The sequence below is a fragment of the Peromyscus leucopus genome, chromosome 1 (assembly GCF_004664715.2).
Source record: "Peromyscus leucopus breed LL Stock chromosome 1, UCI_PerLeu_2.1, whole genome shotgun sequence".
Lineage (NCBI taxonomy): Eukaryota > Metazoa > Chordata > Mammalia > Rodentia > Cricetidae > Peromyscus > Peromyscus leucopus.
This window is the reverse complement of record NC_051063.1, coordinates 64,424,304-64,493,364: the sequence shown is the minus strand read 5'-3', so window position 1 is coordinate 64,493,364 and position 69,061 is coordinate 64,424,304. Positions and strand designations below refer to the sequence as shown.

The following is a 69,061-nucleotide window of genomic DNA, read 5'->3' as shown; positions in this document are numbered from 1 at the left end:
GGCCAGGGAGAGGACCCTGGTTCAGGAGGGCAGCTGGATAGCAAGAGCCACACAGTAATTATTCCTGAGGAATAATCACTGTAGGACCAGTGATTGCAGGTGTTATGCCCAGAGACGGCCAAAAGACCACCATGGAGACCGAATCCCATATATAAAAGCAAAGAGCCTTTATTTCAAGCTCGAGCTTGGTCTCTATGTGTCAGACACAGCAGTGAGAGCAGAGCATGAGCCCAGGCAGGGTGGGGTTTTTATCATAGGAGAGGTTGGGGTGAGGGGATTTCCAGGGTTCAGGACCCTACTTGGCTGACATTTGTCCAGGGGTATCTTGGTAAAAAGAGAAAATAGGCTCAGGGACATCTGTTAATCTTATTTAATCTTATTTAAGGGCTAGAATATTTGGGATGTCAGGTACTTCCCCTTAGATGCTGGCCCATTACTGGGTGGATCTCTGTGTGGTATCAGCTTATGGCTTTTCCTGGATCTGGGTGTTGCCTCCCCTAAGCTTGTCATGGCAGCTGTGTGGTCAAGCTGTTTTGGGTACCCACCACCCCCACCCCTACCCCCCGCCAGCAGGTCCAGCCTGAGTAAGGGCTGTTGCTGAAAGAGCATGTCCACAGGAGCACTGGTATCTCCAAACTTCCACAAGCCTACAGTGGCCCTGGGGTGCCCTAGCTGGTCACCTCTTCTGGACAGGGATCTTCAGAGCAACCTTTGGACCACCAGCTCTCTGCCAGGAAAAAAAAAAAAGGGAAATTGATGTTAAAAGCATCTGGTCTGCCACAAGAGGTACAGCTAAATATTCCCATTTATAATTCTTTAAATTTAGATTCTCACTTCCCCAGCAGCAGAATTAATGACCCCGTCCACACAAGATGATTGCATTAATACGTCACATATGGTGTAGACTTCTCATTGCCATATGAAAAGGAAAAATGGACAACCCCTCACAGCAGCAAGCACTGAAAAGTTCTGGCAGATTAAAAAGCTGACATCAAGCCTGTTACTGAGGACTTTCCCCACTTTCTTTTCAGATGTCAACAAAACTTACCAGTTAACAACAACAACCCACCCCAGCCTCCAGAGCAATGCCGGTCAGCAGGATGGTTCCAGCAAGACAGACCCCTCCTGATGGGGGCTCACCTGAGTCACTCCAGACATGGGCCCTTCAGTCCCAGGCTTGACTGGTGGTGTCGGGGGTGCAGAGTTTGGCTTGACCTGGGAGGAACCAGACACAGCTGATGGAGGGCATCTCCCAAGCGAGCCAAGTACTGCTCTCAGCTTTATCCTCCCAAGGCTGTCCTGCTCATCTCCAGCCTAGCTCTGAGGCTCCTGTCTTCACACAGCTCTGTAGGAAAGCCCTCTGTGGCCATACCACTCAGGAGATAAAAACTGAACTTGGCAGTGCTCTTCTTCCTGGCTAGCTGTCCTAATCTATCTCACAGTCTTGACAGTACCCTACAATGTTATCAGAAGCTCAAGATAAAGAATTAACTACTAAAACACATTTCTTTGCATGTCCACATTCCTAGAGATGGATGGTAACCTGGCATTGGTAGGTGTCAGGATATCTTGAAGGCTCTCCTGAGCTGTCCTCCTGGGTGAGGCACATTTTGGCCTTCCTCCTCATCCAGTTTCTCTAATCCTTGCTCAGAAATTCCTGTGCACTGCCCCCATTTTGCCTTTAGGACTTTTCCTAGGGTTCTCTTTTCCTTCCTTCCTTCCTTCCTTCCTTCCTTCCTTCCTTCCTTCCTTCCTTCCTTCCTTCCTTCCTTCCTCTTCCCCCCCTCCTCTTTCTTGTCTTTCTTTCATTGTTTTTGTTTTGTTTTTTGAGGCAGGGTTTTTCTATGTAGCCCTGGCTGTCTTAGACTCACTCTGTAGACCAAGCTGGCCTTGAACTCAGAGATCTACCTGTCTCTGCTTCCCAAGTGCTAGGATTAAAGGTGTGCACCACCACCACCACCACCACCACCACCACCACCACCACCACCACCTGGCTAGAGTTTTTCAGCTCTTATGTAAGTGTAAAATTAGTCCTTGGCCAGGCGCAGAGAGGCACATTTTCAATCCCAGCACTGAAGAGACTGAGGCAAGTGGATCTCTGTTTGAGGCCAGCCTGGTCTACATATAGAGTTTCAGGCCAGCCAAGGTTACACAGTGAGACCCTGACTCAAAAACAAAACAAAACAAAAAACAAACAATCAAAACTCCCTCTCTTCAAAAAATGTGAAAAGAAAAACAGAAAATCACACCTATTTATACTTAAGAGGCTGAAGCAGGAGGACTGCCATAAGTTTAAGGACCAGCCTGGACTACATAGTGAGTTCATACCAACCTGGGCTACAGAGTGAGATCCAATTTAAAAATCGAAACAAACAAACAAAAACCAGGGGCCTGTGACACGGCTCACTGGGTAAAGGCACTTGCTGTGCAAGCCTGGCCATTTGAGTTCTCTACAACATGTGTAAAAGTGGAAGGAATGAACCAGTTCCACAAAGTTGTCCTCTGATCCTGATTGCATGCTGTGGCATGCATGCACACACCACAGCCTACCACACACACATCATAATAACAATAATGATATAATAATAATAATAATAATAATAATAATAATAATAATAAGCCGCAAGGTTCACTGAGACTGATCATCCAGTAAAGGAGCTTGCAGCACAAGCCTGCTGACCTAAACTTGATCCCCAGAACCAAGTAAAGGTCAACTTCACAAAGCAGTCCTCTGACCTCCACATGCGCACCATGCCATACATGCCCCCACACATATACACACAACAATAAACACATAAAAAGGAAGAAAACATACAACCACTATAGCAGGACATAGTGACGATTGTTAAAGGCCAAGTGTCCAAGTTTCCAGAGCTGTGGAATTCTAAGAGGCTCCAGACATCTCCCAGGCACTCATTCGTTTCTTTCTTGAGGCATTAGTTCACACAGATAGCTCCCAGCAGAGATCTCATGGACATTCAGACTCCCACCCCATCTTGGTGACTTTTCACGCTCTTCTTGCTAAAAGTGTGTCACCCACACCCACTTATGATACGATGATAAGAAGTGGACAAACTGGGAGACCCTCGGAAAACTGTGAACTAGCACTTTCAACAGGGGAAAGGTAGACTGAAAGCCACTTGAGAGCCACAAGTGCCCAGAAGAGCAGATAAGGTTCTCAACAAGGCCTTGGGCAGAGCAAGGAACTCTTCAGGTCTCACAGGTCAGGTGGGCAGCTGGCCTGTGCAGTTAAGGCCTGTGTCAGAGCTCAGGGGCCAGTTGGTGGCAGTCCGGCGGCCACCCTGCATTTGCTCCCTGGGACAGGCAAACCCATGCACCCACACACAGGTTTTCCACCAGCTCAGCCATGACCCCAGAGTAGCCACTTAGGGCTGGGGCTAGGGCACTGTCCCATGGGTTCCAAGTTGGGGAACATGCCCAGGAGTCCTGGATTCTCTGCCTGGAAGTGACTACACCATTGTTTCTCTCTTTTTCTCCTCAGGAGTGTGGCACCCAAGCCCACCACAGGGCTCTGCAACCCCCTGTTCAGCACGGGGGACAGCAGCCTGCCAGATAAGAGCAGGCCTCCAGGCCCTCCAGAGGTGGTTTCGGCCAACCAGCCCCTGAGTCCCACAGCAACACCAAAGAGGCTGCTCCTTTTAGGGCTAAGAAAAGAGATTCCTGTTCATCTGGAGGTGAGGAGCCCTGCTGGGAATGACTTCAACAATGCAGGGGGTGGGGAAAGAACTGGAATGAATCTCTACTTTCAAAGCTTTAGTCAGTTGCATTTTGAGACCTTCCAAATCCTTGTAGTTTCCTCCCAAGGGAAAGTGTGGGATGGCTTTGTCCTGGAACAAAGGGCCACAGGCTTGCAGGAGGAGAGGGTCTCCTCAGAGTTAAGGCTGTCCCCTTACCTGCTTGGGCTTCAGCTTTGGGAGGGGCGTGGTGGGTGGAACAGGTTTAAGCTGCTGGGAAAAAAGATAGAATTAGGATCCACAAACTTGGACCAGTTCAGGGCTGGGGGATAGAGCATTACCTCCTCCCTCCTAGGCTACCTGAATCTACCCTTAGGTTCAATTTAATATCCTGCCTAGGCAGGGCTAATTTCTCTAGGGCTCCAGGCCCACAGAGCCAGCCACTAGATACCACCTCCCAGGAGGTTTCCATCTCCCCAGAACACCAATGGCTGTTTCCCAAGGCTTACCAGATCTGGCACCTGCTGGGCATAAACTGGAACTGGGAGTGGTGGACCGGACACAGCAGCTGGAGGCTTCAAGGGACAGAGATGTGAGCCTGGGCCCAAGAAGCAGTGCTAAGCCCTCTACCCTTGCTCACCAGGTCCCCTGTTTTAGGACCCAAGGCTCTTACACTTCCTAAATGGTACACCCCCCACCCCCGCCACCCTGTGCACCCCTTCCTGCCCATCCTAGCTAGATGCATGGCATCCCATTCCCCAGCTATGTTGTCACCTGTCACACTTAAGGCGGAGCAAGGGCTCCTCCTCTCACAGCTCAGGTCTGGGAGCCCTCAAACCCACAAGTCCAAACTCCTTAGAACCAGGTCTTGACTTAGGCCCTCTCCCTCCCTTGGGGTGATTGAAATTCTTCTCAAGGATTCAGGCTATTGCAGGGCTCACGAGTTAATTTGCACAAAAAGGCTTCACTATCCTTAATAGATCCCTTCACTATCCCTAATGGGCCACACCCTGAGGCAGAGGGATGGAGAGCCTACGTTCCCTGTGGTGATATTTTGTGTACTTGTGGGGCACGAATTCATGAAAAGGCTGCTTGCCTGCGGCTTTGCAGCCACCAGCTCAGGCCAGAGCTACACTCAGCCAGAGTCACTACCCCACCCCACTAGGTTTTCCTTTCTTCTTCCCCAAGCCTCTGAGGGAGTCTGGGGGTTTTCTCTGTTGTAGCCTCTCTGCAGCAGACTCCACAGGCTTTTGGGCTCCCCAAACTGTAGGAGTTAGCCACTTTTGCACATATTGCACCCCCATCCCCACTCCCACCCCCGCACACACTGTGCAGACAGCTGGCTCTTTGGCTTCTTCCCACTCCTGGTTGTGGGCTGTCCCTGGACTCCCTCCTCAGGCTGCTGCCAAACTAGGTAGCAGCCTTGGAAAGCAGCTCAGGCTTCTCCAGGTCTACACACATCAGTCAGCCTCATATCTTCACCATCATCTGAATCGCCATCATCGGCAGATGTGGTGAGACAACTGGGAATTCTTAAAGGGAGGAATTAGTTAAAAGAGTTTTTCCCACATTAAAAAATAGGAAACACTATTACAACGGAGGGAGTTGGGACTCTGTATGATAATATGCTGGACAATTTGAAAATAGAACAATTAAATGAGGATAATTAATTTAGATGGGATTTATGCAATGTCAATTATAAATATTATTGTTCGATCATTTTTGTTTTATCATTAAGAAAGTTGGTTAATATGAGTGCCCAAATAAGAGTTTTAGAAAAGCTTACTAAAACAGATATTAGAGATATTCAGACTTAGACAGAGGAATTTAAAGAAGAACCAATCTCAACATTGATTATAAGGTTAGAGAGGAAAAGCCTAAGGTTTTCAAACAACCAACTTTAATTTATCCAGTAACCTTACAGGAACTGCCAAATGATAGATATCCCCAAGGCTGTGTAAGAGCTGAATGGATTCCTATGCAAATGTTAGATTCTAGGAGATTCAAGAAAGTGATAGTCTTATATGGCATGCATTCACCTTTTGTGAAGCAGATGTTAAACTTGTGGTCAACTCGTAATAGAATTATCCCTCAAGACTGGAGAGACTTCGTCACAGCAGTCTTGGAGCCTGGTCCTCAGTTACAGTGGAGGACCTGGTGGAAAGATGAGGCTAAGACCATTGAACAACAAAGTAGGGACAGAGGTACGGTAATCTCCCAAGACCAACTTCTTGGAGAGGGAGATTATGCTGATGTAGAAAGGCAATGTATATATAATGATCACATCCTGGCTTTATGCCACATAGAAGCCTTGAATGCTTGGGGCAGAATTGAAGAAGTAGGAAAGAAAATTGAGTCATTTACAAAAGTTATACAGGGTCCAAAAGACACCTTCACTGATTTCTTACAAAGATTGACTTCAGCAGTAAATATAATGATAACAAATTCAGAAGCTAGACAAATAATAGTTGAATTTCTGGCTTTTGAAAATGCTAATGCTAATGTACAATGCAAAAGAGTAATTAGGCTGTTAAAGGCAAGATTAGCAGCCTTGGAGGAATCTGAGATACAGTCAATATTGATGATGGGCATTGAAGAAACTCCATATGGAGTTTACTTTCTTTGTGGCAAATTAGCCACTGAGCAAGAAAATGCCCTTGCCTCGACTGTTGAAAGTATGCTGTCCAAAATGGACAAGCAGGACACAAATAAAGGACTACTGAACTTTGCCAAGACAAGGTAGGACAACCCTTCAGAAAACTCTGCTTCACAAATAAGTCTGTCAGATATGCTAAGCCTGTAAGTTGAAGATGGATGCCCCAATGTTGCAGAGGAACCTTGAGTGACTATCCAGGCAGCCAGCTGTTTCTATCATTTCTCACATTTTTTTTAAGTTGCTTGCACTTCTTGTTTACTTAGATAATATTATTTCCTTCTTGGGTCTCTGATGGAGTTGAAGACTAGATAGTTATATTTATAGTCTTCCATTTTAACAAATTCAGATAAGAAATTCAATAAAGAAGTGTAAAATGTGTAAGTTTGAGAGACATGAAGAGAGAGTTTTCAGTTGGTAATACAAGTTAGGATAGAAAAATGAATTAGGTACCACCAAACTGGGATAAATAATGGAGTATTTTCTCTGAATTTGTCAAATTTTAGTGGATTAGACATTATTGATGTAATTATTGCCTGTATATAGTGTACTTATTATATATAGTTTTTCTTATATTAGTTATAACCTTGTTTATTTTAGACAAAAAAGGGGGAATATAATATTTTGTGTATGCTCTAACAAATAAATCTTACCTGAAGATCAGAGGGCAGAGCCAGCCACTAGTTACCATAGAGGCCAGACAGTGGTGGCACACACCTTTAATCCTAGCACTGGGGAAGAGGAAGCAGGAAGAACAGGAGTTCAAGGCTACCCTGGGCTACATGAAATTGAATCTGTCTAAAAGAGAAAGAGTGAGGTGGTGATGGTGGTGGTGGTGGTGGCGGCGGCGGCGGCGGCGGCGGCTCACACCTTTAATCCCAGCATTAGGGAGGTGGAGACAGTAATATAAGGTAGGTGGAAACAGGACCTCAACCATTCAATCTGAGGATTCATAGATGTGGGAGCTTGCCCCATTTCAGCTAAGAGTTGGAAAGGTGAGAGGTAGCTGTGGCTTGTGTCTTTGTCTTTCTGATCTTTCAGCATTTACCCCAATATCTGGCTCCAGGTTTTTATTATTAAGACCAATTAGAATTCGTGCTACAGTTCCCCTCATTTCAGCCCCATGAACCTGTCAGAGGACAGCACTTACTGCAGGGGGCGGCCTCTTTGGTGTCACTGTGGGACTCAGGGGCTGGTTGGCCGAAACCACCTCTGGAGGGCCTGGAGGCCTGCTCTTATCTGGCAGGCTGCTGTCCCCCGTGTAGAACAGGGGGTTGCAGAGCCCTGTGGTGGGCTTGGGTGCCACACTCCTGAGGAGAAAAAGAGACAAACAATGGTGTAGTCACTTCCAGGCAGAGAATCCAGGATTCCTGGGCATGCCCCCTACCTCCAACCCCAACTCAGGCTAGCATCTCTATCCTGGTACACCCTACACAGGATGTAAGCTGTAGTCACAGGCACATGTGTGAGCCCAGGATGCCAAGGAGCAAGTCTCTTGACAGGAAGATGCTTGGTGGCCCTTGGAAAAGCTGTCCTTTGGCAGTCAGCTTGGGGGTCAAGGTCTTGGTGCAGGGCACAGTGGGAACCTGGTGGGGCATATGTGGCCTGGCTAGGAGTGGGCAGGTTATCTCAATTCTAGACTTATCATACCCCATTTGTTGCCCACACTGTCCCTTTACAGCCACTAAGAAGAAGAAACAGAGATCCTAGGAATCTCCTGAGCTTCCCACCCAGGCCTGTCTAATACCTGGAGAATCCCAAGACCCCTTGAATGCCTCTGCCTAGGCCTGCTGATGGAGGCAATGGTTCGTCTTTCTTTCTTTTCTTTTCTTCTCTCTCTCTCTCTCTCTCTCTCTCTCTCTCTCTCTCTCTCTCTCTCTCTCTCTCGGAGCTGAGGACCGAACCCAGGGCCTTGCACTTGCTAGGCAAGTGCTCTATCACTGAGCTAAATCCCCAACCCAGTTTTTCTTTCTTAAGTAGCAGCAAAGCCATTTCCCAAGTGCTGAGTACAGGAAGTATGTGTCTTATATGTAGACATGTCACAAATGCCATGTCCTCACCTCCTCTGGACTTGGCTCTGGGCCTTTCGGTAGATGATGACACCTGCCAGGATGACCATCGCAGCCAGCAGGATCACCAGGAATACCAGCACACCGACTGGAAAGCTTCCAGATGCTGTGGGACATATGGTCACATGCTCATCCAGGACTAGGACCAGTTGAATCAAGAGCTGGGGAGGGCCCTTGAGAGATACTGGCCCAAGGACCAGTCCCCCTTGACCATGTCCTAGGTCCCACACCCCACATATGGTCAAGTGCCTGAGGACTCCAGCAGAGGGCCCAGTACATTACACTTGCTCTTCCAGCTCTCTGGCAATGGTCTAGAAGATGTTGTAGTGGTGATTCCCAGCCCCACAGTACCACCACTGAGGCCTAGTCAGTCCCCTGAGGCTGTGGAGTTGTGGACAGCCGTAGGCTCAGTGGCCACTGGGGAGGAAGACACTGTGGGGGTTGTGCGGAGTGGCCCTGGATGCCTGAACCAAGGTTATCTAGCCTTGTTCTGAGCGGGACATATGCTGTAGAATATTATTTCAAGGTGTATTACTTTTGTTTATGTTGCATTTGCTTAACTCTGTGAAGCTGTGTTAATTTGTCTGTTTAAAACACCTGATGGTCTAATAAAGAACTGAATGGCCAATAGCAAGGCAGGAATGGCCAATAGGTGGGGCTGGCAGACAGAAAGAATATATAGAAGGAGAAATCTGGAAGAAGAAAAGAAGGAGCCAGAGAAGGAGGATGACTCCAGGGGCCAGCCACCCAGCTACACAGCCAAGTCACAGAGTAAGAAACAAAGAAAGGTATACAGGAATAGAAAAGGAAAAAGGCCAGAGGCAAAAGGTAGATGGGATAAGTTAAGAAAAGCTGGCTAGAAACAAGCCAAGCTAAGGCCAGGCATTTATAATTAAGAATAAACCTCTGTGTGTGATTTATTTGGGAGCTGGTTGGTGGGCTCCCTAAAAGAGCAAAAACAAATGACAACATTTTGGTGTTCCAACATGGGCCTGAATTTCCACATAGGATTTAAGAAAACTGAAAAGGCCGGGTGGTGGCGGCACATGCCTTTAATCCCAGCACTCAGGAGGCAGAGGCAGGCTGATCTCTGTGAGTTCGAGGCCAGCCTGGTCTACAAAGGGAGTTCCAGGAAAGGCGCAAAGCTACACAGAGAAACCCTGTCTCAGACCAAAAAAAAAAAGAGGATATGGCTCCTTTAAGAGTTTCTGTCTGCTGGCAAGCCCTTGAGCAGTCAGTAGGTTAGGTAAGAACAAAAAAAGTAAGAGCAAGCATCTGCATTTTAGAGCTCTAGGAAGGTTTAATGCAGTCATGAACCTCTGACCTGGCCTATGAGCTTTCAGCTTGGCTTTCCTGACCAGAGAAGTGGGTGGAGCCAGCCACCAAAGCCTCAGGCAGAGATCCCAAGCTGCTCCAGCTTAGCAGCTTTTTTAGTTCATGCAGACAAAATAGGCTGAAATATATTCACTAAAAGAGGTCCAGATGGAAAAACCTCTAAACAGGTTCCAGTGTGTTTTACAATGTGCGAAGGCTTAAGAAAGAAAGAAAAAGGGTATGGACAGTCATAAAAAGGAATAGTTTTAAAAAATGAAGTCTTTAAAGAGAGAAGTAAAATAATAAAAAAAGAATAAGCCACATAGAGATGGGAAATACACAAGAGTCTGGATCCTTATTGTTATTGTATTTATTTTGAAATTTTTGATTGCTGTAAAGCAAGGACAGTTGCTAAGAGACCTGGACTTGAAAGAGGGACTGCTAAAGTAAACCAGTATTTGTCAAATGGAAGTAAAAAATGCTTTGGAGGAGACGTTTTGCTTTGTTTCCACAGGAAACAAGAGGCTGTGGATTTGTTCCAGGCTAATATGGATTAGGTTTGATCAGGGGAGACCTCCTGAACCTTGACAGATGATATCTATCAACAAAGGTTATAGTTGGTCTTCCCAGGACTTGGCCATTTTATCAAAATTTTCTCTCTGGGACCCTAAAGGTACTTCGTCCACAGACAGCGGGAAGCAATTTGGAGAAAACAACATCCACATTCCCATGAGCTGGGTGTGTGTGGATGGTCTTTGGTTATTTGGTGGGTTATGGATGTTTGTTATAATTTAGGGAAATATAGGAATATTAGGATAAAAGGACAACTATTAATCTCAGATATTTTGCATTGGCATGGATTTTGATATATTGATACATATTTAAAGTTAATTTTGTTACACTGTATATATGTTTCTACTCTTGTTTGGGGTATTTTGCTAATGCAGCTCATTTAAAAATGCAATGTACAATTAAGAAATTAGTAGTTAATTTAATAATCAAACTTGTAGTCACATTAGGTATGTTTTTAGGTTAAATACATATATTTTAGATAGATAACTGGTCTTCAAACACTTCAAAGACCTATAAAAGATGGCATGTAAATGTTTTGTTAACCTAAAGTTTTCATGACAATGAGACACATCTGCTCCTGGCAGCACCACTTTACTTCAGAGATGATAGGCATTGAAGAAACTCCTTATGGAGTTTGCTTTCATTGTGGCAAGGTTAGGCACCAGGCAAAGAAACTGCTCTTGCCTTTGACTGCTGACAATGTGCTGTACAGAATGACATGCAGGACACACAGGAAAAAGACTGTTGAACTTTGCCCAAACAAGGCAGAAGAGTCCTTCAAAATTCCTGATTCACAGAAGAGTCTGCCAGATATTCTGCAGGACACACAGGAAAGCAACTGACGAACTTTGCCAATACAAGGCAGGATAGTCCTTCAAATTTACTGCTTCACTGAAAAGTTTGCCAGATATTCTGGGTGTGTAGGCTGAAGATGGATGCCCCAAGGTTGCAGAAGGAACTTTGGGTGACTGTCCAGGCAGTCAGATGACTCTGTCATTGCCAGAGTTTTGGAAGTTGTTTGCAATGCACTTTTTGTTTACTGAAATAATATTATCCTTCTGGGGCTCTCCACTGCCGGCTCTGCTGCATCTGCCATCTGGACTTCTCCACGCTAGCAGTTGGCTGCCGCTTGCCCAGAGAAGTCAACAGAATTGGTGAGAGATTTGGCAAATCCTTTAGGAGACTAGGAGAGAATTAAATATTGAAAAGAAATTTTTTTCTACATTAAGAATGGGAAACATAACAATGCAGGGTGCTAAGACCCTGTATATTGCTACCTTAGAAGGCTTGAAGTTAGAATCAGAATATGGGAAGGTTAATGATTTAACTAACACTGATATGATACTGATAATACATACTATCAGTATGGTAATTAATATATCAATAATAGCCTTGATGGTTTTTTGTGCTAAATATGACAAGTGGATTAATAGGATGCAGTCCTTGGAAAGATATACTAAAGAAAAAAAGAAAAATGCTCAGACACAGACAGAGGAATTTAGAGCAGAATTTGACACACCATTGAATTGTGAAACTGGAGAGGAATGGCCTAAGGTTATTAGAATACCAACTTTAATATATCCAGTTATTGTTCAACAACAACCACCAGATAATATGTATCCCCAAGGCTATGCAGAAGTTAATTGGAATTGTGTAGATAAAAAAATTTAAGGAAGCAGTAGTATCATATGGTATGCATTCACCCTTTATAAGACAGATGTTAAATTCATGGGCAACTAGGAATAGAATTATTCCACAAGACTGAGAGGATTTAGTTTCAGAAGTATTAGAAGCTGGTCTTCAATTACAATAGAACACTTGGTGGAGAGAGGAAGCCAGGGCCCTGGAACAATGAGGTGGGGCCAGAGGTCATGAGTTATGATAGAAAGTAAATTATGTATAAATCTTTGGAGTCACTAAGATGGATGGATGGTGGAAAGCTTTCTCTGATTTTGCTAAATGTAAATGGACTGAATATTGTAAATTAATTCTTATGTGATAAGTGTTTTTTTGTACATAGTTATACTATATTAAAGTTAAAGCCTTTCTTTTTATTTAGACAAAAAGGAGGAAATGTTGTAGAATATTATTTTAAGGTGTGTTACTTTTATGTTGTACTCTGTGAGTGAGGCTTTGCCTGTCTAAACCACCTGCTGATCTAATAAAGAACTGAATGGCCAATAGCAAGGCAGGAGAAAGGAGAGGTGTGGCTGGCAGACAGAGAGAATATATAGAAGGAGAAATCTGGAAGGAGAAAAGAAGGAGCCAGAGAAGGAGGATGACTCCAGGGGCCAGCCACCCAGCTACACAGCAAGTCACAGAGTAAGAAACAAAGAAAGGTATACAGGAATAGAAAAGGAAAAAGGCCAGAGGCAAAAGGTAGATGGGATAAGTTAAGAAAAGCTGGCTAGAAACAAGCCAAGCTAAGGCCAGACATTTATAATTATGAATAAGCCTGTGTGTGTGATAGGTGGTGAGCCCCTAAAAGATAAAAACAAAGCAAACAAACAAACAAAACCTCCCAAAAAACCAACAACAAGCACTCCACAAATACCAGCTGTTGTGGTCCTCAGGAACTTACCTGCTCGTTTACCTGGTATATCTGCCAGCCTCTGTGCACAGTGGGGTGGGGCCCAACCCGCATCGCAGTGGCACTTCCTCTTGTGGTTGCATACCTGGAGGGAAAGCTGGGTCTCAAGGACAGGTACCCCACAGGGCAGCAGGGCAGGTTGCAGCACATATAGGGTTCCCCTCCATCCACCCACATATGTCAGTCTCAGGCATATAAGGAGTCTCCTAGTGACCACACTGTCCATTGGTCACAAGCTCAGCGGAGGGCACCTGTCCTACCTCAGCCCCAGAGAGGTCTTGTTGATGCCTCCATCAGAAGGATATAGGCTAGTCTGAGCCCACATTGTTATGGCTACATCTATCTCTGCCACAGTTCCATCAGACAAGTGGTGGCAGCCACCTAGCTTGAGGGCACCAGAAAGTGGGTATACCATGCTCTAAGGTCCAAGGCCACACATACCCCATGGTTGTTGCACTTAGCAGAGCAGTTCTTAGGTCCATATACAAGGAGGTCCTGGCAGTGTCCATTCATGCAAACCTGGAAGGTGGAAGGGGCTCTTGGGTAGCTGACCTAGACCCAATCTCCACCCCATTATCCTCAAACCCAAAGGTAAGTCCAGGAGAGCTAGTGTGTTCATACTCCAGGATGACCATATCCTCACACTTGTGTGTGTGTGTGTGTGTGTGTGTGTGTGTGTGTGTGTGTGTGCCGGGGGCTCAGTCATGAGGGTGGTACTGGACTGGCTGAACCTGGGGACACTTTGGGTATGGTGGTCTCTAGACAGGTGTCTCTACTTGCCTGTCTCTCTTCTCAGTTTTGACTAGGGCATAATAGAGGCTCCATGCCCATGCCTCCACCAGCCAACATTGTATAGGACATTATCAGAGACTCATATGGGCATATTTGATCTTCAATAGCCCCGGATAGCTTTCTAGTGCCTATCAGCTCACCTTCCCCTCCTCGCACTTGATGCCCTGGCCTACTAGCTCATAGGTGCCAGTGTTGCTGTCTGTGGAGAGGGCTTTGCAAACTCCATATCCGGAGGAGAAAGTGCAGGAGGAGCGTTCAAGGGGCTTCTCGCCTCCCTCACAGAACAGCACCCCACATCGGTTCATCCTGTAGAGAGAGGGCAGGCTGTGGTTACAGGTATCCTGGTTGTGTGCTCAGGGGCCTGGGTGCTGCAGGAGATGGTCCCAGGACCTCTCCTTCTTCAAAGATGATAGGTTCAGGTTGATAACCTGAAGGAGGGCAGACTCCAGGAGAGTCACCTGCCTCGAAGAGCAGGCCTCCTCTGTGGGGAATTCTCTGTGGACCAGCCTTGCCATTGAAGACATATCACATCCAGCTCCCAACAGTTTGGCCTTGATACTTACCTGCCAGGGTACAAACTGCCACTGCAGCCCCGAGGGATGCTAAAGGTAAAACAGGAGTCTGATGCAGCCCGGGCACCTGTAGGGCAAGGAGAAGTTAGCTTGGTTTAGGTCATAGACACTCCACAAGCTGGCCCCCATCTTATGCTCATGCCTGCCTCACCTGGCCCCCACAGATCCTGGCACTGCTGTGTCATTGTGGGGCAGTTCCCATTAAAGCAGTAGCCCCCTGGGCAGGGTGTGCCATTCTGTTGGAAAGCATCTTCAGGGCATTCTGGCCTCTGGCCATCACAGAACTCCTCCAGGTCACATCTGTCCTTCATAGGACGACACAGCTCACCAGCTGGCTTCACCTGGTCCCAGAGAGAAGCTTACTGTGGGACAGGCTCACATGATGCTTTCACAGGTATCCCGTTGCCCTTTGTTTGACTGGGGCAGATCCTGGGTGGAGTTCAACTTACCTTGCACTTATGACAGCAGGCGCCGGAGGCACACTCTGCCCCCTTGACCAGCTGGCAAGTGGTAGCATTGCAGCAGGGGTTCTTACAGTCCTAGAAGGACAACAGTTTGAGCAGCTACATCCTAGCCAGACCTGGCTCCAGGGGAGATTAGCATTTGGTGATCACTGGGCAAGGGGCTGCAGCCAATGTATCTCCAACTCCTTTATAGGTTATTAGTGGCTCAAAGGGAAATGAGGTAACTGGTGATCCCAAGGTCCACATGTGGTGTGGGCATATAACATCAGGCCTGAGGCTAACCTAAGCAAAAGGACCTGGGGTTGAGGTCCCTACACTAATGCTGAAGCTGACTAGCAAGGGGCAGGGATGGGATAAGACAAACCTGAGGTGTACCACAGTCACACTGCTCTCCACGCTCTAAAAATCCGTTTCCACACACGGGGCCACCCACGAACCGGTTGACATCTGGGGCATTGGTCAGGCAGCTTGTCTGGGGCTTCATCACGAATGACTCCAGGTCAACCTGGCTACACCTGCTGAATTTCTTGGGGAACTCGGAGCTAAGGGCAAGGGATGTCACCATTAGGAAGTTCCACATGCCAGTCTGTCCCTTCCCACCCAACATGTCCCATGAGACCTTACCCAAAGCTTTCAGTCATGATGCAGCCACCAGCCTCCCGTGGTATAGGACAATAGCAGCCATGGATGTTTTCATCATGGGTCATGCCCAAGTTGTGGCCCATCTCATGGGCCATGGTGGATGCTACACCAATGGGGTTCCGGAGGTGGTCCTATGAGGACATGTTCATTAGTGCTCTCTTGCTACCGTCTACCCACATGCCCTCTGCCACCCTAGGTGCCAACAGGCATGATGCTGCTTCCTGCTAATACCCCAACAAAAAACCAGGTTCCAAATCCATCCCCGGAGTAGGTGACTGCTTGATGGTGTCGTAGGGACCCGGACTGACACTTCTACCCACAACTCAGGCTCTGTATTGACTGATCAGCCACCAGACAGATTGGAAAACTGGGGTGAGAGAGAATTCCTTTTACCTGGTTCACAGCTCCCGAGTGCCGGGAACACATGGCCGACACCTTAGCCAGTCCAACAGTGGTCCCGGTGAAATCAACCCCCCTAGAAGAAGACATGGCATGTAACGCTTTGGACATGGTTCCTGGCCCCTCCTCATCCCTGCACAGTTCTGCTCAAGTGTCCTGCCCTCAAGGCCAGGCTGTACAGAGCTTGGTTCTAGAGTCTTGGCTTTGTCTCATGTGGTGGATGGGTGTGTGCCCCCACTCACGTGATAAGTTGCACGTTGTCATGTGGGTGCTGCCCTAGCAAGTTCTGTTCCCTCCAGTTCAAGAAGTTCTCCAATGTATCATCAACATTGGGGCTGATGGAGAACTTGTCCCATGTCCAGATCTCCAGGCCCACCAGGACCACACGGAAATTGAGTTCCTGATAAAGCTGCAGAGGATGAGAAGTGCCCCCGAGGGTCAGGCCAGGGGTGGGGATGGACAGGGGCATTACGTCCATTTCATCACTGGGAGGTACTGAGTCTAGGTGCTGGCCAGGTACTGAGCTCAGTACAGAGCCCTGAACTAGTTCCCCTCTTGACTGGCTATCTTGCCCTTTCCACCCTAAACAGCTGTACTTCTCTTCAAGTGTCAGTGCCCTTGGGGCAACCCACCTTGTCCACGTGGTTTACCACCTCCAGCACTCGCTGGCGCACGGCCTCCCTGCTCCCCAACTTCTGGAACTGGAAACAGAGGATCTTTAGGCTGGGGCCTGGCAACCTCATCCCAGCTCATCCAGCCCCCTCAGCCCCTACATCCCATACCTCTCGGCTGTCTGTGACCACATACAGCTCCACATAGCGGGTTTCTCTGGGGGTCAGCCAGTTCTAGGGAAAGAATCTAATCAGCATTTTTGGCCCTGTTCCCAACTTACCCCAGAGCCCAAATCTACATTGGGAGGCAAAGTCTAGACATCTCCAGGCAGTGGGCTTTCTCTCCAGCTGCAGGGCTGAGCCAGGCCTGACCACTAGGCATGAGGCCTGCTTCAGAGCTACCGACAGCCATGCCTAGGTCCAAGCACGGGGTCTGTGGCTGGCTGGCCAGCAGGGGATACTGCTGCTCACCCGGGGCTGAGACCTGTAGATTTCTAAGGCCCGAGGTCCTAGGTCATCCAGGCTGGTGTTGACCCCACAGGTTCCAACTTTCTCATGCAGTTGCTTTGCCTCGTACACTGCATGTTGTCCCTCTTCATCACCATCCAGAGGCTCAATCAAGTGGACAGTGGTCCCAACTTGGAAAAAGCCCCTGAGGGAAGAGCCAGGTGAACAAAGGGTATAGTCAGCTTGTTCCTACCTGCATATCCAAGAGGACAGGTAGTTTATGCCTACTGCCTCAGAACAACCCTTGTGAGAGATGCTTGTGGACACAGGAGGCAAGAAGGCACATGGGTTTGGCATGGCTGGCAATTCCTAATGGAGTCTAAGAGCCCCAACCCTTCCAAACACAGAACAGGAAAGACATTCTTTTTACAAAATTTCATGCCAAGGCCCCTTTTTCACTGCCTCAGTTTACCCTTCTGTAGAACGGAACTTCCTGCCTGGGTCTGCAATACATACCTGAGACCAGCACAGGTGCTAAGGCTGGCAGCTGAGCCCTGGTACCCTTCCACATGGCCCTGGTAGAGGCAGTGGTCCTGAAGAAGAAGTGGGAGAAGGTCATAGGTCTTGCTGCCATGGCCTCACTGGCCCAGGGAATGCTGCCCTGGCACCATACCTGTTCATGCAGCTGCTCCTTCACCTCAGAACCATTGGCAGCTGAGTAGGTCTCTATGTAGCTTGAGCCCAGCAGGTCCCTGGAAGAGAAGCAATGAAGTTCCCTAGTTCCACCACACCCCAAGCGGCCCTCATAGGGAGTCTGGGCCAAGATTCTGGCACACGGCAGCCTTTACTTCCCACTGGATTCGGGGACTGACCCAAGGGCCAGAATCTGCTTACCTGTTCTTCTGAAGGTGCAAGGTGAAAATGTGCCCTTTGGTCCCAAGAGCATAGCTCAGATTCTCTGGGTACAGGCCCTGGATGGGGAGTCAGGGTGAATGGCCTTCAGATTATTAAGACCAAGGTTTTTCATAGCAGAGAGCCCCCAGAAGGGCCTCCCTAGGAGACCTTGGGGATTCATTAGTTTCAGGCAGGGAAGTAGGTGGCTGGGGCCAGGTTGAGTTGTTTGGGAAGGACAGGGAAAGCAGGTCTCCCAGATGAAGCAGAAAAACATAGAACTCCTTGGCCCCTTTTTGTTCACAAGGAGGAGGAGGAGGAGGAAGAGGAGGGCATTCCTTCCCAGAGAAAGTAGGGTAGGAAGTGGTAGACATCCTTAGCCAGATTGCCACTGAATCCAGGGCAACATGGGCGTGGGAAAGGTAAAGATGTCCCCAGTACCACTACTGTGTACTGTGTACAGCACAGCTGGCTATGGTGTCTAGCCTGAGGTTCAGGGCAGGTGTGTGTTATACACTCTATGACCCTTCACTCATACACTGAGCCCTAGGGATAGCAAACACCAGGAAAAAGGAAAGCCCAGGCAGAGATATTTCCTGGAGATCCAAACAAGGATAGAGCCAGGAATCTTCCTGGAGGTCTTTAGGCTATTCTCAGTTCCCAGCCCCAGGAAATCCCAGGTCAGGAGGTTCTCGAGGCATTTACATAGCTTTAGGGTGAGCAGCTGCTAGCTAATCTGACAAACCACTGCCAACTGAAACTGGGGAGTGGCCTGGGGCAGCACAAGCTGCTGTTCCTTTCCTGGGTGAGAGGCCTCTCCAGGCTGAGCCAATGCCTCCAAAGGAGCAAGGGAGCGGGTCCTAGTGCCTACCTGGAGGCCCTAGACTCTGGTTCAGGGTGGTGGCAGGAGGAACGAGGTAGTGAGCACAGGAGGAAGGGACCATAGTCATGCCTAGACGCACAGACAGATTTAGGTCCTGGAGGTGTACAGGGCAGCCCCTAGAGACTGCTGCTCCTTTTACAGAAACAGGTTGTGTGGCCAAGCTAAGGGACTTACCTCATGGGAGGGCAGGTCTCTACGGGAGCGGGATGGTGCCAGGCGCCGAGGCCATACCACCTCATACTGTTTCACATCGGGCAAAGGAGGTTCAAGAGCTATGACTATAGGAGAAAGGGGGTCAGAAGACACAGCAGGGGCTATCCTACCTCAAGAAGTTCTGGTCAGTGTTATCCCTCTAATCTCGGGAATCACTACACAGCTAGGTACCAGCAATGGGATCTGGCCCTGTGATCCAGATAAGAACTTGGTGCCTAAAATATCACCAGATCCATGACACTAGAGTCAGTCTGTCTGAACCTAGCACACCCTTGCACCCTTCCCCAGTGCCTATCCAGACTTACCCCGAGAGAACACATATATATAGGCCCTTTGGTCGGCCGGCCAGACATCTAGAGTTGACCTGATCGCATCTTTAGTTACATGATCATATCTGATTGATGATGAAAGCATCCCCTCCTTCAGGTTTTTCTCTTCCCAACAGAAAGCATCAGTGTCCATCAACAGATGAGGGACCTTCTGTAGGCAGGTCCAGTTTTAGAGACCACCTATCCCAAAGAAGTGTCCTCTTTTGCATAGACAAAGGGTGCAGCTTCTTAACCCCAAACTTTCAGGACTGAGAGGTAAGAGGAGAGACCACTCCAGCCAGAGGCTTCTCAGGACAGAGGTAAGCCAAGCCATCCAGCAGGAGACAGGACCCCATGTTGCTCAGGACTTCCGAGCTTCTGTGCCTGCCTGACTAGAGGATTCAGCACCCTCCATGGTCACACAGGTGAACCTTGCTGCCTGGGACTTCTCCAGCAGCCAGGGAAGCTGCCCTGTGGGTGCCACACCTAGTGGTGTCACTGTTCCTGTAACCAGCTCAAAAGGAAAGTCCTAGGAATCAACTTCTCTTACACTTCATGTTTGAAAAATCGAAACTCTGTATCTACCTATTTTCTTCATACCCAAGAACCAACTCTAGGGAGACAAGGTGACCTGACCATGGTAGCATGCCAGACCACCAAACCCTGAATGGGTTCCTTGAAATCAGGTAATCACCACTCACCTGATGTCCATAGGACGCTGAGAAGCCAGAGACCAAGCATGACGGGATCTTGGGCACGCTAACCCTAGAGGTTCCACAAAACACTCTGGCTTGAGCACTGGGGTAGTTATTCTTTCTGAGAGCCCTTCCCAGTGATCAGGACTGGCCAATCGCTGGTCATGGGGGCGGGGTGGGGTGGGGCTGGGCGGGGCAAAAGGTGTACACCTCTGTACCAGCACCCTGCTGGCAGTAACCACCTCCAGAGCAGTCTGGAGTTACAGAGGCTCTTCTCCAGTGGCTTCTGGGTAGCTTTGCATCTTCTACTGTTCTCCCATAATTTGGACCCAATTAAAGAGAGCTAGAGATGGTAAATGGACCAATTTGGGCAACTCTACAATTCTACAAGTTCCCAGTCCTGGTGCAGAAACCAAGGCCTAGCCTTCCAGCCCTATCAGAGCTGTGGGGTGCTAATTGGGTGGTCTAGTTGGAGGAAGATGACTTTTGATGGGGAAGTGACTTGTGAGCCTGAAATTTAAGAAGGTGGGGACCCTATGTCTTCCTGGGCAACGGAAAGTCTGAGCATGATGGGATGGCAAGGATGCCCCTTAGGTAGGGGCAAGGATGGGCAGTGGGGGCCCAGGACTACCCTGTGGGAGCTGACATTTCCCAAAGTCCCTGCCCAGCTCTACCAGGCTTTTTAGGCCTCACTGGGGAGGGAAATGGAGGTAGGAACCAGATAGGTGGGTGTCTAGGCCCAGGTGACCAAGTGACAGCAAGCAAGAAGTCTACCTGGCTTATCCTTTGGGGTCCTACCCTAACCCCATTGTAGGAGGGTCCTGATACACCAGTCTTCTTGTACAGGCCTGAATTCTGTCCTTCATGTCCCAAGGGTAGGGCTGTCTCAGAACCAGAGCTCTCAGCACCCACCCCTACCATGGCCTGGTTCCCAGCTTCTCCAAGTGGGTCTATTACTGTGGGAACCCAGGACTGCTGGGGATGTGGTCAAGCCTGTTTATCATTTGTGGCAATGTCTTCTACTGTGACCCAGCCTTGTGGACACAGATGTGGTTAGACCTCACAGGGGTAAGTAACCTAAGGGCTAAGGGGAAACACCCACTCTATCAACAGGGCCTGACATCTCTGAAGGGCAGCCTAAGGAGCCTTGGACCATATCCCAAGGACTGTACCTAAGAATTTAAGCTAGGGCACAAATGATACTGTCACCCCACTGCCCTTGTGAATGAGATAAGATTAGAAATATAGAAATGGCTTAGGAACCTCACCAGCAACCTGCTACCTGAGGCATCAGCCCACAGTGCTTAAGGCTAGAGCAGACACCAGCTGCAGGAAGCGGCAGAGTTCTTGGGTAACAATGACTTCCACATACACAGGACCTTTCTACACTGCAAGTTAGGTGACAGTGGAGATTCAAGGCAATAGCGTCCTTAATCAAACCAGAGGGCAAAATCAAAAGCTGTTTGTTGCCAGTATGCACCATTGTCTTGTAAGTCCAACCATCCATAGTAAAGGCAAAGGAACAGGGTATAAAGAAAAGCCAAGACCAGGTGGGGCCAAATTTACCCCGCACTGGCAGAAATGCATTGGAAATGATGGGTAGTCACTCCACCACACAAGACAGACTCACCTTATTGCCAACTTCACCCAGCAGAAGCTCTGGAGGTTTGGAGCCAGGCCCCACGCAAACCTAGGAGTCGCAGATGAACCAACATGGTTTTGGGCTCCTGGAGACAGGCCACTAAGCTCTGCTCAGCCTGGCATTCATTCTGACACTAAGTTGGCTGATGGACATTTACTCAGGCAAGCCCACACATGCTGCAGACCAGAAGAAACTGTGTGGCTGAAAAAAACCAAGCACTCCAGGGGGGCTCTCTTAGCTAACCAGTTCTGACTGGGCCATCCACCAGTCTTAACCATCTACACAGGACCAAGAGATCTGCCTCTGGTTCTCACTCCTCCAAACACTTCCTCACTCCTCAAGCTCACCTGGGGCAGATGTTTAAAACTGGATTCTGATAAGGACACCCGTATTTATAGGAAGGGCAGCTTAGCTAGAACAGGCCACCCTAGAGCAGGGAACTATCATATCAAGGACATGTTGTCCAATCCAGGACTAAAACAGCCATCGAGACAAGGCAGCTACAACACAATTTGTTAGCTACTTTGCTGAGTAATTTCCAAAAGGCAAGGCCTGCATCTAATGTATAAAGAGCATCCAGACCCTAGTTGAGGCAGGAGTACTTCTAGCTTGAAGTTTAGCCTGTCTCCAAGGATATGCCTCAGAGACCTTGTACACCTTAAGGTTTTTTGTTGAAGAGCTTCAGTCAGGAATATCTTATCAGGAATAATGCTGCCCCCTAGTGTCCACAAAGGCAGATCCAAAACATGTAGAGAACAGTTCCATGTACACCATGCTACACCTCCCCTACATGGCATTTTCTAATTATATTGCTCCTTTCACAAATGTGTTTTTACTGCCTGAGGCTAAAAGCACCTCTCCTCCCCCCTCCCCCCTTCCCCCTGCCCCCCATAGACTGGATTTTAAAAGCAAACAGTTAAGTCTAGGGACACCTTACTCTTGTACAAGCAGCTTCCATTTTTATTTTTATTTTTTTTGGTTTTTCGAGACAGGGTTTCTCTGTGTAGCTTTGCGCCTTTCCTGGAGCTCACTTGGTAGCCCAGGCTGGCCTCGAACTCACAGAGATCCGCCTGCCTCTGCCTCCCAAGTGCTGGGATTAAAGGCGTGTGCCATCGCTGCCTGGCTCCATTTTTATTCTTTTTGCAAGTACATGTACTTATTTGTGTGTGCGTGTGGAAGTGAGAGACTGACATCAGTTTACTTCCTCTATTACTCTCCACCCTATTTTTTAGTTTTTATTTATTTATGGGTCTCTTGAGCTCATGATTCAGCTAGACTGGCTGGCCAGTAAGCCCTAGGAATCCTCCCACCTCCATCCCCCAATTACACTCAACTTTTTATGTAGGTGGTGTGCTAGGTGAAATTTACATCAATTTCATACAAGCTAGAGTCATTGTAGAAGTGGGAACCTCAGGCTGGAGAGATGGCTCAGTGGTTAAGACCACTGACTGCTCTTCCAGAGAACTTGGGTTCAATTCCCAGCACCCACATGGCTGCTCTCAACTGTCTGTAATTCCAGTTCCAGGGGGCCTGACACCCATGTCAAAACACCAATGCACATAAAACAAAAATAAATAATAGTAAGAGGGAACCTCAACGGAGAAAATGCCCCACAAGGTACATTTCCGTGACTGATGTTTGACACAGGAAGGGCCAGCTCACTGTGGGCAGTGCTGCCTCTGAGCTGGTCCTGGTCCTGGTCCTGGGTGTGATGAAAAGGCAGGCTGAGTAAGCCATGGGAGAAAGCAGTAAGCAGCATTCCCCCACGGCCTCTGTATAGTTCCTGTCTCTAGGTTCCTGCCCCGATTGTCCTGGATGATGGACTAGACTACACGCTGTAAAATCAAACAAACCCCACCCTCTCTGAGTTGCTTTTGCTTATGGTGTTTCATCATAGCAGTAAGAGTCCTATGCAAGACAGACGGCAAGGATCTGAACTCAGGTCCGAACACTTGCACAGAAAGCATTACTGACTGAGCCATCGCTCCAGCCCTCTGGAAAACTTCTAAAAGGAAATCTAGCACCTTGAAGAAGAAATTCCTTGAGCCAAGATGGAAACTCCAACCACATTTAAACAGTAATGATACACAACACCCACGTTCCAGGAAGATATTTAAAAGGGAGCTCATTGTGCAGGGATGGCCACCCTGGGTGTTGGTGCTGGGGGCCCCCTTGGGACAGGCACTTGGGGGGCAGCCTTCTGACTCCTCTCTGCAGACAGACGTTCCAGGCGTTCGGCATAGAAACCATTGAAATCCAGCCTTTAGGGGAGAGGAAGGAGAGTTAGGGAAACTCTAGGATAGAACAGAGTCCAGCCTAAGCTGAGAAGATACACAGGTTCTGCCAGGAAGAGGGAGGGGCATGCTCTATCTGCCAGTACATGGGTACACTAGCAAGTCTCAACCCTGGTGAGCTCTACTGAACACCATGGGTTAGGGTTCCCATCACCCAGCATCTCCTGGCAATGGGAGTCTGAGGATACCCCAGGCTCGGGAAGCCTGGCAATGACTTTCAGTGCTAGTGACCCTAGAAACTAGGGTATTGTAGGGTGGCACAGGGTGCTAGATGGTCCCAATGTCCAAACTAGCACTTTTCAAAGGGCAATTCAGGGATGGTACCTAATTCCTGGATGAAGTCAGAGACCCTTCCTATTCCAATGATAAGCAAATACCCCCTCACCAGAGTATTCACAGCTGGCCCCTCTTCCTTCTTCGGCCTTTGCCCGGATTAGGGTGCCTGCTGCTGGGGGCTATGGGGAGCAAGGGCTACAGTAAAAGCAGATGGCAGGGCTAGGCTTCAAAGTCAGGTGTTACTTACCTGGAGATGACACTGGCCATGCCATGTTCACAGTCACTGGTGCTGTAGACACTTAGTCGGGCCAGCAAATCAAGAAGATGGGCAGAAAAGTTTTTGTCAAAGTTATTGATGGTGGCCTCCAAACCAGGGACCAGCTGAGGAGTATCCACATGCTCGGACAGGTGCTGGAAACAAGCCGCAGGAAGCTCAGTAGTGGTTACCAGGTAGGTACTCAGCCTCTCTGCAAGCTACAAGGATGCTCTTCCCCTTTTTGTTTCTTTGCTTTTTTAGTTTTGAGACAGACTGTTGCTACCATAGCTCAACCTGGCTTGTAATTCTCCTACCACAGCCTCCTGAGTGCAGGGATTACAGGCATGTGCCACCACTGCTGGCTCTCTTTTTTGGAGACAATCTCATGTTGTCCAGGCTGGCCTTGAACTCACCTTGAATGCCTGATCCTCCTGCCTCTACCTTCCAAATGTTGGGATTGCAGGTACATACAATCATACTCAGCCTCCCTAGTTTTTTAATGAAAAGTTGTGATGTTCCTATGTTATAAAAGATGGGAAGTTGGGGCATCAGAACACAGCAAATGGAGAAATACTTAGGGTAGCAGGCCCAGCACACTGGGGCTTCTCCAGACTCACAGTATCAAGAACCAACAGCAAGGTACTATGTGCTCTCTGTAGGTCTGATTCAGAACTAGTGTGCTTACTCCTGGCCACTAAGATGCAGGGAGGATAGACCTTATTTCCTATTGTCCATGGCTTCTGACCCTCACATGCTCCTAGACCATCTCCCATTTGCTAACACATGACCACGAATCCTAAAGGCTGCATAGGTCATCTGCACCAGCTGACTATTCTAATCAGAATACGCACTAAACACTGATTGCAGCCGAGCAAAGCTCTGCGCTCTAGGGCAGCCAGGCCTACTCCACACAATACCATTGTATAGACGGCTTTGCCACACCCTGGAGGCCAGATGTCTAGAGGCTCAGTGTTGAGAAGAGGGAAGATTCTAGTGGCTGTGTTTCCAACCTAACTGCAGGACCTGGTTTTTTTTCCCCATCACATGGGTGACAGCCAGGAAAGGGAGATAAATGGCTTATATGTTTTCTTTTCTTTTTTTTTTTTTTTTGTTTGATTGTTTGTTTCTGAGACAAGTCTGGCCTCAAACTCGTTATGGAGCTGAAGCTGGTTCTGAACAAGCAGTCCTCCTGACTCCACTTTCCAAGTGCTGGGATTCCAGGTATACGCCACCACATCCGGATTTATATTTGTCTTGTTTAAGGTTTTCTTTTCTTAAGTTTGCAGTGCTAATACTGTCACAGCTGACTAGGAAGAGGGTCTTTCTGGACAAACTCCAAGGCTACATACCTTCCTGGCAGGCTCTTTCCGGGGGCGATCTTCAATCCGTTCAGTCTCTGTGGGTGGCCCCTGCACACTACCCTGCTCCAGTGTCAGCCGGCCTAGCTCACTGTCCAGTTTCATGCTCTGTGTAAATTTCTAAGGGTGGGCCATGAGGAAAGGTTATGTTTAGTTCTAGATACAATGTTCCATAGAAGACAGCGGGTATCTATAGGTACACATTACCCAACCCAGAGACACAGGGACACAAAGCCGTAGACAGGATGTTAGTTCTCAGCATTTGCAAGTCTACATTTCTCAATGATTATCAACTAATTTTCATAAAAGTTGTTTCATGTTTTCTTATATGGAATTAACATGGGCCCTAAACATCTAAGGATGGGGCTTCACAGTCTTGTCTCCTCTATAACGCATCAACACCTACATCTCTACCTCCTGTCTTTCCAAAGTGATGCCTGAAAAGCACCTGGCTCCCAGCATCCTCCAGCCCAGAGACCAGGCTACTCTTCTGTCATCTGATATTTTCTGCATTATTTTGGATAACTGCTTGTGACAAGTTTGACCAAACTTACTACTCACTTTGACAAATGAATGCCAAGGCATTCAGAAGAGGCCCAAGACAGAGACCAGTACCAGGGACACTATAAGAAATAAGGGAGGGCCCCTAGAAAGCTTCACAACCAGAATGGGATGGACTGGCCACAAAGACCAGGAGCTCTGCAAGGGCAGAAGTTGTGGGACAGAGCAGAATTCGGCAACAGCCCAGACATTAAACATTCCCATGTTGCCTCCTTGTCCTCACCTGCATACAATTGGTAAACATGACGCACACAGACATGAGCTTGGAAAAAACCTTCAGCAGCTCAGGGTTGGTCAGCATGCAGTCCTTCAGGCAGTTGTCAAGGAAACTTGTGTGGTGGCCAAGGACGTCATCAATGTTGGAAGCCTGCAAACAAAGGCCTGAGACTTCCTTGAAGATACTGTGCATGTGGTTTTCAGTTCTGCTTGGTACTCTACTGCCTGTACATTTCTATTGTCTCAATAGGTCTGTGACCTCTTAGAAACTACTTGTCTCTATCCCTTCTGTTCCTGTCTCCTCTCTCATGCCCCATGTTGGAAGGAAGCCCTATCTGCACATGAGAAGGAAGCAGGCAGATGTGAGATTGCGGACATTTTTGTGGCCACCATGACACCTGGCTAGCACATGATGGCGCTATGAAATGCACTTTGGCTGGGAAAGAGTCTTTCAGATGCTACGAATATTTCTGAAGAACAGAAACTCACAGATTTCAGGTTTTTTTCAAGGATGTGCCAGGTTGGTTCCATCACTTCAAACATCATATAGTACTGAATATTCTGGACAAAGTTGAGCATTCGCTGCCGCAAAGTGAAAGCACCAGCAAACCTGAGTGCATAAACCACAGTTACTGAGGAGGAAGTGCACAATCATCACAAAGTACCTACAATACACAGTGATGGCTCCTGCCCCCAACTCCACTGCAGAGCAGACCACTCTCATGACCTTAGCTCTCATGTGCTTGCTCAGAGTTCAGACACAGGAACAAATGATATTAACAAGGAAGATGCCTCAGAGCTAAAGTCTGAGGACACTCCCTTCTGGCTTCACTGGCATATCAAGTAAATGTCCTACTCAGCACAACTCTTACTGAAAAGACAGTGCGAACTAGCCATACCATGGAGACACAGAGCAGGATCTGTAGCTAACTAAGCCGCTCAGAGCAGGTGTGGAGGTTTGGATGACTTGTTCCAAGTTGGTGGCTGTGTAGGGAGGCTTAGGATGTACAGCCTTGTTGGAAGAAGTATCTTACTAGGGGTTGTCTTTGAGGATCCCTTGGAGCTGGAATTACAGGCACTAATGGGTTGTTCCAATGTGAGTGCTGGGAACAGAACTCTGGTCTTCTGCAAGAGTACTACATGCTCTTAACCCCTGAGCCACTGCTCCAGTTTCTAGAAGCAAATTCTGTTTGTTTGTTTGTTTTGTTTTTCTAATACAGGGTTTCTCTGTGTAGCTCTGGTTGTCCTGAAACTCACTCTGTAGACCAGGCTGGCCTTGAACTCACAGATCCACCTGCCTCTGCCTCCCTAGTGCCGTGACTAAAGGTGTGTGCCACCACTGCCCATTATCCTGAGGCAAATTCTTTTTTTTTTTTTTTTTTTTTTTGGTTGTTTTTTGTTTTTTTTTTTTTGTCTTTTTGAAGACAGGGTTTCTCTGTGTAGTCCTGGCTGTTCTGAACTTCCTTTGTAGACTAGGCTGGCCTCAAACTCACAGAGATCTGTCTGCCTCTGCCTCCCGAGTGTTGGTTAGATTAAAGAAAGGCATGCACCATCATTGCCCGGCCTGAGGCAAATTCTTAAGAAATTTTATCCTCAACTTTCCTTCAAACATCAGCTAGCTCCACACACTAGTGTACAAAAGGTTACCAGAGCACTTCGCAGCACTCATTACTCTATGTACTCAAGAAGAGGGAATGCAGGGAGGGGCTTGTGTGATGCAGACATTGCCTGAAGTCAACTCTATGAGGATGTAGACAGTGAGTATGTAGTAGTGGAGGAGTCAGGCAAACAGGTAAGCTACAAGGGACTTTCAAACAATGTTTTCCAAGACCTAACAAGCAGAGCCACTCTTCTTAGAATGACATGGAGGGCAAAACAGGACGCACCACTTTGCAGAGTGCAACGCGTACTGCTTGGCGGTCTTGTTGCTGATCCAGACACTGCAGAGCTGCCGCTCCACGTGCTTGCAGTAGAACATGTGCCGGAAGAGCATCTGGTAGCGGGTGAGCGCCTTCCTGCAAAGAGGGACATGTTAGGAACCTGGGCAAGGCAGTCTGTGCTTCTGACTGTCTGCAGGCTGGCATCAACAGACAGCAAGAACAGCCTAGCATCCTGCAGTGTGAGGCTGCCCGACTCCTACCCAACCCTGCACTAGGCTGGAAGAGAAACTAAGTTCTTAAATACTATTAGAGGTTAAACATCAACTGTAAAGCCTTAACTAAAAAATTAGGTCAGGGTATAGCTCAGTGGTATGCACCTGCTCGACCATAGATGGCCTGGGCCATGCAGACCTTACCTATTGATAATCAGGGACAGGGGCCACTTGACCATGTAGTCAAAGGAGAAGGCCTCCAGACCACTCAGTGTGAGCTCCGTGGGGTCAGCATGAGTCATTGCCTTCTCCTGCTTGGTCTCGATGGCCAGAACCCGCAAAAGCTGAGTGATGAGGTCATGAGGCATCAGGTCAATCTTGGGAAAAAAGAAAAGAAATGATGCATACAAAATTGTCTTAACCTTTACTTACCCCTGAATGGAGTTGGAAAAGCAAGCAGTTTCTTAAATACTATTAGAAGTTCACCACCTACTGATAACCTTAATTAATAAATTAGGTTAGAGCCAGGGACAGAGGCCCATGTCTTTAATATCAGCACTTGGGAGGCAGAGACAGACAGATCTCGGTGAGCTCAATGATAGCCTGGTCTACATAGTAAATTCCAAGACAGCGCTATCTTATGTGTATATATGTGAGTATCTCTACATGTATGTGTGTATGTATAATATGTGAACATCTGGTGCCTGTGGAGTCGAGAAGAAGGCACCAGATCCACTGGAACTAAAGAAACAGGCTGCCCAGTGAGTGCTGGGAACCAAACCCAGGTTTCTGAAAAAGCAGCAAACACTTTTATGCGAGCTAGTTTTATGTCAAATTGATACAAATTAGAGTCATTTGGAAAAATGGGAATCTCAATTAAAGAAGATGCCTCTAATTGGTCTAGAGGTGGGTCTGTAGTGCATTTTATTAGTGAGTGATGTGGGATTACCCAGCCCACTGTGGGTGATGCCACTGTTGAGCTGGTGGTCCTGGGTTTTATAAGAAAGCAGGCTGTGTAAGCCATGAAGAGCAAGCCAGTAAGCAGCACCCCTCTGTGACCTGTGCATCAGCTCCTGCCTTCAGGGTCCTCTTTGTTTGAATTCCTGCTCTGACTTCCCTCAGTGATGGAGTGTGATGTAGAACTGTAAGCTGAAATAAACCTGTCCTTGCAAGTTGCTTTTGGTCATGGTGTTTATCACAGCAACAGAAACCTAAGATAACTCTAAACCATTGAACCATCTCTCCAGGCCTAAAATAACATTTTAAATGTTTTTGATGTTGTTGGTATAAATGAGAAACCATAGGGGAAACTGAATAAATCTTAGGAGTGAAGACTTTTTATTTTACCTGTGAAGATGAAGCATACTCAGTGAGCTATATGACAGTTATTATTATGGACAAACAGTACTGTCTAAAACATTAATTATTAAAATACATATTAAGAGCCAACCACATGCAAATGTGACACAGGTGCCTGTAAGACATGAATGACATATAAATATAAATAAAATATAAAAGACAAGAAAAAGACAAAACACAAAGAATAAGAGAAGAAAAACACAAACAGCTCATGAACAAATCAAATGCTCACCATCTCCTAACAGTCATGAAAATGTGGACCACTCTAATCCTGCTTGTCAAAGTAACACAGATGGGGACATCAGGTGAGCAGACATGACTCTCATCTGCCCCTGGCCAGCACCTGAGATGGCTCTTGTGTGGTTCACCTGAATGATGAGGCCACAGACTGTCACTAGGACTGTACCCCATAAAATTACTCCTGTACCTAACAAGAGACCCACAACTATATGAAGTGAAGAAAGAAAAGCAGAACTGCAGGAAAAACGAAGCTCCATGAGAACAATGGAGACCGAGGCCCACTCTCAGTAATAGAAGCAAGCCACCTGGACAGCACTAAGAACCATCCGAGACCTGCAAAGCAGAGGAAGAACCCGTGTGGAATCCCAGGACACACTGTTGACACTTGACTACTGACACTACATACAGCACACTCTGCAAGCATGGCAGCTGAAGTAAAACCAAGTCATTGGGCTGGAGAGATGGCTCAGTGGTTAAGAGCACTGGCGGCTCTTCCAGAGAACCCAGGTTCAATTCCCATCATCCACATGGTGGCCCACAACTGTCTGTAACTCCAGTTCCGGGGGATTGGATGCTCTCTTCTAGATACACATGCAGACAAAACACCCACACATATAAAATAAACAAAATTTAAAAAACAAAAAAATCCTAAGGAAAAGGAGAAACCCTGAAAATTAACAAATAAGTAGAAATTAAACAAAATGAATCACTAATGAAGGAACCATGAGGAAATTACAGAATCTCTTGAAACAAATGAAAACAAAGCATGCTAAAATAGCCTAACTTCAAAACACAAGAAAATAAGAATAGAATCTAAGTCCAAAGCTAACAGAAACAAAGAATAGAAAGGGAGAAAAGTAATAAAACCAAGATTGAGTTCTTACAAACATCAATGGAACTGACAAGCTTTCTCCCTACACGAGTGAGAAAAAAGACTCGAACCACTGGACTCAGAGATGAAAAGTGGAGAGCTCTTCCTGCCAGCTTCCTAACCCCTAAGAGCTCTCTGCACTGCGTGACAGCAAACACACGCCTTGTTGATGGTGACAGAAACGTACAGGTGTCCAGAATGACTCTGGAAGCCGAAGTTATGAAAGACCTTGACCGGCATGAAATGGAGCCTTGATGCACTATCTCCCAGAAAAAAAAGAGCCCAGGCACAGAACTCAAGTAACTCACCCACTTCCCAAACCTAAGAACATAAAGAGGAAGCATGCACCTCCATACACTCTGTGAGGTGAACCTTATCTGACACAGGTGTGGACCAAACCCACAAGAAAAGTACACACCAGTGTCCCTTGTGAGACCAGACACAAAGCCAAATAAAATGCTTACAAGCCAGTGTTCTCTGAAATAAGGATGAACGCACGGTGGAACACCTTGACTGGGCCCTGTTATTTGCTCACTCCAATGTCTCAAAGCCATGTGCCATGATGGCTTAACATTGCACTTACCTTGAGGTCATCTTTGAAGGGGTCAGTGTTGGCAGTGCTCATTCGCAGGGCCAGCTCCAACAGAGCCTCCAGGCGTGTGGGTGTGATGTCCTCTACTGGCTTCCTGAGCTCCTCCTCAGTAAGGTCCATGAAGTGCACAAAGAAGTCCCCCTGGTCCATCAGGAAGTAGCGCTTGATGGACCTGTGCCGGGGGCGGGAGGAGTTGTTGAGCATGTACCCTGACCCCAGCCTTCAACATGTAAGGTAGAGGCTTGGCAGCTCTCAGCGGGACATGGAGCTACTGCTGGGGATGGCAGGGGAGAGGCTGACAGCAAGGAGCTGAGAGACTTGTTGGCTTGGACAGTATAGACAACTAAGACTCTGCCAGCTCACACTGGGGCTGCAGAAAGTCTGTGCAGAAACAAACAAACAGACAAAATAGCTGCTAAGAGAAACGTTCTACTCTCAGCCACATGAATAGGAAGAAGTCCAACCTCAGGTGGGCCACCAGCTCCTTCTCCTCCATGAGGAAGTCCAGCAGCACCTTGCTGGCATAGTTGAACGCCTTCTCAATCTGTTCCACATATGCCCGCTCTTTGAGTGTGTAGATGATCTCTTTGGCTACAGGACAGGTGACATCATGACCACATTCTCTGACCACATTTAGATATTTTCCTGGAAAAAATAGAGGATGGTGGATTTGTTATCACTGTACATGTTGTGTCTCAGGCCTGGACCTCTGTGACACCAGTCAAACATGAGGTAGTGGGCCAAACATGAGGCACAATTTGTTTCCTGTCACTAAAAAGATTGTGCAATAGTGACTTGGAATGGTTCTTCAGAACTGTACTTCATGGGAAGGATTTTGAAAAACCTTGAGAGCTAGGTTGCTAAATCATCTCCTAGCCCTTTCTGATTCTGCTCAGCTCTCAGAGCACAGCACACATGCCAAGGCCCCGAGGACTTGCCTAATATCTCCATCAGGCCCTAACCTGAACAATGAAACTAAAAGATGCAGCTGGCCTGGGAGGTGTGAGTTCCTCATGGCTTTTCCTGCTATATGATGGAATTTTAGATGTTAAAACACAAAATAGAAAGCTGTGTTTAAGGCAGACAGCTTCCTCATCAGGGGCAGAATGAAGCCATGGAGAGCTAGGAACTATCAGTGGCTAACAGCTCAGGGTAACAGGTCATTCCCAGCTAAGTCATCTCCAGGGGCAGAGGGGCTGGAAGGCTGCGGAGAGAGGTCCAAGCGGCGGTCACCTGTGCTGAGGATCTTGCCTGCCACCTTCTGCAGGAAGGATGGGATCTGCTGCGGCAGCACAGTGTAGCGCTGGTCCCAGTACTTGTCATTGTAGTCCTCCTGGATCTTCTCCTTCCGCAGCTCATGCTCCTCCACCATGAACTCACTGCAAGTCACACAGTGTCTCAGGGCACTCCAGGGCAAGGCTGGCCAACTCTGAGGGGCCACATACTTCCGATGCACAACCACTGCACTGTGAGTTGATAACTCTAGCCTCACTTGGGAGCAGGGGTCTACTTTGAGGCAAAGCTAGGTGACTTCTTCCTTACTCTTCCAATATGGACAAAGGATGGACACAGAATGATTTCTCCTGGGTATGTGGGTCTGTCACCAACAGAACCAGACCCTTTTTGTAGAGTGTTAAGAACCATTTGCCTGTAGTCAGATGGAAACTGCACTGCTTACCATACCGGATTCTTTAATTTGGCCCCTCAGTAAAGAAACACAAGGCACACTCTGTGCTAGAGTACATGCAAGGCCTGGGATTCATGCCTAGCACAAGAGAAGAGAGTTCTCTGTGAACTAGTCATTTGCTTTACATGTTCAAAGACATCATGCTGAAGTGGCACACACAACCACATGGAGGCAGGAAGGATATGGGCTCCAGATTTAGACACCAATGTTCCTTATTCAACAGGATGAAGCCACTAAAAGGCAGCTGTGTGAGTGACACACTCCCTCAGCTCCAAGCTGACTGTTGTGTTGAGGACTTATATCTGGCATGTCCCTTCTCAGAGGCTACCACACAGTGGAGAGTCCACGTGAAAGGTGTCTGGCACACATAGGTCCTACCTGTATGGGTCATGAATGATGCCCCTGTAGATCCACTTCTCCAGGATCTCAAAGTAGGGCGCACTGGCCGCCTTGGTCAGATAGAGGCAAAGCTCTTGCGCCTGGCTGTCCCCTGTGTAGTTGAAGCTCCTATCATGGAGAAGGCTCAGCGTTGACCCGCCCACACACTCGCCTTTATCCACTGAGGTGGCTGTGGGCAGAAAGGGGTGGCTCACTACCCAGATGAATATACACCCCTGAAAGGCAGGCAGGACCCCTACCAAGACGCCATGCTCAGATGCTAATGCTACAGTTGCTGATGAAGCCCATCTAGAAAAGCTTCCAGGTCTGATGTGGTGGCACACACCCAAATCTCAGCACTTAGGAAGCTGAAGCAAGATGACTGCAAGTTAGAGGCCAATGTGGACTACACAGTTGAGTTTGCTACCAACCCAGAATACAGGAGACCCTGACTCAAAAACAAGAAAAATACTCTGAAGCTTTCCTTCTATAGTTTACTAAAATGAGATGTGGCAAGGGCTTTGCCACCAGAGAGTGAAATATGAATGGCCACCCATAGCCAGAATGGTCTGCCATGCACTGCCTTAGGGAGCCCTCCACCTGCAGCACCTCCACCAGCAGTCCGCACCAAGAGAGGCAAGGATGTCAATGGTTCGCATGGCTGGCTGGATGTAGAACCAGAGCTTCTGCAGTGACAGGAGGCCCTGCCTGTGCAGCTGTTCCAGTTGTGTGACCAGGATCAGGTATTCCTTTACCAGGGTCCTCATGGCAGCAGCCAAGGCATGGTTCACCTGGCCATATTCAAATGAAGACTTCTCCTCAATGAACCTACAGCAAAGATACATGGGACATGATGGGGAAGAGCTAAATTTCCAAACAAAAGTTGAGCCCATTCCAAGTCCCTTTCTTACCCAAGAAGCAAATTACTCACTCCAGTACTTATAGCAATGGGAATCTATGGTATTAAGAGTTAAACTGAGCCGGGTGGTGGTGGCTCACGTCTTTAATCCCAGCACTTGGGAGGCAGAGCCAGGAGGATCTCTGTGAGTTCAAGGCCAGCCTGGTCTACAGAGGGAGATCCAGGACAGGCACCCAAAACTACAAAAACTATACAAAGAAACCCTGTCTTGAAAAAAAAACATATTAAAAAAAAAAAAAGAAAGAAAAAGAAAAAGTTAAACTGAGTCAGAATAGGGATTGGTGACTCACAGGCTCTTCAAAATTTGTTAGGAAGGAGGGAGAATCAGAAGCCAGGGAAGGACCTGTTTCATTAGGGAGGTGGCTGGTCATACTAGGGACCCACCTGGTTACAGTAGAGTAGCTGGCAGCCACAGGGAGGATTCTATTTACTAGCTCCCGGATGGACAGGTCCAGGTTGGGGTCCACAAGGAAGGTACGGTTCTGCCTCCCAGCCAAGGGCTGAGCAGTGATGTACCTGCCATCCACACCCACAAGCACATAGAGCAGATCTTCCACCACTGCTGATTCCTGGGAGGCCAAGGGCAGTGTACCTGCAAGGCAGAGGCAACACTAGACTAAGGCTCCCCATGCCACTGGCTCCATAACCTTACTTACCAACCTTCTCTGTAACCTCCTGGACACAGATGGATGGAAAAAGGAAATGGTATGGTCTGAATATGAACATACTCCACAGGTTGTGTTGAATGTTTGATCTCCAGTTGGTAGCTCCACTGGTAGGTGTGGAGACCTCAGGACACAGGACTTAGCTATAGGAAGTAGGACACTGGGAGTGTATCTTTGAAGGTTATAGAGGATCCCCAGTTCTTTCCTTAATCTGCTTCCTGTCCACAAAATGAACAGCCTTTCCACCACACACTCCTGATGTGGTGCCTCATCTGAGGGCCCAAAATCAATAGAGAAAAGGACATTAGCTAAAATCTCTGAAAACCGTGGGCCTCCCCTCCCTCACCACCCAAAAAACCTTCCAACTTTAAATTGTCTTCTGAGTTATTTTGGTCACATCAAAAGCAGCTAATATAGAAAGTTGGTATCAACAAGTTCCATTTTGCTGTGACTAAACCTGGCCAAGTGGTTCTTATGCTTTGGGCTAGTTTGTGGGAGGAAAGTTGAAATGTTTAGAAATGCAGGATAGAGGAGGCAAGAATTTAAGCAGACTTAATGGGCAAGTCTTGTGAACTCCAATGACCAGAATACCATTAGGAATAGAGTGAAAGGCAAGCTTATCGGGTGTCAGATAGCCAAGAATTTGTCTTCATACTATTTATACCCTGAAAATTTCTGAGTCTGAGTCTCAAGGTAATAGACCAATTAATCCTGGCAAGGTAATTTTGAGGCAGTCATTCATTCAGGGTATGACAAGTTTATTACAGGCTTTTTTTTTTTTTTTTTTTTTAAAGATTTACTTATTTATTATATATATAGTGTTCTGCCTGCATGCCAGAAGAGGACATCAGATCTCATTATAGATGGTTGTGAGCCACCATGTGGTTGCTGCGAATTGAACTCTGGACCTCTGGAAGAGTAGTCAATGCTCTTAACCTCTGAGTCATCTCTCCAGCCCCCACACTCTTTTTAGATGGGTTTTACAGTGACAATTGGGAGTCAAAAATAAAGTAAAATACAGAGCATGAAGGCTTAAAAAAACTGCAGTTTGATCAGAAAAGCCCATGTAAGATTGTAGCTAGAGTAGGCATGGTTTCTGAAGAGATCAGCACCATTAAAAAGAAGCCAATTAAACAGTGTCTCCAAGACACAAAAGGACTGATGCACATATGAACTCAGAGACTGTGGCAGCATGCACAAGACCTGCACAGATTTAAACAAGACAGGGTCCCAGCACTGAGAGGGAAATGAACACAAAATCCCACCCCTAACCAAGAAGCAATTTGCAATTGACATTTGCTGGGAGAATGAATCAGTTTTCTCCAATGGAATGTCACTGGGTATATCAACTACAAGGCAGGCCCCATGCCCAGGACTAGATGGACAATACAAAACTGACTTCATGAATCTTTTTGTGGGCTTTTTGTTTTTTTTGTTTCATTGGTCTTTTGCTTGTTTGTTTTGATTTTGTTTTAAAAGTGAGAAAAAGAACATAAAGTTGGGTGGGTGGGGAGGTGAGAGGACCCAGAAGGAGTTTGAGGAAACATAATCAAAATATATTGTATGAAAAAAAGGCTCTCTGTGTAGCTGCCTTCCAGCCCCAAGATGACATCTAGCTTAGATCCATGCCTTTGAATTCCAAGTTCCATTGCTCACTTTACTCCACTGGCTTTCTCTTGACCAATAAAACCACAACGCTAATCTCCATGGCTGGTGACAGTCTGGCTGTGTTTGGCAGGATCCTCTAAGAAGAGCTGACCCTCTGTAGAGGTTATTTCTCATCCTACCACCCCGGGTTCACTGGCAGCATGGAGTCCTCAGTAGTGAGAGCGGGGAGCAGGTGGTGCCCCAGTACTCCTGTCATGACTGAAATGCTGTGAATCACCATGCTTACTCAAATGACTACCGGGAGCTCTTCCATGCTAAGCATGAGTCCAGCAGATACTCTCCTGCTTCTAGTCAACACATGTGCACAGCAGATGCCAGCCCCGTCCTCCTATCAACATGCCCGGATAGGGAAAAAATACCAAACAAAATTGAACCAGCATCATACACCGTATTAAGGGTGACAAAGAAGGACAAAGAACAATGTGCAAGTATTGCCGGATCTTCAGCTTAGCTCTGAAGGAGCAAACACCCTGAGGTAGTAGACCTGGCTTATCTGACTGGTATGCAAGGCCTCAGTGAAAAATGGAGCTAAAGGGTCAGAAGGGGCCGGCCTGGTCAAACTGTCAGGGTTTGTGTGTGTGTGTGTGTGTGTGTGTGTGTGTGTGTGTGTGTGTGTGTGTGTGTGTTTCAGGGCTGTCACGACAGGCTTACCCAAGACTCAGGCCTTGTACTGAAAGTGCGCTCTAGTTATGTCTAGATGTACAGGAACTACAGGAAGGGGAGGAAGATGAGGTTATCAGATCCATGCCCCTGCATGATGCCGTAGCCACCGGGATCAAGGTAATAAAACAGAAAACTGGTTCCTTGGCCACACTTTGAATTTCAATGTTCAACAGCTGTAGGTATGAGTAAACCACTGGGGAGGTGGGAGGTACAGCAGCAGAGTGGAAATAGGTGACATAAAGTTTACCCACCACTTGGAAGGGAGATGGAGGCGGCAGGTCCAGGACTAAACCCCAAGGAGCACAGGCAATGGGAGAGGACAGGGGCGCTCACTGGAAAAACTGGCTGGAAGGGCACAGAGCTGGGACAACTGGAGAAATGTTGATTCATGATGCTAAGTATTGCTGAGGAGAGTGAAATCCAACAGGAATGAGTCCTGAGGGACACACAAACATGCAGAATACCAGCTAAACCCACAGCCTGCAGAAAGGTAAGGTCTAAGATTGAGGCTCTGCCAAGGACGATGATTATGCTGACTACAGGAGTCCATGTGTAGACAGGAAAGCAGACAGGAAGAAGACACCTCTACCAGGTGACGGGACAGGTGACAATTAGGTAAATACCAACACTGCAAACAAGAAGTGCATGACATCAAGCCAGCTGTCTCTACCTTCCCACAAACTTTCAGCAGAATATGTCTGCTTGGGGACAGGAGAAAATGCTTCAGTGTGACACCCATAGTTTCCCAGCCTGCTGAAGCATATGCAAGCAGGGAGAAATTCTCAGGTGTCAGAAAGATATCCATCACATACCTATAGGCAAAGCTGTGTCTGAGCTTAAGCCCGAACCAATCAGGAAATCTCCAGCCAGTGTTGGCCTCTCATATACCCACGCTGGGAAGACCGGGAGGGGCTGGCCTGAATTTTTTTTGTTCTGTTTGTCTCGAAGCATCTTTCTTGTAAGTTCCAGAGACTAGTAAGGACATTTTAAAAAACAAAAAGAAAAATATACCATAGTGCAAACAAAACTAAGGTATCTATGGAAATTAACACATCTTTGAAATAGAAAAAGTCCATTGTTTTAGAACATAGGACATTTGATCTTATTTAAAAGGAGACATATTTCTATCTGCCCATCACAACATCTGGGCCTAGAAACCAGAGAGCCAGGCCCCCTGAAGGTCTCTCTCTGTCCATCAAGGAGTCCATAGGCATCAGGGAGTCAGCTATGGTGGCCATGGGAGAGTGTCTGCATTTTACCACAGAGCTCTTTCAGATCAGGACACAAGGCAGGAAGTCTAAATTGATTTTCTTAGCAGAGACTAGGTCTAATACCACTTGCTGAGTTAAGACAGGAGTTAGCAACTGACATACATCCTTGCTATGTAAAGACGGCCCACCACAAAGGCTAGATTCTAGGCCATGCACAGAGCACTGGCCTTCCTGGGAGACTAACAATGCTGGGCAACTTTTAGAAGCACCAATTTAGCTCTGCATACTTGTAGGTCACATAGGGTGAGTGGTATGGGGGCAATGTGACAACTGGCATGGGGATATACCAAAAAGACTTTGCTGTGTCCTCTGTGCTCAGCACACAGAGGGAAGGCTGGGGCACTTCACAGAGCTGGGGCTCTGAAAAGGGGTCTGAGGGTCTCAAAGGTAGGCATGTGGTGGCCATATGACACTGGAAACTCAAAAAAAACAAAACAAAACAAAACAAAAACACAGTGTGAGGCAGATAAATCCAAGCAGCAGCAAGTACCATGGAAGAAAATAACCTAGAGGAAATAACTGGTAATTTAAAAAGTACTACCGTGTTAGAAATTGTCACATATTCCAGTAGGGAACCGTAACTGGTGCTGGCTCAGATGCAGTGCAGGTAGACTTGGTCAGACCTTCACTGCATTGTTTATTTTTACGGGTCAGAATTATGACTACAGAACACAATCCAGCCTTAGCCTCACTTAACGGCAAATTATTTTTCTAAGAATAGAAATATCTGCATAGCTAGCACCCAGTGTTGCTGCAAACAGTGGGTGGAGCTGTGGACCATGGTAGATCTGGTACCTGCTGCAGTGTAGAGCCTGTGGCCACACTGCCAAGCTGCTTCCTCAGTTCTTCTAGCTCCTGTGTGGACATCTTAGAGGCTGTAACAGGGATGTTGAAGCTGGTGGTGCTGCTGATGGCAGCATTAGCTGCAAGCTCAGCTCTTTCCTTTGCATTCTGTTGCAAATATTGCAGTGTCTGAAAACACATAAAACCATACATTCACACTGGGCCACAAAAGCTTGCTGTGCTCTACCACCTGTCACGTCACCAAAATAACCGGAGGAGGGGTTGGGGATTTGGTTCAGTGGTAAAGCGCTTGCCTAGCTGGGTTCGGTCCTCAGCTGGGGGGCGGGGGGATTAGTCAATCCCTAATTTCACCCCCAATGGACAAATGTTCCTCTACATTCTACCTACAACATCTGGACTGCAGTACCATTTCCCCCTTCTGTCCTAGTTCCTGGTACACACCTCTGCATTGATGGCGAGTAGGGCTCAACACACTACTCACTGGCTCCATACTGACATATGACACACGCAATAGGTGGGGACCAGCACAGCATTAGAGAAAAGCAGATGTGCCACCTCATGCTACTACTTTCATGTTTCCTGGTCTGTGCCCATCCTGAGTTATATTATGATTTACTGCTATGGTTTGGATATAAAAATGTCTTCCTAGCCAGGCAGTGGTGGCACACACCTTTAAACCCAGCACTCGGAAGCAGAGTCAAGCGGATCTCTGTGAGTTCAAGGCCAGCCTGGCTTATAGAGCGAGATCCAGGACAGGCACCAAAATTACACAGAGAAACCCTGTCTCGGGGAAAAAAAAAAGGTCTTTCCAAAAGATTCACATGTTAAAGGCTCAGTCTCCAGCTGGTGATGGTATTAACATGGGATTGGATCATGAAGACTCTAACCTTATCAATGGATTAACTCACTGATAATACAAACTGAACTCTTCATACCATGAGGTCAGCAGCTCTATCACCTCTTACCAGGCTACTCCCTGATGTTCTGCCTCAACTTGGGCCCAAAAATAATGGGGACTGAAACCACAAACAATACAACCACTTCCCTTTAAGTTTACAGGTATTCTTTCAGTATGGAAAGGCTAATGTTTCACCAAACGAAGGCCTTCAAAGTGTTGCCTTCAGGAGGCACAGCTGCCAGTTAGTGAAAGCAGGGCAAGGATGTGCAGAAGTAAATGCATGTAAGGCATAATCTGCACCCCAGGCTCCTTGAGGACCACAAGCCAGGACTCGGTAGAGACAATGGGGGTATTTTCAATGTCTCCAAAGCAGGTGTGGTGATGCAGATGAGGCAGGAAGCTTACCTCTTTGTCTTCTGTGAGCTTTGATAGCAGGTATACCAGTGGGTCAAGGTTTCTTGTATTTTTAGACTTCAGTTCATCATACTTCTTTAAAAAGTCCTCAGGAGTACGAGAAAATTCTGCAATTTTAACCTCATATCACAAGCATAAGTAATTTAATGATAGGATCAAATACTTAAAAAAAAACCTTAATTAAAAGAAACAAATAAACAAACCACAGTTGAATTAGGTGAGCTAAATAACCACATCTCTGAAATAAACAGGAAATGAATGTCAATGTGCCACCCAAAGCAGCCACCCTTCTTTTATGACTTCTCACAGTTTACGCTTCACAGGCCTGGGAGCGCTCACAAACTCCCCTACAAGTTCAAGCATTCTTTCATACTTGTTGCCTCTTGAACTCCCTGCCTGTACCAATTCAGGGATGTTTCACTCAGCAGTTTTTAATGACGTGGCGTGTGCTTCCTGAGCCATGCTCCACTCAATTTGTCTGACTGTACTGGGGCCATCATTATACTGTTTAAGTGATGCTTCACAATGTCTGCTTTATTTTATTTTAACTTTCAAAAGATTTACTTTTATTTATGTGTCCGAGTGCTTTGCTTACATACATGTCTATGCACTGTGTGCATACAGTGTCCATGGAGACCAGGAAAGGGTACTGGAGGCCCTGGAACTAGAGTTATATACGGTTGTGAGCTACCATGTGGGGAACTGGAAACTGAACCAGGTCCTCTGCAAGAGCTGCAAGCAGTCCCGTCCTCCCCCACCCCCCAAACAGGGTTTCTCTGTGTAGCCCTGGCTGTCCTGGAACTCACTCTGTAGACCAGGCTGGCCTCGAACTCAGAGATCCGCCTGCCTCTGCCTCCCAAGTGCTGGGACTAAGGGCGTGCTCCACCGCCGCCTGGCTGCTGCAAGTGTTCTTAATCACTGAGCTGTCTCTGTAGCATCTATGTTTTTAGGTCTAAAAACATCTATATTTTTAGATGTAGATTTCAAATTCAAAGGTATCTTTTATTAAAGATGCATAACTGAATTATGATGCCAGGTGTGGTGTGGCACACACCCTTAATCCCAGATAGATCTGAGTTCAGGGCCAGCCTGTTTTACATATGTACATAGTGAGTTTCAGACAGGCCAAGGCTACACAAAGAAAGAGATAAAAAGGAAAAAAAAAAAACGAAAGAAATTTCAATGTGATTAATATCAGTAGTTTTCCTTTTCCCACCCAGGAATTTTTACATACATTAAGTCTCCTCCTTAATATATGTAAACTGTGTTGGAGAAACAGAGGAGGACTGTGTACGTGACAGTTCAAGACTACTCTCTCTGGACATCCACTGATTCATCTGTATAATGGGGTAAGTAACAGGAGCTATCATTGCTGGGAACCAGAAGCCTAACAGAGCACAGTGAATGCCAGGTTCAAGGGAAGCATCCACCAGGTGCTGTTGGCCCAGCACTAGCCATGCTGTGTCTATGAAGGGAAGGACCCCATCTCCATAGCCCTACGATGAGTGTCCACACCCACGACTATACCTTCAGGCTCCCATCCCTATGGTCCTGTATCAGGAACAGGTGCTCACCTTGGCACTGTGGGCAGAGACTGTGGTTGTAACATATGGTGTCCGGTTCTTCTGCAGCAGGTCAATGTAGACCTCAGCCCCGTCCCCACCATGGATGCGTAGCAGGCTGAGCAGCTCATTGACATCATGGTGAATCCGAAATTCACTCATAGTTTAGCTCTGAGACACCAACATAGCAATATTCTCCTGAAGGCAGGAAGAAAGCTGTTCATAAAATTAAACCTAAAATGTCTTTTGACTGAGTCAAGCCTTCGACATAAAAATCATTGTCAAGATTATGTAAACCATGAGCCTCTCCCTCTCCCTGGCAGTCTGATCTATCAAAATGCTACCGATCTACAAAATCTGCCAGCCACCGTCACTGCCACTGTCACTGCATTCACCTGTATCATACACAGCCCTGTCGACTCGGCTTTCAGTATTTTTCCAGCTCACACCACCACTTGAGCCAGCTGTACCAGCTAAATCACTGAAATGGGCCAGACAAACCTGGCTCTCACTTCCTGGTCCAGCCCATCCTCATGTAACCACCGGGCAGCAGGAGGCAGATTTGATATTTTGTCTCAGCTTTTCTGGCCCTGGCTGGGCAGACACAAGGATCCTGCCCTTTGAGGGAACTTGCACAGGCCTAGGCTACTGTCTCTGTCCTGATGTAGTAAAACTTCCCACTCATGAGGCTATACCCAATTCTTAAAGCCTAAACTGTAAGTTGGTACCTCTGTTCACATGCCTGTCTGGCATTCTTTTTGCACTCTAAAACCTTCAATGTTTCTTTTCTGGTCCAGGCCTGACAACATATAAAGATAGTTTAGGTAGGTAAGATTTAGGTAGGTAAGAATATGTGGAATATTCCACATATTCCAGCTTTACTGATGCTGTAGGACCAGCTGTACTGAGGTCTAGACACTGGCTAAAGTGGTGGAGATCAAAACGATTTCTAAGGCTGTAACCCCAGAACTTGAGAGGCTGGGCAGGAAGAACACAGTCAAAGCCAGTCTGGGATACAGCAAGAACCTATCTAAAAATCAAGCAGAACTGTATTTGACGTCACAGAGCAACAGCAGAAGACAGCATGTCAATTTCTAAACCAATGTTCTACTGGTTAGGAAAGGTATGGTGACTTCTATCCCATCATCCCAGTGGAAAGGTTGACCTGTGGAGACAGTATATAATGTCCTAGTGGGTAACAGATATACCAACTTCCTGGTACTAATAGCTGAGAACATGGGGTCTTCCACTGATGGCTGAGCTAGTCAGTCAGTATCAGAATTGCTATTAAACAGCATTAAGGAAAACAAACACTAGCTACAGTTTAAAAATTAAGAACAATAAAAACTTTATGTATGTTATAAGTACATAGTAATAAACCCATGTCAGGATTCTTAATTTGAGATCCACAAACAGTAGTGAAGTTGTGCCTGGAGATGAGACTTTACTATTCATATCTGTGAATTTTCTGAGCATTCTTGTACATTCACAAAGGTATAACTCAGAAGTTAAGAACTGCTGTGCTAGCATCTCCAGTTGAGACAAGCCTTGAGTTAAACAGTGTCAAGGGCAGGAGACTCAGCACACACTCCCACAGTATGCTAATGTACAAATAGTAGCATCTTGGAACTCTACCTTGAGAGTTCCACTGTAAACCCATGTAACAGAATGCAGTTTCTTAGTTTATCACCCTCCACCAATGGTCAAAACAGGTGTCTCCAAGAACTAAAACAAAATGGAAAGCCTAAAGCGGGTATCAAATCCCCAGCACACAAACTTCCAAATCAAGAGGTGTTCAGTGTAACCACAATAAAAAGCACACCACAGCAGAGTGTGGGCTGTGGAGTCTTACACAATAGAAACATGATTCTTTCAGTTGTGGGGTGTGGACACCAGTCAAAACGCTAGCTAGCCCCTTGCATGCTGCTCATGAAAAGAGGGCTTAACAGAGCTCCCTAGAGTTGCTATGGAGATTAAAACAGATACTGCCTCAACACGTTTGCTCTGGTTTCTGGGAACTGGTTATGCTCACTAAGTAATGTGGGAATTACTTAGTTTTAGAGAGACAGTAAGATGCTGATAGTATCTTTAATGCAGGTATCTCGAGGCTAGATACTTGGCTCAGCAATTAAAAGCATCTTGCAGAAGACCTGGGTTGAGTTCCCAGCTCCCATATGGTAGCTCAAAACCGTCTCTGATTCTAATCCAAGGAGAACTGACACTTTTCTAGCCTCCACTGGCACATGGTGCACAAACAAAAATGCAGACAAAACACCCATACATTAAAAAATAAAAATAAAATGTTCAAGAATTTTTTTTTTTAAAATATTGGTAGGTCTTAAAAGAGGCACTTTAAGCTACCTGTCAAGCAGAATGCAAACCCCCAAACTTCCCCCACATATGGTCTCTTCAAATTCAGCAGTAACCAAGAGGCTTTGCAAGGCCCAAAGGCTGTCCTGCAACATGCTAGATGGCAAAGAAGGTATGAGCCACCAACACAAAGTCCTGCCCACCAGACACAGGGCAGGGTACTACCACCAAAGGATCATCTACACAGATACTTGTTTAAAATCATATCCAAGTAAACGTGTAAATCCTCAGATATCATTACTTCCCATGTATTAATCCAAGGAGGCTGCTGTGCTTCCTGATTTATAGATCATTGTGGGTGAGAGGGGGCAGACTTCTCTCATCTCTAAACAGTAGCTTCCTTTAAGGCTTTAGAGATGTCCTAGGAGACATACCTAAACTTTGGTTGTCACACAATGAAAAGACACTCTTGGCAGTTAGTGGACAAGGGACACAGACAGTAACATCCACACAATTGTTTCTACATACAGGAAGACAAAGTCACAGTTGAAAGGTCCAACTGTAGAGAAGTCTGATCAACCCTCAATAGCCTGCACGACTTTCTCATACTCCTTGGTTCCTATCTCTATCAGTCACCACAGATACACTAGACCAAACATAACTTATTTAGCAAAGTCTGGCACAACCAATTATGAGCAAACCAGATGCATATTTCCAGTGAACAGTGGCTAAAATGGAGTTGGGGTGGGGGTAGAAGAGGTGTAAAAGGGGGAGTCTGGAGCAATTCTCAACCTGTGGGTCAAGACCCCCATGACCCTTTCACAGGGTCACATATCAGATATCCTGCATTCATATATTTACATTACAATTTACAACAGTAGCAAAATTACAGTTATGAAGTAGCAACAAAATAATTGTATGGTTAGGGGTCATCACAACATGAGGAACTGTATTAAAGGTCTGCAGCATTAGGAAGGCTGAGAGCCACTAAAGGCTCCTGGATAATAGTACAAACCAGAGTGTGCTGGTTGGTTTTTGTCAAATGACACAAGCCTAGACATGCCTGGGAAGACAGACTCACCCGAGGAACTGTCTCCACCAGGGTGGTCTGTACGTTTCTTTGGTAGATGATTAATGCGAGAGGGCCCAGATCACTGTGGGTGGTGCTTTTGAGCAAGTGGTTCTGGGGTATATAAAAAAGCAGGCTGGCTGGGTGTGATGGCTCACACTTTTAATCCCAGCAATCAGGAGGCAGAGGCAGGCCAATCTCTGAGTTTGAGGCCAGCCTGGTCTATACAAGTGAGCTCCAGGACAGCCAGGGCTGTCACACAGAGACACCCTGTCTCAAAAAACCAAACCAAAAAAAAAGAAAGGGGGGGACGACACGGAGGGAGGGAGGGAGGGAGGGAGGGAGGGAGGGGAGGGGGGAGAGAGAGATGGAGAGAGGGAGGGAGAGGGAGAGGGGGGAGGGAGAGAGAGAGAGAAAGAGAGAGGAGGGAGAGGGAGAGGGAGAGAGGGAGAGATGGGCTGAGTAAGCTAGGAGGAGTAAGTAAGCAGCTTTAATTTCTGCCCTTCTGCCCTACTTCTCTTCATGGAAAACTACAGCTGTAAGCTGGAACAAACCCTTTCCTCCCGAAGTTGCCTTTTGTCACGGTGTTTATCACAGCTATGGAAACCTAACCAAGACACGGCCTGTCAAGAACATTTTATAACTTGCAAAATGTCAAGAATCCAAATGCTTTTACAGAGACAGAAGAGTGAGAGAGATGACGTCACCGCTGGCCCACAGGCAGATAGATGGCTAGAGACATGGACACAGACCTTCATTTCTAAGGCATAAAGACACACACACAAAAAGTTTTCTTTTTTATGGTTAAGGGGAAAGTTTTATTGTAAATAAGAGAGAGAAAATATCCAGAGACATCTGGAAGAGTCCAGAGCAGAGGAAGAAAAATAGACTGGTCATGGCCAAGGCTATCTGAAAGAAGGGAGAATAGCCCCCAAAGGTTTTCGTTTGTATCTGTTAAACAGTAGTACCCCTTCTTCTTCCTTGATATCACCTTCATACAGGTGAGCCCTGCTCTGTCCTATTTTGGGAGAGGAGGGAAGTTAAAGCTCCCGAACGCGTCAGCTGCACATCTCAATCGTCTTTTTGTTTAGGTTAGGGTTTCTTCCCATGTCTGTCTCTACTGAAGGTGACCCTGACTCCTTCACTCCAGAAGACCCGCAAGCCAGCTCCGCAGTCACCGCGGGGCTCTCAGGAGAGAAGTCACATTAACCGTGAACTTCCCACGGCCACTGCCTCCAGCAGTGGAAGGGCAGAAACAGCCAGGGGCTGTCGCACCGAGGAGCTGCGGGGCAGGCCCGGATTGGCAGTCGGAACTGCCGGTGGCAGATGCCCAAGAGAATCAGACTCTTCACCGCTGCAGGTTAGTCGGATTCCCGTCCCCGGTCCCGCGCCCGGTTCCAGCCCCGCCCCTCCCCGACAGGTTCCCGCCACAACCCAGAACCAGCCCTCACTCACCTCCGCGCGCCGCGTTCCGCCCCGCAGGGTTGCCACAGGAAGTTAATAGACGTCACGTCCGTCACCGCCCCGCCGACGGTGGCCGAAGGGCTGCGGCGGCCGTGGAGATGTTGCTTCCCCCTGCGCTCTATTCCCGCCTGGCCGGGACGCCCGGGGCAGCCGAACCGCTGCCGGTGGAGCGGAGCCCTGCAGCTGGGGCGGCGCCCTTCCGGTTCACACCGCGCCCCGTGCGCTTCCCGCGGGATCACGAGTTCTTTGAGGTGCGTGAGAACCTGGGCGGAAGGTTTCCTGAGCCCCCCACCCTGCAGGGCGGGGCCTAGGGGGGGGCAGGACTGTCGCTGGGGGCGGGGCTAGGCTAGGCGGAGCTTGTTTGTGTGGGCGGGACATAGGGGCTGGACACATCTCTGTAGGTTGGGGCGTGATTCAAAGCTGCAGGGCGAGGCTTCAAGACCCGGGTCCACCCCTGGCTTTTGGCGCGTATCTTCCGTAGGATGGGGATGTGCAACGGCACCTCTACCTGCAGGACATGCTCACGCAAGTGTCCGAGACGCCGGAGAAGTCCATGTGAGCAGCTTGCCTTCGAGGCCTTTCTCTTGCTAGCGCTACCCTGGCTCCTCCTCTCCCGCCCGCAAACAGGCTAGGACTGGAACCCCTTCCAGATGACACCCTGAGTATCATCGGCTTCGCACCACCCTACCCGCGCACATGCATGGCTTGGCTGGGTCCTCCCTCCCCTAGTCTATTAGTAAGGCTTGGGGTGGCACAGGAACTCTGAACTTGTTTCAGGCTCACCAACAGGAATCTGGGTTGGAAATTCCTCCTAGAATTCCTGCCTGGGGTGGGGACATCCTTCCAAGTAACACAGCTCCTTTCCCAGGGTGCCTGAGTTCACCTGTCAGGTGGCTGGCTGCTGCCAAGTGTTCGCCGCCCTAGAGGACTACCAGCATCACTATCACATGTCACATGGAAACACCTGCTCCCTCTGCAGCCGTGCCTTCCCCTCTGGGCATTTGTTGGACGTCCACATCCTGGAATGGCATGACTCTCTGTTCCAGATCCTGGCCCAGAGGCAAGATATGGTGGGTGTTGGCTACACTGAACACCTCTGCAACGGTGACTGGGATCAGGGCTTAGGGCAGGGTGAGAGTGGAGGTGACACCTTGTTCTTTGTAGTACCAGTGCTTGGTTGAAGGCTGCCCGCAGAAGTTCAGGACCAGCCAGGACCGGAAGGATCACATGGTGAGGCTCCACTTGTACCCTGCGGATTTCCGATTTGATAAGCCCAAGACAAACAGAGGGTACGTAGGGACCCAGTTGTGACTGCCCCCAGTCTTAAGCCTGGGAACAGACACTGTAGTCAAAGCTGACTTAGTTTTTATTTACACACAGGTAGCTGAAACTCTGAGGACAGTGAATTAGGATGCTTGGGGTATACGCTGGTGGAGACAGGAGGGCACTTCCTGGCTAGGGGCAGAGGGAGTGGTACTGGCAGGTGCTTGTGCTGATCTGTGCCCTGCATGCCCCTCTGAATCTACCAGCAGGGGCATTTGGGGACTAGCCCAGTGCATGTACTCTTCACACTTCTCCCATGGGACCTCATAGATTTTTTTTTTCACTTTTTCCTCTCTGCTTACTTTTATAAACTTGTCAACAAAGCTGTCTGTTAACCTGACTGTTTATACTGCCCAGGAAAATCACTCCTGGAATAACTCTTAGTCTAATACTTCTTTGCTTCCTTTCAAACATGATTCCTTTCAGTGAACTCTCCGTAATCATTAGCTATTGCATTGATTGGGGTTGGGGAGAGAACTCGCTCAGTGGAGTGTTTAAGCTTGAGGTTCAGTCCCTGTCACCTGTCTACAAAAGCCAAGGATCATGGGGCACACATATAAAATGCTAGCACTAGAGAAGTGGAGATAGAGGTCTCTGGGGTTAGGCCAGCCAGCCTAGCCTCAGCTGTGAGCTCCAGGTCCCAGGGAGAGGCCCTGTCTCAAAAAATAGAGTAGATGGCTACTGAGGAATGACACCTGAGGTGGGCCTCTGTCCTACACACACATGCATACACCACACACGTGGGTATACACACATAAGCACACACAATAAGTAAATGAATAAAAATTTCGTGAAGTCCTTATTTTCTCCAAGCAGTGCACCTTTCTGTGTAACATAATTAGAGAACCCATTGCATTGTGGAATGCTTCATGAGAATCTGAGTCTTCAGTACTTCTCTATGTCTGCAATGCTGGATTAGCTCATTGGTAGTAGGGGACAAGAATCTATGTTATCTAGTTAATTTTAGTAAATCTCTCCCTCATGGCAAGACAATTGGGGGCTGGGAATAGAGCTCAGAGGTAGAGTGCTGTCCACAATACCCACATCAGATGGCTCCCAACTGCTTGTAATTTCAGCTCCAAGGGATCCCATGCCCTTTTCTGTCCTCCAGGCGTCCACACGTGTGGCACTGAGAGGACACATACATATACATGAGTAGAAAAATAGAAAAGCTTCAAGAAAAATACTGCTGGGGACTTTGGAAGGCAGAGGCAGGCAGATCTCTGCATTTGAGGCCATCCTGGTCTCACATACCAAGTTCCTGGCCAGCTGTCTTCTTTCTTCCTTTTTTTCAGGGGTCGGGTAGGTGTCTCACTGTGTGTACTGTAGCTCTGGCTCATCTGGAACTCACTTTGTAGGCCTGGCTATCCTCCAGAACTCACAGAGATCACCTTTCTCTCCCTCTCCAGTGTTGGGATTAAAGGACGCACTATTGCACCTGGCCCCAGATGTCTTTAAAGGGGGAAGGATGGGGCGGTGATGGCGCACACCTTTAATCCCAGCATCCTGGAGGCAGAGGCTGGCGGATCTCTGTGAGTTCGAGGCCAACCTGGTCTACAGAGCGAGCTCTAGAACAGGTGCCAAAAACACACAGAGAAACCCTGTCTCAAAAAAAAAGGGGGGGGGGGATGAAGAATCATTATGTTTAAATTTATAAATTATCAGATTTAGCTATATGAATGCATGACCATGCCATAAAGCATTCTTCTTTTTCCAATAGCCTGAAAATTTTATTGTAATAGTAGAATATGCCAAAATAGTAAAAAACAAACATTTTTGCAAGAAAAAAAGTGTCTTTCTTGAGAGTTTAGTGCTGGAGAACCAAGTACAAGTGCTGCCCACTGCTTTGTCCTCTACAGCCCAGCCGTGCCAGCTGCTCCAGACCCACCAGCCAGAGCCCTGAAAGATGACAGTGACGCCATGGATATCTGCTCTGAACCTGCTGCCCAACCTCCCTGCAGGCGGACCTACAGCCACAGGTCAGTGTGTGCATCTTTCCGTGTGTATTAATGACTCTAGGCTTGAGAGTGAGTACCACTGGGCAAGAAGATGGGCTTCATTGCTGGTGACAACCTGAATGTTATAGTGTCCTCCTTTCCTGTGCTTTGGACCCTGGAGCCCAGCATGCCAGCACCACCCCCTTGTCACTGTCACCTCTGCTGGGTGGAAAGGACCTTCTCCTGTGTTTGCCTGGCAGACTGTCTTTCTTAGATTGCACTCACACCAGCTTTAACTATTATTTTGGGGAAATTTTTGAAATTTCCCCAAATTGGTGGTGGGGTGGCCCAAGAATCCAAACCAGCAGGAAGATGGACATGGATGCCCCTCATTTGCCTTCCAGCAGCCATCTTCCATGGTTGTTTGGACCTTGGCCTATGAGTACCCTGCCTGCCTGTGGTGATTAGGTTTCAGCAATGGAGATAACAGGAAACCGATGCCATAGGGGCCTCTGCGGGAGCTAACCTTGCTGGCTAAATTCTTCTAAGCAAATGCACATTGGTACCAGGAAGATATCCCACAGGAAGCACGCCTGAGACCAGGAGCTGATCCTAGGACCCAAGAGACCAGACTCCATTTCCTGAGTGTTCCACAAAGCACAAGGAGAACATTCCAGAATACAAATGTGAAGGAAGTAGAGACAAGCTGTGTGTTGTTAAAGATAATGCCATTGTTTGAGATGACCATTTTTCTGTTTCAGAATACCTTCTACTGTCTGTTTTGGCCAGGGTGCAGCCAGAGGCTTTAAAAGCACTAAGAAAAGAAACAAACACCACTGATGGATCCTGGCGAGGAAAGCCAGACGGACTTTCGGGGAGTGGTGTGCCAGGGCCTTTCTCTTGCTTCTGGATAGCTGCCCTGAGCTGGACCGTTGCCACCTCCTTATTTCCATGTCTGAACACATGAAGCAGCCAGTGTGTAGAAACTCAGAATCTGCAGATTCCAGAAATAACCAGAACACACTGAAGGAGAGATGGAGAAACCACCTACCTGCTTCGTGGGGGCTGCTCTAAGAATGTCACTATTAAACATATGAAATAAATTTTTTCACTGATGATCAGAAAAGGGAATGATTATGAGCCATGACTATTTTGCTTCTGACACAAAGTTTTAGGGAGATTTGTATAATTCCTGCATCCCACAAAAGCTGTGAGGAAGGGGTCTAGAACAGCCACAGGTGAATCCAGGATCCTTATGCTCTAAGAGACAGCCTTGTCCTTGTGCCCTGTGCAACTAGTTAAACTCCATGGGGACATGGCATCTGGAAGAGTGCAGGAGGAAACCCTAGGAGAGAGATTGTACATACACTTCAGGAGTACTGGGCCAGCTGTGGGGTAGATATTGAGAGAGCTCACGGGTGCAGGTCCTACCAGAAGCCTTAAAACAACAACAAAAACAAACCAAAAAACCTATCCCAGGTCTGTGGCCAGCAAAACCCATTTTTTCCTGAGATACCAGAAGCTTGGGAAAGCCAAACACAGGAAAGCCATCTTTACCAAAACCATGCTCCATCTAACCACAAACACACCAATAACAAGCCCCAGAGTAGTTCTAAGATCAATTAGTTGTTACTAATGTCAAGTTTAAACAGCAGCAATGAGAGGTCAGAAGAAATAGAATGTGCAGCCCACCTCCTGATATTGAAGGCAGTGGAAACTGCCTATGAGGTGGCAGAATGCCAGGACTAGTAGAGTCCACTGCCATCACCATGTTCACAAAACTAAGGAAGGCAGGAACACACTACCCCACAGAGACCTTCCATAAAGTGATATTCGGGGTTTGGGGTTTGTTTTTTTTGAGATTTATTTTCATTATGTGTATGTGCACATGATAGCAGGTGCCCACAGAGGCTCTGGCCTGGAGCTAGAGTTACAGACGTCTGGTATGATTGATGGGAACCCAACTCAGATCCTCTAGAGGCACTGTGCATGCTCTTAACCACTAAGCCATCTCTCCAGCTTTCAAAAGAGCCAGATGGGAATTCTGGAGTTGAGAGTATAGTGCTTGAACTTTAAAAACTCACTGAAGGACTCACAGGGAGAGCTGAGATGGCACGGGAAGACTAAGTGAGCTGGACAGATCAACCGGACAATGCAAGTCAAGGAACTGAGAAAAGTGAAAAGACAAGGTTATGTGGCTCTCATCTGTAATCCCAACACTGGCAAGACCGAGAGTTCAAAGCCAGCCTGGGTCCCAGATCATCAGATTTGATGAAGGGCAGGACAAGAATAAAAAAGGTGATCTTAAAATCCATATGGACGCAGGAAAGAGGAATGCTAGAGATATCACCATACCTGACTGCAAGTTAGAATACAAAGCTGTAATAGAAACAATATGGTGGAGGCACAAAGCAGGTAAGCAGACTAGTGAGAATAAAGTGGCCAGAAGTAAGCTCATGCAGTGGAGTCACCTAATCTGAAAACGGTGCCCAAAATACCTTGGCGAAAAGATAGACTCTTTCACATACGGTGTTGGGAAAGAGTAGGTTCCACACACAGAAGAAGGAAACCAGATCCTTGACTCTTGTCTGCCAACCTGGATCAAAGTCAACCTGGATCAAAGCTCTTAATGTAAGACCTGGAATTCTGAAACTGTTAGGAGAAATCAGAGAAAACATGTCAAGATAAAGGCATGACCAAGGGCTTTCTGTTAAGGACCTAAGCATCTCAGGAACTCCAAGAACTGACAAATGAGATTTATAAGAAATAGAAGTAGCACCATGAAGAAAACAGACAGCCTGCAGAATGGGTGAAGCTCATTGCTAGCTGTCTGATAAGGTATTACTATCTAGAACAGTGGTTCTCAACCTGTGGGATCATCCCCCCCCCCCGGGTCAAATATCAGATATCTTGCATATCAGATATTTGCATTATGATTCATAACAATAGCAAAATTACAGTAGCAATGAAATAATTGTATGGTTGGGGGTCACTACAACATGAGGAACTGCATTAAAGGGTCACAGCATTGGGAAGGTTGAGAATCACTGATCTAAAGTATAGAAACAAGTCAAGACATTAAACACCAAAAGAATAAATAATACTGTCAATAAGTTGTGGTGGTAATCTAATTGTACAGAATTATTATTTTGATTGTATGTTAATAAATAAAGTTGTCTGGGGGTCAGAGCTATTAGAGCCATAGCAAGAGTGTGGCGGTGGTGGCACACGCCTTTAATCCCATAGATATCTGTGTGTTCAGGGTCAGAGCTATTAGAGCCATAGCAAGAGTGTGGCGGTGGTGGCACACGCCTTTAATCCCATAGATATCTGTGTGTTCAGGGTCAGAGCTATTAGAGCCATAGCAAGAGTGTGGCGGTGGTGGCACACGCCTTTAATCCCATAAGATCTCTGTGTGTTCAGGGATACAGTCAGCATTGGAGACATATACCTTTAAGACCTAGGGGGCTGTACATTCAGACAGTGACGAGGCAGTCATGTGTTTGGGTTTACAACCAATGAGAAGGCAGAACAACATACTATAAAAAAAACGAACCGACAGGAAGTAGGTCTCTTTTCGCGAAGCTGGGACAGCAGGAGGAAGGGTGAGATTTAAGCTCTGAGCTCTGACCTCTAGGCTTTCTCTTTTACATTGTTTCTGTGTTTCTTATTTAATAAGACGGTTGGTTACATCTACAATAAGTAGACAACTGGATCGAACAGTTGTTAGAAGTGGCCAATAAATATATGAAAAAGTGTTCAACACTGAGAGATTCCACTTGACCTGTCAGAATTATAATCATCAATAAAATGAGAACAAAGGCTGAAGTGGCTTAGTTTTTTGTGTGTGTTCTGACAAATAAAGCTTGCCTGGAAATCAGAGGGTGGAACTAGCTACTAGTTAACCATAGGAGCTGGGTGGTGGTGGCCCATGCCTTTAATCTCAGCACTCAGGAAGCTCACATCTTTAATACCAGCATTTGGGAAGCTCACATCTTTAATCCTAGCACTCAGGAGGCAGAGACAGGAAGTGATAAGACAAGGTGGAGACAAGATCTTGGCCCTTTTGGTTAGAGGATCTGGAGAGGTAAGAAGTCACTGGTGGCTGCTCCTCTGCTTCTCTGATCTTTCAGGTTATTACCCCAATATCTGACTCCTGTTTTTTATTGATAAGACTAATTAGGTTCACACTTCAATGTACTGCACTTGGAGAGGACCAGAATTTGGTTCCCAGCACTGACAACAGGCAGCTTACAACTACCTGTAACTCCAGGTCCTGAATACCCAACACCCTTCTTCTCTTCTCCATGGGTACCTACACTTCTGTGCATATAACCCCACACTGACATACACACCCGGATAACTTTAAAAAGTAATATTTTGAAACAAGGTCTCACTCTGTAGTGTGGCTGACCTGGAGCTTACTATGGAGACCAGGTTGGCCTTGAGTTTACAGAAATCTACTTGCCTCTGCCTCCTGAATTGTGGGATTAAAGGCATGCACTATCGCACCTGACAATAAAATTAATTTTAAAAATAATCAATGAGTGGCTAGAAAGATGACTCAGAGGTTAAGACCACTGGCTGCTTTTCCAAAGGGCCTGGGTTCAATTCTCAGCAACTACATGGTGGCTTACAAGCATCCCAGGGGATCCAACACCCTCTTCTGACCAAGCACTACACACACATGGTGCACAGACATACATGTAGGCAAAACACCCATACACGTAAAATAAAGTCTCAAAAAACTTAAATGTAAGCAAAGTCTAGAGAAGATGTGGGAAAGGGAACTTTTAACACTGCTGGTGCAATGTAAATTATACTACAGGAATTAAAATGGAAGTGACTCAAAAACTAACAACATGAGCCACATTTCACTCCTCAGGACACACACACACACACACACACACACACACACACACACACACACACACACACACGGGAGTGGACAGATGATTGTGGAAACAATGTTGCAGTACCTTAGACACAGTCACTATCTGACCCAGCAACTCCACTCTTAGGTATACACACCAAGAGAAATGAACACACATTCACACACACACACACACACACACACACACACACACACACAAATATATGAATGTTCATAGCAGCATAATTCACAACAGGCAAAAGATAAAAGCAATGCAAATATTCACCAACTATCAAATTGATAGACAAATGGGTTATATACATATAACAGGAATATTTTTCAGCCATAAAAAGAATGAGGACCCAGGCAGTGGTGGCACACACCTTTAATCCCAGCACTTGGGAGGCAGAGCCAGGCAGATCTCTGTGAGTTCGAGGCTAGCCTGGTCTACAGAGCAAGATCCAGGACAGGCACCAAAACTACACAGAGAAACCCTGTCTTGAAAATCCAAACCAAAACAAACCAAACAAAACAAAAAGAATGAGGAATTGATATCAACATACTGTAATACAGAGGAACACTGAAAACTAAATAAATGAGAACACACACACACACACACACACACACCTTACTGTATGGTTCCATTTCTAGCAAAAGTCCTGAATAGTAAAAGCAACACGTTTGTTGTGTTAGGTTAGGGCTGGGCGGTGGGGAGGAATAGGGATGATGGCTGAAGGAGAGAGTTTCTTTTGGTGATGATGAAAATGTTGAACATTGACTGTGGTGGTGGTGGTGAATTACAGACTGAATGGGGGAACCAGAAGGCTTGTGAATTGTATGTCAGCATAGCTTTTTAACAGAACAAACAAACTGAACAATCATGAGAGTCTGGCAAACCCTCATGCTCCTGCTATCTCGTAACCTGGAGGATGGCCCTTGAATATATGAGAATTGAGAATCATATCCTTCAAGCATGTCACCGAGACCAGCCAAAAATATGAACATAGGGATATGGTGCTGTTGAAGTTTACCGAAGAAATTCTCATCTCCTTCCATGAGCATAACATCAGAGTCTGTCAGAGTCTCTGTTAAGTTTGGCTTTTGATATGACGTGTTCAACAAGCAAATCATGTGACTTAGTACACCACTCTACCATGTAAGGGAACTTCTCTTCCACAGAGAACAGGGCCAACTTCAACAGTGTAATACTGCTCCTTTAACTACAGTAACTTTCTTGGAAATTCATCTGTAATAAGTTTATGCTTGTTGGGACTGGAGAGATGGCTCAGCGGTTAAGAGCACTGGCTGCTCCTCCAGATGTCCTGAGTTCAATTCCCTGCAACCACTTGGTGGCTCACAACCATCTGTGATGAGATCTGGTGTCTTCTTTTGGCCTTCAGGCATACAGGCAGCCAGAGCACTCTATACTCTATATAAATAAATTAAAATATTTTTTTTAAAAAAAGCCTACAGTTATCAATAATATTATAACATGTTGGCCATCTTTTCCCTTTGTAGGAAAACCTATTTAAGCATCATATAAAAGTCTGTTACTATCTGAAGTTTGGCAACTCCTCCTTTAATGAGACCACAGATAATTTCTTGTAGGATTGTTGATACAAACTGTGCTTTTCTGAAATTCTGGCATGATCTCGATGATTTTGATCTTGCAGCCTGTCTTTCTCTTCAAGGGCCAGCACCATGCCCACCACCACTGAGCACACACCTGGCACTCGACACTGGGCCCATCCACACAAACAGCCACATGGTCCCTGGACCGGCCCACAATTGCATCCCACACGTCCCCTGAGTATGAGCTCAGGGGTGCAGCCACTTTTTTGTTTCTAAAGCACACACATTATAAATGTGAAGACATTTCTTTCCCTCCTTTGACCATCTCTGGAACTTAGCTTCTCTCTATTATCAACCATCTCTGTTTAATGCATGATTATTTTTATTTCTTTTCTTTTTTCTTTCTTTCTTCCTTTTCTTCTTCTTCTTCTTCTCTTCTTCTTTTTGTTTTGTTTTTTGAGACAGGGTTTCTCTGTGTAGTTTTAGTGCCTGTCCTGGATCTTGCTCTGTAGACCAGGCTGGCCTGGAACTCACAGAGATCCACCTGGCCCTGCCTTTCAAGTGCTGGGATTAAACGCATGTGCCATCACTGCCTGGCTGATTTTTTTTTCTTTTCTTAATAACACAATCAAATGCAATGCGAATGCAATGTGCCAATCAGGAACAGCAAAACTTGTGTATATTTAGACAATATTTCTTCACAGTAAAAATGAGATTATCAGACTCTGGCACCAACTGCATGGCATTATTCACAATGTTTCAGGGAAGTGGTGACCCACTTAACCAAAGGCTTCCCAAGAATACCACCAGATTGGGAGCTGAAGAAGATCGGAAGCACAGAGAGGACAGGAGACAGTTGTTCTTCCCCGGCACCTGGCTTATGTTACTCAGCAGAAGGATGCTCACCATTCTTCAAGCAAGAAAGGGATGACATTGTCCTTTAATGCCCGCCCTATGACCTTGTCCGCCTATTGTGTATCAGCTGTGCAGAAATCCCCAGGAGGAGATGCTGCCCTCCAGATCTCTTACATCACCCAGGGTCTGCTAGTCATGTCTACAGAGTCCCTTCTAGAAACACCAACGGGACTGACCAGGCTCCACCTTGAGTGGTCCACAGCACAGTACCTATGCCCTCAGGTCGCTATACTGGAGACCCTAGACCAGTCAGTCCCCTAGACTCAGAGGGGCCAAAGCTGATATGGGTGGCCAACCCCAGCTCTGTTTGGAGGCTAGTAGGTGCACGAGCCCTGGCTCCCTCCCTGGGGGTGATCCTGACCTTAAAGTCTCCAGGGCTGTTTCCCAGAGCTCAGGCAATACTCTGACCTCCCATACCCATCTGACACATCAGGTCACTCTAATGGGAAAGATGAGACGCATATACTCGACGAGTAAGTCACAGTCCAGACCTCTGTACCTCTGCTCTGCCCAAGGTCATCTGCAGTCCACACCATTTCATTACTTCTCTATTTCTTGTTTTGCCTGCTTCAAGCCCAGAGAGGCATGGTCCACCCTCAACAGCTTTTAGGTCACTTTGTCCAGTGGCCTCCCTGATACAAGTTCCCAGGGGCAGGGCCAGGTCTCCAAGTCCACCCTCAGTGGTCCAGAATTGGCAGCTGAAAGGGCTTAGACTGGAAGCCATGACTCTGGGATTCAGCAGTCTATCCATATGATGCTGAATGGCAGAGGCCCAAAGATCTGCAATGTCACAATAAGGAAATCCTTACACAACTGGCTCTGGGCCACTTCTGGCCTTTAAAGACCTTGACTTCGAGGACATACTATCTGAATTCAGGATTAGCTCAGTGAGTATGTACAGCATCAGGTCCTGGCTGGGACCAGAAGGGGTCTGAGTTCTGTAAGAAGGCTGGTAGTCAGCTCTCCAGAAAAGTGTGAGTGTGCCTCAGCCTTGTCCCAAAAGCAAACACTGCTGGGCAACAGGAAGAACACCTGCCGAATGATGTGAAGGTATGGATACATCCTACCTCCTAGACCACCGGAGCCATGCCCACCCCCAGGGGGAGGACTCTCAGAACCAGACACATAATTGGAATGGCTCAGTGAAAGAATCTGGGGAGAATATTCCTGGCTGGGTAATTTGGGTCAGAGAGGCAAACTAGCAAGCTGGCCAGTCAGCTGACCAGCAGTTTTTTGGCTCGGCCCTTGGTGGCTCGTGCCATCACATGCTCTTGGGCAGCAGATAGAGATGTGCCGCACAGATCTAGATCCACTCTGAAGTGGTAGGGTGGCACACACCCTCTTTTCTGAAGTGAACATTCGATTTTCACTTTCCTGTCATTTCTGGATTGTCCATGCACTGGCCGTGGCTGTACATGACCGTGCCCAGTGCCACTCAGTACCTCAGATCTGAGAGCAGAACCGAGGCAGCTGCTTGCCTGGTGGCTCATGTCTGTCATCCCAAGACTCAGCGGGGTGAGATAGGATTGCTTTGAGTCTAAAGCCAGCCTGGGCGACACAAGTAGTTCCAGGTCTGCTTTCCAAGGAGCAGACTTGCTGGTGAAATCTCAGGACCCTTCCCCAGGCTCTCTGCGCATCGGCGTTTGCACACCAGGAGAGGGTCTGACCTCTTGAGAGCGGCAGTAGGACTGGGCTGAAGTTTAAACAGCCTGGGCTGAGGGATCTCTCTGTACACGCACTTGAGACACAGCCACTCTCCCTTGCAACTGTTCTTTACTCTCTGCATCTAACACCCCTAAAACTGAGCCAATTGACTTAAAAAAAAATCACATAGCTGGGCATGGTGGTGTGCGCCTTTAATCCCAACACTTGGGAGGCAGAGGCAAGTGGACCTTACTGAGTCCAAGGCCATCCTTGGAGAATAGCAAGCCCCAGGCCAGTTAAGGCTACATGGTGAGATTCTGTCTCAAAACAAAACAACAACCGATCTGTTTTCCATTTTCCAAGAGACACAGGGCTGAGGAATGTCGGTGGGTATCAATAGGCAATTCCATGAAATATCATCTCTTCTGTTTTATTTGGAGCAGATGGAGCAGTGACGGTCACAGGACAGTGGTTTTTCTGGAGCAGTTGTTCTGGCTTAGGCTGCTGAGCACAGACAGCCCAGTCTTCCCCCTCCTCCCAACCAGAATATCCTAACCCAGGGCCATCCCTGGGAGGTCCCCTGAACACACAGCAAGCACACTTCTGCAGCCCAGTTCTTCCTCTCCGGCTCCAAGGCAGCATCTGGAAGAAGGGGCTTGTCCTTGGCCGGGCTGAGACTCCAGGGGACCTTTGTGAGCCCTCGGCACACTCCAGACTTAAATCTCGAGGTTGTGGCAGAAGCTTACTGTGGAAACAGCCACAGGTTTTACCAGTGCCGTTGACAGGTACCCAAAGGGTAGTCTGTCTTGACAGGGTTGAGAATCCTACAGGGAGGATGGGACTGGACAGCTTAGATGTTCTTTTTTTTTTTTTTTTTTTTTTTTTTTTTCGTTCCTCAAATAAAGGTAGGGGTCTGGATTCCTAAACAAGTCCACCGCTTTTCTAAGGCACATCTGGATTACAGGGGCCTCTGGCACTCACAGCAAGTCCTTTGGGACCTTCTCAAGCCCCGCCTCCTACTGCGCCCACAGTAAGGCTCTCTCAACCCTCAGTCTCTTCTCTTCATTGGTCCGGCACCCAGGAGGCTAGGGCTTGGTCCCTGCGGGCCGCTGCCTTCAGCGTGACAGCTACAGCCCTCCAATCTTGAAGCCCAGCAGGCATTGCCCCAGGACCACCCTTATTTTGGTGCTTGGTGCCAGCGGCATATCACCTTCCCCAAGCTCCCACCGATGCAGCGTTTGCCTCTGGCTCCTTGAACAGTGTATACGCTAAAAAATAACGTTGTATAATCTAAAAAAATAACAATGGGTAAAACGTACCACACTTAGTTAGAGTGATAATAATTTCTAAGTTTCTTCCTAGCAATCCTACTACATCATTTTTATTTTAATTTCTTTTTATGGAATTGTTATACCAGTCCAAAAGAGCCTCTCTAAAGTCCTTGGTGCTGCTTTGTACGAAGTAGGAAGACCTACTTTTATCCATTTCAAGGACTGTATGAAGCCCTTTACTGTCAGAAAACAGATTGGTGTGAACATGATTTTAGGAAGGTTTGAAATATTTGTAAGATGCCTGCAAAGAGGTTCCAGTCATCAAATATAACATCGTATGAACAGTAAAAAACGAAAAACTAAAATGAAAGGGATACCTAAAGGTCAGAAATTACCAGGAGCATCAGCGGCGGGTGGAGCTGTGGCTCAGGCCTGAACCCCAGAGGCTAGAACTTGGTTCCATGGGCTAAGACAGGTAGTACATGCCATAAGCCGCGACCGGCCCGGCGAGGACGCCAGGAACCGCGCCGCCGCCGAAAGAGGCCGGGGAGCTGTGCAGCTGAGTGCCCAGCGGAAACGGCAGGGCAAACGCCGGCAGTAGTGGCTTGGCTGCCAGCTTCAGCTTCTCCAGCTCAGCCTCCTGCAGCCGCTTGGCCTTGGCTCGGCGGTTCTGAAACCAGATCTTGACTTGAGTCTCAGTGAGGCTCAAACTGCTGGAGAACTCGGCGCGTTCAGCAATGGACAAGTACTGCTTCTGGTGAAACTTGCGCTCAAGCGCCAGCAGCTGCGCGGTGGTGAAGGGCGTCCGTGGCTTGCGGTTGTTTTTGTGTTTGCGGAGGGTGCAGGGTGGAGGGCTGGGGGCACCTGAAAGGAAAGAGAAGCACAGGGCGAGCGCTCAAACCCTGGCTGCACACCCCTATCCCGACACTGTCCCATCCCCTACAAAGGAAGGTTGGTGCTCCGTGACCACTCCGCTCAGAGGAGCGAGGTCTCCAAAGCCACGTGGATAAGCAAAGCAAGGGGGCAGGGAAGTGGAGGGGAGGCGCTCTAGACTCTCCCAATCCGTGACCTCGCACTCCAAGGAAACTGGAGACTGCCCACTTGGAAAAAGAGCGAAGCTGGGGCGGGAGGCGGCTGCAATAGCAGGATGAGTAGAGGTCAGGGCTATAGGCAGACTAGTTAGTTGTCGCGAGCATACGCAAAGTCGGTAAGGGGTGTAAAAGCGTGAGCGACAAGGAGTGGAAAAACATTAGGGGTATCTGTCCTGGGTTGCGGACTTCGCCCAGGAAGAGACGTGGACGTGGCTGTTGGGCCTGTGCACAATGTCGGGCTCCCATCACCAGTTATCCCATCACCAATTTGTACCAATTTGTGGCTGGGAGAGTTAGTGGCTAGTAATTAAGTTCGGAGCCACAGCGAGCATTGCCCCCGACCGACAGGCGGACTTCCTCGCCTTGAATACGCGCACGCTTTTCAGGGCCTGGGACCCGGGCACTGAGAGCACTTACGTGGGGGGCACGTGTGCGTGACCGGTGGGGGCCATGCTCCGGGCTTCGAGGCACCCTGCGGCCTCTCCTCCCCTAGCTCCCCAGGCTCGGAGCCCCGTACGCGCTCAGCCTCCAGCAGTGACTCGACGCTGAAGGGGAGTGGTCCATGCCCTACGTGGCCCCCGCCGCGTGTTCCGAGCCCCTCCGTGTTCATGTCGAGTGTCGCCCGGGCCATGCATGGGATGGCGGGTGCAGGGCTACCCGCCCGGCTGGTACTCGCGAGACGCAGCGGCGGCTTGTTTTGCCAGGACCCTGGACTCGGTGGCTCTAGGGCCCCTCCGCACCCTATAAAAAGGTGGCTCCGCTTTCATGAGCCGCTACCCAATGGTCGTTTCAGCCGATGTGCGGGCCTCAGTGCGGGTTGGATTCACTGCTTTCGGGGGCGGGACCGACAGAGAAGGGCGGGGCCGCTGCCTGGGAACTGAGTGCCCCGAGACCTGGGGTGGCATTGTCGCACCCACATCAGGTTTTCAGGACCTACTGCCGTCTGTGGGGGCGCTTACCGAGCTCCTCCTGCGGGAAAGGCTGAGGGGGAACCCAGGCACCGACGAAGAGATGGACTCAGCCTCCTGGAGCGGAGGAATGGACAGCGCGCGGGCGCGTGTAGTGTAGCCACCGTCTAGGCATCAATTCTTGACCTTGCTCGGATCTCGAGCCTAAGCGCTTAGACAGAGAGCAGTTTTGAGCTTGCGCCTCCTACAATGGTGTGTTGACCGGCTGCTTTTCTTGCTGAGAAACTGGCTCACGACTATTTTAGTCATAGCGTTCGAATGAGACCAACAAGATTCTGCTTTCTGATCCTTTGAGGTCGAATTGTGGTGTCTTTACTCTCGGGTCTCTCTTAGGGCTTCTGGAGTCTCCAAACATTTTCCGGGCCATTAGAAACTTCGAGGGCTGCGCTTGCTTCCCAGCTTGGGCCAGTAATCGACTGGAGAGACATGTCTTTGATCCCGAAGACAGAGGCCAAGGGAAGGTGGTGGAGGAAGACCTTACTAGCCTTAAGGATGCAGCTCAGGATGCAAGCGCCTCAGGCTGCTCAAAGCTGAGAGTCCTTAACTAGATGCCCGGTGCATGATCGTCTTCTGGGTGCCCTGTATTTGTCCGGCTGAATCGCTGACGCAGATTCATGAAAGGTGTCTAGAGAGGGTCTCCAGTGATGCAGTCTTTCCCTGACCGGGACAAGCAGGGTGGGAACCTCTCGATCGGCTCTCAAAAGCGTCAGCTGAGGATTCTTTGGGCTCGGGAAGGGTGCGGCTGAGGCCAGATAGAGTCTGTCGCTGCTGGTGATTCTTGTCCCCAAACCTCACAGCTCTTCTGGTTTAAAAACGTTCTCCCACGCTGCAGAGCAAACTGGCGCCGCAGCCTCTTTCTGAAGGAAGAAAATCCGGCTTGGATTTTAGAATAATATCGGAAATTGATTTAGGAAATCAAGTCTGATTAATATCCTAGGGCATAAAAGCAACATTTACTGTTTATATTTATTTGTTATTTGTTTATTTCCTATTTTTCCATATAATTCATTTGATCATATTCTCCCCTCCCCAACTCCTTCCAGAGCTTTCCAACCTCCTTGTTCTCTTTTTCTTTAAAAAAAAAAAATCAGGAAAAACAACAAAATAACAAAAACAAAAAATCAAAACAAACTTAAAAAAAAGAAAATCAGTAAGAGAAAAAATGCCAAAAACAAAACAAAAATAGCACAAAAACCGTGGAGTCCATTTTGTGTTGGCATCTACTCCTGGACATGCTTTGGAGTGTGGTAGATAAATCCAGTGATGTATACACCATTGGAAAAGGCTAGGGATTTTGTCTGATTTGAATCTGTACAGGCCTCCTTCCTGCCTGCTGTCAGAGTCTCTGTGAGGTCATATTTGTATCAGTCTGGTCATGTCTGGAAGACACTGTTTCTTTGGAGTCATCCACCATTTCTGGCTCCTACAGTCTTTCTGCCTCCTCTTCTGTATAGATCCTGAGCCTTGAAAGGAAGGATTTGATAAAGACATCCCATTTAAGGCTAAGTGCTCCAAAAGCTCTCTCTGCACATTGCCTAATTTTGGATCTCCTTGTTAATTAACATCTACTGGAAGAAGAAAATGCTCTGATGTGGGCTGAGTGATGCTCTGCTCTATGGGTGTAGCAATATGTCATTAGGAGTCACTTTGTTGTATGTTCCTTTAAAAAATTTTTAATTTATGTGCATTGGTGTTTTGCCTGAATAGATGTCTGTGTGAGGGTGTCAGATCTTGGAGTTACAGACAGTTGTGAGCTGCCATGTGGGTGCTGGGAATTGAACCTGAGTCCTCTGGAAGAGCAGTCAGCATTCTTCACCACTGAGCCATCTCTCCAGCTCCTGTTGCAAGTTCCTTTAAGCAGAATAGTAATAGTAGGTTTCCCCCTAAGCATATGACATATTCAGTCTCAGGTTCTTAACCACTTTAACAGTATCATGGGTCGGTTCCATCTGATGGAGTAGACCTTAAATTCAATCAAAAAGTGTTTGATTATTCCTATAAAACTTGTGCCACTGTTGCATATTTGGTTTTTTGAGACACGATCTCTTTATGTAGGCTGTGCTGGCCTTAAACTTATGGAATTCCACCTACCTGCCTTTGCCTCTCAAGGTCTTGGATTAAAAGCATGAATCACCGTGACCAATTTCTCATTGACTTAAAAATAAACTTAGTTTATTTTATTGTGTGTACGATTGAGGACATGCATTTGCCAGGGCACAGGGGTGGAGGTCAGAGGACAACTTTGTGGAGTCAGTTCTTTATTCTCACCTTTATGTACACTCCAGGGATCAAATTTTGGCAGGCTTTTTAGGACACAGTGCCTTTACCAACAGAGCCATTTCGCCAGCCCCCACATCATTTTCTTTCTTTAAAAATGTTTCAGTTTATTTTATAAAGTTTTTTTTTTTCCCAAGACAGGGTTTCTCTGTGTAATTTTGGTACCTGTCCTGGAGCTTGCTCTGTAGACCAGGCTGGCCTCAAACTCACAGAGATCCGCGGCCTCTGCCTCTTGCGTGCTGAGATTAAAAGCATGTGCTACCACCGCCAGGCAATTATTTTTCTTTTTTATAAATCTTTTGCTTTTTTGTGGTTTAAACACATTCTATAGGGAAAAAAGTAGATGCACATTGTAAATGTTATAGTCGGCAGCATCAGCCTTTACATTGTACTCTCAGGTCTGGTCTGTATTCTTTGTTTGTTTGTTTGTTTGTCTGAGACAAAAAATTTCTGTGTGTAGCCTTGGCTGGTGTCTGAGTCACTGTTCTATTGCTCTGACGAGACACCATGATCAAGGGAACTCTTACACAGGAAAGCAATTAATTGCTTAAAGTTTTAGAGGCTTTAGTCCATTATCATGATGGCAGGGAGCATGGCAGCAGGCAGGCATGGTGCTGGAGAAGTAGCTATGGGCTACATCCTGAAAGAGAAGGCATGGGAGGGGGAGGAAAGGGAGGGAGGGAGAAAGAGAGAGAGAGAGACTGGGTCTGATATGGGCCTTTGAAACCTCAAAGTCCATGCCCCAGTGACATTCTTCCTCCAACAAGGCCACACTTCCTGATTCTTCTCAAATAGTGCCACCCCCTGATGACTAAGTATTCAAATACATGAACCTATGGAGGCCATTCTTTTCCAAATCATGTCAGCTGGCCTAGAACTTGCTATGTAGACCAGGCTGGCCTTGAACTGCCAAACATTCCCGCCCCATTTCTACCTGTGTTGGGATCACATGTGTGTGCCACCACAACCAGCTCTGTATTCTTGAGTTCTGTTCTGGGGCAGTCACATCATTTGGGCGCATGTTGGTCCTTTTGGGTCTGCTTTTTAAGATTTCTCAGGCAGGGCTGCCACAGTGCTTGACCAGAGTCAGTTCTTTGACTGGGGCCTGGCCCTCTGTCCATAACCTCTCAACCCCAGCTAGACTCGGGAAACACTGTGGGAAGACCTCTTTCCCACAAACTTACTCAGCTTTCTGATCTTAGGATAAAATACCTAAGCTAGGGCTTCCAAACCTTCAGTCCATGGTCACTTGGCCCTGTTATTTCTGAGCTTGTGGGAATCTTATGGTGGGGAGCATGTGGTGGAACAAAGCTGCTCACTTTGTGGCAGCTGGAAGCAAAGTGGGGTGGTGGTCAAGTCAAGACACCTTCTTCAAGGACACACGTCCACCTGCACCCGTCTCCTACAAAGACTGTACAACTAATGCAAGAAATCCACAGAGTCTATTTAATGAGCAAGGAATTTATTCGAGGGTTAATTCACTACGATGGGAGATTTATCGTAGGGCCTGAGGATGCTGAGCTATAACCCACACTGATTTGCCTGGCCCAAGATCTCAGCATCCAATACCACAAGGAAGAGAAAAGAGAGCTGCTTATGTGCAGTGCATCCCAGGTCTTAAGGGTCCCAACTGGCAAAACCCCAGGGTCATGTACTTCAAGGTCAGAGGCAGATGTAACAGTTACCTGCTACCTCACTAGGGGTGGTGCTTCAAGGTGAAAGCTAGAACAGCTACCCACTGCATACAACCTCCCAGTAGTGCCACAGATTTGGTAAATGAGCCTTTTTAGGGTCAAAACCTAGGTTCTGGAAGCTCCAACAAACTAGACTTGACCACTCTTCTCCAACAGGCCAAGAGACAAGTAATAGTGTAAAGCAGAGGCAGGGGATTTATTCATTGTGGCCACATTCCTTATGCTCATATTAACAGTAATAATGGTTGGGGAGAGGAAACTCTTCCAGGGTCAAAGCTGCTGCAAGCTGTGTAGATAGCTCCAGAAATGCAGCTTTTGTGAGTTCTCATCTGTACTGGTTGGGCTTTTCAGCGACGCAGCTCCCTTTGATTCACCCCCACTTCTGGAAGTAGCCCCTTACACCCCTACTCTTGTAACTCTAGATTGGAATAGGTCTCTTGGTCTGCCTGTGATCCCCTTTTTGGTGCAAATAGACATTTGTTCTCATCTTCCTGGTGTATGGGGGTGAGGGGTGGATCACACAATACCAGCTCAGCAGGTGTGATGAGTCCCTCAAGACTTTAGGATGGGATGGCTGACCTCCCCATCTAGTGCCTGGAGCCAGCTAATGGTGCAGCTTGGGCAGTTTTTCTTGTGCCCTGTGGCTCTACCTTCTATGAAGCCAGGTCTGTGTGTCCATCTGCCCAGGCTCTCCTCCATTCTACCATGGGCTAGTGTAGTGGGCTTTTTCTTTTGGGCAACCAACCAGCTCCCAAATCATGACACAGAGACTTAATATTAGTTATGAATGCTCAGCTTTATCTTATGCTTGCTTCTTATAACTTAACCTGTTTCTTTTCATCTATGTTTTGCCTTGGGGCTTTTTACATTTTCTTTCCGTATATCTTACTTTCCTGTTGTCTCCATGGCTGGCTGGTGGCTGCTTGGCTTCTGTCCTCAGGTGTGTCCCTCTCTTTCTCTCTCATTCTCTCCCCCTTCTCTTCTCTCTCCTTCTCTTATTTATTCTCTCTGTCCACCAGCCCCACCTATCCTTCTTCTGCCTAGCTATTGGCCATTCAGCTTTTTATTAGACCAATCAGGTGCCTTAGACCGGTAAGGTGAAACAGTAACACATCTTTACCTAATTAAACAAATGCAGCACAAACAAATGTGACACATCTTTACACAGTTAAAATAATATTCCACAACAGATCAGTTGGGCTTCAGTGTCTACTCTAGGTATCTTCAGATTATTTAACTCTTGCTGGCCAGCCCCCGACACACAGGTGATGCAAAAAATTACTAAGATTATTCTTGGGTCTGTAAGCCCAAAGAGAAGTCTTTTGAGGCATTTAAAAAAAAAATCAGTGCTTGAAACACAGAAGCAAGGACATATTTGTGGTCATAATAGGTGACAACCCTGCACTCCTAAACTCTGGGGCTGGGAATAGGGTAATAGGCTAGGACATCCCTACAGAGTGGTACCAAAAGATCCTCACCTGGGGAGAAGCAGTGTTGCCTTTCAGAGTGATGGGAAGGAGGAGCACACACACACACACACACACACACACACACACACACACACACCATTCGAGGGACAGCACAACTCCTCCCACTCCTGGACCCCCAAAGTTCTCATAGCCAATAGCCACTAAGCTGGTCTTAACTCTACCCTATTCCTGACTCCTTGAATCTCAGGAGCAAGATCATGGGGACCACAAAGGACTGTCTCAAATCTTCCATCAGTCCACAGAGGAGTACTGTGTATTCAGGTGTGCTGGGCATCAAAACCTATAGCCAGATGGGTATGAGCTCTCTCAGACTGCAGGCCAGGGGTGGTGCAGTTGTTCACAGAAATGTCTGTAGCATCCTGGGAGATGGTTGGTTGGTCCTGTGGGTTAAGGGTGCTGGTGGTCAGCCAGCTGTCTTGAGAAGTGAGGATGGGAGCAGGCCTCTTGAGTGGGAGCTATCCCGGTCTCCTCATTCCTGTGGGTCCTTCCCCTGCCTCACCGACATGTGGTCAGCCCTTAGGTCAGCTCAGAATAGGGTGAGCAGGGGTTAGAGAACGCCCTTCCAACATTCAACCTTCTCACTGTCAAGGGAGCTCCTTAGCCCATCCTGTCTTCACGAGCCTGCTCCCGCCTCCCCGCCCCCATCCCGCCCCCTCTGCCAGCCCC

General features: G+C 47.4%; 4 protein-coding genes and 1 pseudogene across 7 annotated transcripts; 1 reads left to right on the top strand and 4 right to left on the bottom strand.

Annotated features, from left to right (window-relative positions):
- Positions 1–516: 516 nt before the first annotated feature.
- On the bottom strand, positions 517–19,966 carry Adam8 (ADAM metallopeptidase domain 8). Of its 3 annotated transcripts, none has more exons than XM_037209455.1 (24): positions 19,818–19,966; positions 18,770–18,873; positions 17,716–17,792; positions 17,495–17,573; positions 17,338–17,414; positions 16,846–17,026; positions 16,546–16,608; positions 16,396–16,464; positions 16,006–16,172; positions 15,758–15,839; positions 15,347–15,495; positions 15,087–15,264; positions 14,708–14,797; positions 14,410–14,599; positions 14,250–14,325; positions 13,827–13,992; positions 13,336–13,413; positions 12,886–12,979; positions 8,409–8,523; positions 7,499–7,658; positions 4,205–4,270; positions 3,915–3,968; positions 1,141–1,215; positions 517–727 (listed from the first exon to the last, which is right to left on the bottom strand). In XM_037209455.1, the coding sequence occupies exons 1-24, from the start codon at positions 19,855–19,857 to the stop codon at positions 677–679; spliced, it is 2,481 nt and encodes an 826-aa protein (XP_037065350.1). In that variant the 5' UTR covers positions 19,858–19,966; the 3' UTR covers positions 517–676. The 3 variants fall into 3 exon arrangements, with proteins under 3 accessions (XP_037065350.1, XP_028725402.1, XP_037065353.1); XM_028869569.2 differs by having other exon boundaries at positions 3,915–3,965; XM_037209458.1 differs by lacking the exons at positions 517–727; positions 1,141–1,215; positions 3,915–3,968; positions 4,205–4,270 and adding an exon at positions 5,810–5,849 and having other exon boundaries at positions 19,818–19,964.
- A 3,541-nt stretch (positions 19,967–23,507) lies between these two features.
- Tubgcp2 (tubulin gamma complex associated protein 2) lies at positions 23,508–47,665 on the bottom strand. Of its 2 annotated transcripts, XM_028869578.1 has the most exons (18): positions 47,332–47,665; positions 42,510–42,695; positions 40,927–41,055; positions 39,615–39,791; positions 38,361–38,520; positions 34,937–35,144; positions 34,262–34,461; positions 33,634–33,823; positions 32,802–32,947; positions 32,033–32,213; positions 31,560–31,740; positions 28,711–28,883; positions 28,301–28,429; positions 26,904–27,024; positions 26,422–26,565; positions 25,629–25,757; positions 24,271–24,434; positions 23,508–23,714 (listed from the first exon to the last, which is right to left on the bottom strand). In XM_028869578.1, exons 2-18 carry the CDS (start codon positions 42,657–42,659, stop codon positions 23,579–23,581), a joined length of 2,718 nt encoding a protein of 905 aa, XP_028725411.1. In that variant the 5' UTR covers positions 42,660–42,695; positions 47,332–47,665; the 3' UTR covers positions 23,508–23,578. The 2 variants fall into 2 exon arrangements, with proteins under 2 accessions (XP_028725411.1, XP_028725429.1); XM_028869596.1 differs by lacking the exons at positions 38,361–38,520; positions 47,332–47,665.
- Positions 47,383–51,731, top strand: Znf511 (zinc finger protein 511). The gene is made up of 6 exons (XM_028869608.2): positions 47,383–47,591; positions 47,822–47,895; positions 48,209–48,410; positions 48,505–48,629; positions 50,523–50,642; positions 51,362–51,731. The coding sequence occupies exons 1-6, from the start codon at positions 47,439–47,441 to the stop codon at positions 51,438–51,440; spliced, it is 753 nt and encodes a 250-aa protein (XP_028725441.1). The 5' UTR covers positions 47,383–47,438; the 3' UTR covers positions 51,441–51,731.
- Positions 51,732–56,172: 4,441 nt separating this feature from the next.
- LOC114695421 lies at positions 56,173–57,264 on the bottom strand (annotated as a pseudogene).
- A 3,200-nt stretch (positions 57,265–60,464) lies between these two features.
- On the bottom strand, positions 60,465–62,820 carry LOC114694952 (homeobox protein MSX-3). The gene is made up of 2 exons (XM_028872058.2): positions 62,384–62,820; positions 60,465–61,739 (listed from the first exon to the last, which is right to left on the bottom strand). Exons 1-2 carry the CDS (start codon positions 62,595–62,597, stop codon positions 61,342–61,344), a joined length of 612 nt encoding a protein of 203 aa, XP_028727891.1. The 5' UTR covers positions 62,598–62,820; the 3' UTR covers positions 60,465–61,341.
- Positions 62,821–69,061: the final 6,241 nt, after the last annotated feature.

Coding starts and splice junctions, on each gene's coding strand:
- Adam8 (XM_037209455.1), bottom strand. CDS start 19,857: ATGCTTGGTCTCTGGCTTCTCAGCGTCCTATGGACATCAG. Junction 17,793..18,769: donor GAGACCTGCCCTCCCATGAG/GTAAGTCCCTTA, acceptor CTCCCCATCCAG/GGCCTGTACCCAGAGAATCT. Junction 14,798..15,086: donor GTGACTGTGGTACACCTCAG/GTTTGTCTTATC, acceptor TTGTCCTTCTAG/GACTGTAAGAACCCCTGCTG.
- LOC114694952 (XM_028872058.2), bottom strand. CDS start 62,597: ATGGCCCGGGCGACACTCGACATGAACACGGAGGGGCTCGGAACACGC. Junction 61,740..62,383: donor CACGCACACGTGCCCCCCAC/GTAAGTGCTCTC, acceptor CTTTCCTTTCAG/GTGCCCCCAGCCCTCCACCC.
- Tubgcp2 (XM_028869578.1), bottom strand. CDS start 42,659: ATGAGTGAATTTCGGATTCACCATGATGTCAATGAGCTGCTCAGCCTG. Junction 39,792..40,926: donor AGCTCACAGAAGACAAAGAG/GTAAGCTTCCTG, acceptor ATGTGTTTTCAG/ACACTGCAATATTTGCAACA. Junction 34,462..34,936: donor AGCTACTCTACTGTAACCAG/GTGGGTCCCTAG, acceptor TCTTTGCTGTAG/GTTCATTGAGGAGAAGTCTT.
- Znf511 (XM_028869608.2), top strand. CDS start 47,439: ATGTTGCTTCCCCCTGCGCTCTATTCCCGCCTGGCCGGGACGCCCGGG. Junction 48,411..48,504: donor TGGCCCAGAGGCAAGATATG/GTGGGTGTTGGC, acceptor TGTTCTTTGTAG/TACCAGTGCTTGGTTGAAGG. Junction 48,630..50,522: donor AAGCCCAAGACAAACAGAGG/GTACGTAGGGAC, acceptor TGTCCTCTACAG/CCCAGCCGTGCCAGCTGCTC.